The sequence below is a fragment of the Euphorbia lathyris genome, chromosome 5 (assembly GCF_963576675.1).
Source record: "Euphorbia lathyris chromosome 5, ddEupLath1.1, whole genome shotgun sequence".
Lineage (NCBI taxonomy): Eukaryota > Viridiplantae > Streptophyta > Magnoliopsida > Malpighiales > Euphorbiaceae > Euphorbia > Euphorbia lathyris.
The window spans coordinates 64,237,822-64,309,910 of record NC_088914.1 but is presented as its reverse complement, the minus strand read 5'-3'; the positions used below and the strand labels follow the sequence as shown (position 1 = coordinate 64,309,910).

The following is a 72,089-nucleotide window of genomic DNA, read 5'->3' as shown; positions in this document are numbered from 1 at the left end:
TTTAATTATTCAATATAAAATCAACCAATAAAGTTCAATTATTTATTCAATGATGATAAGCTTTATTGAAGGAGGGGGTAGTGTATCCCAAACAACACAACCAAACTCGGAATCAAAGGCCTTAACAAGCAAGTGAGCTACATGATTCACTTACCATTTTACATAGCAAAGAAAACTGCTAAAAAAGGATTTAGCATCATTTAGAATAAGACCAAAAGGAGAGTCAAAAGAATCTAGATTATTAAAAGCATGAACTAGACTTAATCTGAATATTTTTTGACAGCATCGTCTTTTAACCAACTGAGTGCTTTCCGACAATTTAGGACTTCCGCTATTAAGGAGTCTTAAAGGTCATTAATAGGGATGGCAACGGGTACTATATTCGCGGGTATCCGACACTACCCGATCCTAATGAGACTACTCATACCCTGTATAAAAGGGTATGAGATAGATACAAGATCAAAACATTTATCCGTTAGGGTAATTGGACGGATATGGAGTACCCCTAGGACCCATTACCCGTTATAACTCTTTTATATATTAAAAAATATTATTGTTTTTCAGATTTAACTTTTTTTTTTATGATAGATTCTTTAACTTGTTTTTTTATTAGGTTCTTTAAGATGAAACCATTTTGGAACATTAATTTCCAAAATTCGTGATTTTGAATACTAAATTTACCACGTATCAATAGCTTAACGCGTTGTAAATAATTTTTAGATGAAATTGTATCAAATGTTGGGTCAAATTTTAGCCATTTAGCTATTAAATATGTTATAAATAATTTTTAGATGAAATTACAAAAAACAAATGTGTTTGTTTACTATTTGCTTTTCTGCTACAGACTTGCTGCTCTTTCCACTCTGATACGAACTGCAGTGCTGCAACAGTAGATGTTGGCGCCGGTCTGCTTGCTCCGTTCTAAAGCTTGTCATTTCTACCATATTGCACATAAGAATGTCATGCTTGACATGCAATAATTATATTTGCGGATAAAAACTAGTCTTCAATACCCTCACATTCCTCAGCAGAAGCTTCAAGATTTGTTGCTGACCAACATTGGCGTGCATAGGTGCAACATGAGAAGAGGTGCTAGTTGTGTTCAATATCATTAGGGCATATGAGATAATTAATTGGAATTGTTGCATGCTTCGAGGAAAGGCGAGAAACCGAAGAAAGAGTTTTAGATGAAAGTTTCCATCAGAAAAACTTAATTCGAAGGGAGGGCTAGCTTTCATATGTTAGTCCCAACCCACACTATTATTTTATCCTCCCATAGAATTTAATATCACCTTAGAATTTAACATCACCTTATACCCTGACTTGGAGTAGTACATGACATCCTTAGCGTAATGCCAAATTACACAATCATCCGGACTCGTCATCGACACAACCAAACAACAGATCTCATCCACCTCATTTGTATCAAACTGGAGGTTAATTTACCATGATCCCACACTATAGTCCCCGGGATGAACAAGTCTGAAACACAAGCATCATGCTTAGCTGTAACCCCCTCATTTGGATCACATGATATCTCACACAATATCAGTCATAGACATGTTTTCAATTCTCAATCATATAAACTTCAATCTCATATAAACTTTACATATTATACATAAGAGAAAGCATTTATAATTTACAATACACGTTTAAGTCATTATCCTACACAGAGGATTTACAAAACAAAAGTACATTCACAAGACTCCAAAATGCCTAGATGAGAATGGACTGACACTGCTGGTGCGACCTTAAGCAAGAAGAACTCCACCTAACCTGTAAAATCTGTTGGCAAGGGGTGAGCTGCCTACTCAATAAACATATTACACATATATGTATATACAAGTAATGTAAAGAGCACAAACCAAAATATGTCATCAGTACCAAGTTAGAATTTATTCATTTAGAATAGTAATACTGATTTTAGAAAGGCCTTGCTATACTTAGACAATATATATAAAATGGTCATTGGGCCCAATCTGTATTCCGGCTCACTAAATTAGGAATACAATCATCTGTGCTACGGAGGAGTTACACTCAACTCACGTACTCATATATCTCAACACATGTGCTTCCGGCTCACAATATTCGGATAGCACTCTCAACTTAGACCATTTCACATATCCATCTAAGCAAGCTCATATTCATTTATAATCCAACCATTATTCAGTTCCAGTATGTGCACAAGGCTCAACATGCCGTATTTACTCATACCACTGCAACATACTCAATCATATCACTTTCTTATCAATCATGACGTATCACAAACACTCAAACATGATTCACATCATTCACATCAGATTCAACAACATCTCACACTCAACAAGTTACAAGGCACAATACATCCATACACATATATAAGCAATATGCTTACCGTCGCACTTGGTTCGATCTATTCAACACGATCGGGTGTGCGTTCAATTGCACCTTGCCCTCCTAATGTCACATAACATTGATACAATTAGACTTAACATAAACTTAATGAAAGGGAACTCACTTCCCCTCACTTTTATAGGACAATCTCTCAGAACCTGATTTACAATCACATTATTCCCAACTGGCAGGATAACTCCCACATCATATCCTAATGGTTCTACCTTCCCATTTATTTTCAATATAAACTCAGGTGTTATGTATGAATGAGTGGATCCAGGGTCAATCAAAACAAAAGCTAAGGTATCAAGGATAGAAATTGTACCGGATATAACCTCTGGTGCTGTTTGAGCTTCACCTCTCGTCATATTGAAGGCTCTATTTCGTGGTAAAGTTTGTGTCTGTCCGCCCATAGGAGCATCATGTCTACCCCATCTACCTCCTCCTCGACCTCTGCCTCTGCCTCTATCCACTCCAGCTGTACCACCTCCTATATTAGACTGAGGTTGAACTCTCTCTCCTCTATCAACTAACAAGGGACAATTATTACGATAATGGCATGTTTCTCCACACTCAAAACATGTACCCTTCTTAAATGAACCATAACACTCTCCTGTGTGAGATCGGCCACATCTGCCACAAACCAGGGAAGGTCCCCAACACTCACCTCTGTGTACCCGTCCACATGTCTGACAAGCTGGAAAAGATGTTGTTCTCGCTCCTCCTCTATACCCACTATTAAACCGACCACCTGAAAATCTGTTACTACCCACAGATGGAGCACTACTCAAAACATCTCCAAATCCGCCCAGTGATCTAGTCCCACTACGATGGATACTACTACTACCTCTAAATTGTTGAGAATAGCCTCTAGAAGAAACTGAGAATCCACCTCTCTTTGATGGCCTGCTAGACTGGCCTTCTGTATCAAATCTAGCCCTTTTAGTTACAAAAAGTTGTTCTTTATCTTTCACAATTTCCTCCGCTCTGAGTGCAGATTCTACTAACAATCTAAAGCTCGTTTCATGTGCATGAATCCCCATTCTAACATCTGGGTGTAGACCATGTTCAAACCTGCGACATTTTGCTTCTTCTGTAGCCACATTTGCAGGTGCATATTTGGCTAAAGTGTTACACTTAAGCTCGTATTCAGCCACAGACATATCCTCCTACATAAGGGTCAAAAACTCTGTTTGTTTCCTATCTTTGTATATCTTTGACATGTACTTATTAGTGAACAACTTCTTGAAAATATCCCATGTTATTTCAGTTCTAATTCTTGTCCTTTTTATAGATCTCCACCATTCTAAAGCTATATCAGGATCTGTGCTACCCTCAAACTCTGTTGCACCCATCTTTTTAAGCCTTTCAAAAATTTTATCAAAGATTGGCGCATCTCGACGAGCTTGAACACGTGGCTGAGGCTGACCTTGAGCCAAATAGATTCCCATCATCTGTTCAAACTGGTTGTAACCCTGAGGATACCCTGCATGTTCTGAAGCTCCTATATGTTCTGAGCCCCCAGACTCATGAACACGACCAACTGAACCATGACTAGACATATGACCGGATTGTCCATTCTCACCATCAGACTCCATAACCCTACATGAAACATGACCATGTCAACATGCTTTAGCATAAGAAAATATGATTATGTGGTCTTACCCTAGGAATCCAAAACAAGTCATACACAACCAAATCCCTAGGAAAGTAGACCCGCTCTGATACCACTAAATGTAACCCCCTCATTTGGATCACATGATATCTCACACAATATCAGTCATAGACATGTTTTCAATTCTCAATCATATAAACTTCAATCTCATATAAACTTTACATATTATACATAAGAGAAAGCATTTATAATTTACAATACACGTTTAAGTCATTATCCTACACAGAGGATTTACAAAACAAAAGTACATTCACAAGACTCCAAAATGCCTAGATGAGAATGGACTGACACTGCTGGTGCGACCTTAAGCAAGAAGAACTCCACCTAACCTGTAAAATCTGTTGGCAAGGGGTGAGCTGCCTACTCAATAAACATATTACACATATATGTATATACAAGTAATGTAAAGAGCACAAACCAAAATAGGTCATCAGTACCAAGTTAGAATTTATTCATTTAGAATAGTAATACTGATTTTAGAAAGGCCTTGCTATACTTAGACAATATATATAAAATGGTCATTGGGCCCAATCTGTATTCCGGCTCACTAAATTAGGAATACAATCATCTGTGCTACGGAGGAGTTACACTCAACGCACGTACTCATATATCTCAACACATGTGCTTCCGGCTCACAATATTCGGATAGCACTCTCAACTTAGACCATTTCACATATCCATCTAAGCAAGCTCATATTCATTTATAATCCAACCATTATTCAGTTCCAGTATGTGCACAAGGCTCAACATGCCGTATTTACTCATACCACTGCAACATACTCAATCATATCACTTTCTTATCAATCATGACGTATCACAAACACTCAAACATGATTCACATCATTCACATCAGATTCAACAACATCTCACACTCAACAAGTTACAAGGCACAATACATCCATACACATATATAAGCAATATGCTTACCGTCGCACTTGGTTCGATCTATTCAACACGATCGGGTGTGCGTTCAATTGCACCTTGCCCTCCTAATGTCACATAACATTGATACAATTAGACTTAACATAAACTTAATGAAAATAGAAACTAAGGAATGCTATATGATTTACAAGACACTAATGCCACAAAGTTCATGCAATCGAATCCTTTTGTCTTAGATCATCACATGACCTACTTGCACACATTCTGCCATAACTTTCTGTATATGAATCCAAATTCCCTGATTCTTAAACCTACCGAAACTAGACATATATGGGTAGAACATATCCAAAATTCACTTTAATATCACTTCTACACAATATATGGCATGCAAAATGATTCGGTCCTGTTTCCAGCCAAGAAACAGACTATTCAGATTTGCATCTACCATAATTCACTCAACCTAGCTCACAAGAAACACAATGGATTGCCAAATCCTTTTACAGACATATACTTCAAGTATTTAGGAACACTTTTGTATAAAGAAACTTTCTCCAATTCGGACTGTAAGATCCTCAAAATGCTACATCAACATGGCTGCCTCACATGACATTCAATTTCGAGGCAGTCATGATCCATCTAGGTTTTCTTCCTCTATATATGGAATTAAAGTCCCATATTTTACAGAGGGTTTCATAACACATATAGGAACATATGTTATTCTTTATGTATATTCAAATTCGAACAATATCAATATGAAAAATAGGCTCCAAAATGACTGAAAGCAGTACCCTAGATTTCTGTTTAGGGCACTTGATACATATCTTTCATTTGGACAGCCTAAAACCAATGAAAACAACACCAAAACTCAACAAGCTCAATCACAACTCATCCACAACAAATCCTATGATCATACCTAGGTTTTTTCAGAATCTCCAACTCATAGAAAACAAGCTAAAACAGCATACTAACATTCAACTTGTGTCTATCACCTAGTATGCTTCCTAACTTGACTTGTTTGGCTTGAAAATGGAAGAAATTGGAAGAGTTTTGTTTGGAGGATGTTAGGGTATATCAAAGGAAGGTTTGCTGAAGTTTTGGTCGAAATTGTGGCTGGAAATGAGGAGAAATGAGTTGTATCAATCATTGTTAAAACAAAGAGGCATACTTTGTCTTACTTGAGTGACACCTCGTGCTTGCTCACAAACCTCCAATCCAGCCCTCCACAAATGTAAGTTAATCAATTTAGGACATATGAATTCATTAATTCATTCATTTAAGTCCTAACTCAATTAACCAATCGTTACATCTTAACGACACACTAATCGCCTACTAATCGCACTATGCATACAAAACTTCTACTGACAATGAGATGAATCTAAAATGTATGTATTCAATCATGAAAATATATATGAATGTGGGAAGACTCATATGTTAGGGTTTTGGGGATGTTACATTAGCACTTGTATAATGGGAGCCAACATGGAATACAGTAAAACCTTCATAAATTAATACTCGATAAATTAATAACCTCTTTAAAGTAATAATTTCTTCCTGGTCCTAACTTGGGCCAGTTCACTAAATTAATACTCGATAAATTAATATCTCTATAAATTAATAATGTTGGGACCATGAAATTTTATTAATCTATAGAGATATTAATTTATCGAGTATTAATTTAGTGAACTGGCCCAAGTCGGGACCAGAAGAAATTATTATTTTAAAGAGGTCATTAATTTATCGAGTGTTAATTTATGAAGGTTTTACTGTAATAAAATTTCATGGTCCCAGCATTATTAATTTAAAGAGGTTTTACTGTAGATTACCACTTGAAAACCACGGATCTCTCTCTAGACTGAAATCTGTTCACCCCTACCAATTTGCCACCTAAGCCCCCTCTATAATACATCAATGCACCTTCGCACACTCCTCCAAACAAAACTGTGATTGGTGCCCAATTTGAGGAAATGAAAGACCCTTTAAGATAGTATTTAGCTTTGAAAATATGGCTAACCAGACTATGAGGACTATCAATAAGCTTCCATCCCTGCTTACCCAGAAGAGAGAAGTTAAAGTCATGAAGATTAGGAAATCTAATCCATCTGTTTCTTTTCTGGCACACATTCTCGCCCAGTCGAACTAATGGATATTCCTTTTACCATTGTCCTTCGTACCCCACCAAAACGAGTTCATCATCTTTTGCGTCTCATCACAAGTAGACCGAGGCAAGAGAAATGTACTCATCCAAAAAGTAGGTAGAGCCTGTGCAACAGACTTAAGCAGTACAGTTGTACCTACTATCTATAAGAACTTAAAGATCCAACTACTGAACTATTTCGATAAACGTTTTTTTAGAAACCCGGAGGTGGATCACTAAGACCGACCAATAAGGGGACGCAAGCCTAAGTAACGACCAATGTCGAAAGGATAATAAATATCTAAGATAGAATTGATAGAAGCTCTAGAATCTTCCTTCATATTATAACTGAAGAAAACACTAGATTTTGAGAAATTAACCGTTTGGCCCGTGATTGATTCATAGACAGCCAGAATGTTTGAGATTTTCCTACATTCCATCTTTGTTGCGTTGAAAAACAAGAAATTGTCATCTGAAAAAAAAATAGGTGAGAAACACTAGGGGCACCAGTACATATTCTAGAACCTGTAATAAGACCTTCCCTTTCGACTTTTGTAATTAGATGAGAAAGAACCTCTACGCATAGAATAAAAAGATAAGAAGAAACGCGATCTCCTTGCCGGAGCCCCCTGTTGAAACACCTTTCCACATGATTTTGATTTGACAAAATTATTTAAGTTATGATAAAAATATTCTAACACATTAAATTTATAATGCTTTGATTTATTTACACTAATGTGTTTGTTCAATGTTGAGTTTAATTGTGTATAAGACATTGAGATTAAAAAGCCCAAAGGCCCATAAAGTGGAAGTCAAGCCCAAGTCAACACATCAACACCATTCGGCTTAGTAGTTCAAAACGAAGCCGTTTCAACCAAAACGACGACTTAGCATGAGAAGGATCTGGAAGCCTTCGTGGCAAAAGCTTCAAGGAGAAGCTGCTGAGTTGGACGACAAAGCAGTCTGGACAGCGGCAGGCAATGTTCAACTTCTAGACAAAGTATTTCTACTTTGGGAAAGGTTCAGAAGGCGCAGAAAGCTGTCTCGTGGACTTTTCCATAAATGGCGAAACATTCTGCCGAAGACTGACAAAGACAGAAGATGCAAGAATTCTATTAGCCAACGACGCTGAGCACGCCCAGAGTGATAACGACAGGAAGCCGTTTCCCTCCAACGGTTATTTCGAAATTCGAAATGACCAGGTGCCTCAAGTGTCACTATATAAAGGCCATCCATATGCTTCAATCAATACAGAACTTCAAGTTGTCAAAACGCTGACCAATTTCATACTCGAAGATTCTGTGAGAAAAAGCAAAGCAAATACCTTACACCAATTTCCATATTTTGTGTAAAAGTCTAGAGTGATTTTCAATCATCTAAAGTGTCTTAGCAATTGTTGTTTAGGACAATCTCATTATCATTTCTAGAAGAATAGAAAGGAGAGGTTGAGTACTCGGTTATAGTACTCAGTGGTAGAATAGGAGTGAGTAGAGGTATAGAGGAAGGTACTCTTGTTATACTCAGCTTCTAGTTGTAAAAGGTTTGATGCTCTACCTTTAAAGAGCTCAGTAGAGAATTCGAAAGCTCGGAACGTGTTCCGGGGACAGGACGTAGGCATAGAGGCCAAACCTGGATAAATCTGCTGAGTAGTATCTTTCTAACCTTTAAACTCCTTTGATATATTTTGCTTGCTCGAAAACTGACTAAGTAAAGAGGTCACGCTGAGTTGTGTGCATTGAGTATCTGAGTTCAGGAATAGACTCAAGTGCTATCTCCTGACTCAAGGAAAGAAGCTAACTTAGTCACAAGTTGACTAAGCTGGTGTCTTAAATTCACTCAGCGCGCTGTGTAATCCTTTTCATTGTAAAAGAAGTCAGCTTTAACGTACCAAAATTTTAAATAGTTCCTATCCCCCCCCCTTGGAACTAACTTGGTACGTTATAAGGGACCAACAAGTGGTATCAGAGCCTAATAGCTCACTGTGCAAGGTTTAACTACCTTAAGCTGATCCCCACTATGGCTGAAAACAGCACTCGGTTTCTCCCAGGAAATCTGACAACTCAGATTTTACCTGAGGTTCTGTCCATAACTCGGCCTCCTCTATTCTTCGGGTCTAACTATACCTTTTGGAAGAATAGAATGAAGAACTTCATTCAGGAAACAAACATGAGCACATGGCTATCTATAGTCCAAGGTCCATTTGTTCCTGTTGAAACTATTGATGGCCAAACGGTTGTCAAAACTGAGACTAGATGGATAGAGGATGATCTCAAGAAGCTACAAAACCATGCTTCGGCTATAAACATGCTTCACTGTGCGCTAGATGCTGCAGAATACAACAAGATTTCAGGTTGTGAGTCAGCGCAGGAGATCTGAAAGAAGCTGGAGGTCACCTACGAAGGAACCAACAAGGTGAAAGAATCCAAGGTGAACCAGCATATGAGATTGTACGAGCTGTTCGAGATGAATGATGATGAAGGAATCTCAAACATGAATGCAAGATTCACAAACATCATCAACAAGCGCAAAAGACTTGGAAAGATCTTCACTGAGGAAGAACAAGTCAAGAAGATTCTTAGGAGTCTTCCTAAAAGCTGGCAAGCAAAGAAGACTGTTGTTGAGGAAGCTCAAGACTTAACCACCTATAAGTACGATGAACTCATTGGCTCACTGCTGACCCATGAGATCTTAATGAAGAATTTCGAGGTGAAGGAAAAGTTTGAAGACAAGAAGCAAAAGTCTCTTGTCATGAAAGCTGACTCCACTGATGGGAGCTCAACAGACGGTGAAGAGATGGCTATGTTTACCAGAAAGATGAAGAGGCTGTTCAAAAAGAATGACAAATATTCTAAGAAGCCTTACAAGAAGTTTGATAAGTACAAGGCTGACTCAAGCGACAGCAAGTACAAGAAGGACAGCTCAAAGCCCATTACATGCTTTGAATGTCATCAAACTGGCCATATCAAGTCAAGCTGTCCCTCGCTAAGGAAAGAAAGGAAGAACGGCAAGAAGGCAATGGTGGCAACCTGGAGTGATAGTGATGATTCATCATCATCTGAAGCTGATGCCACTGAGTCAGCAAAGATTTGTTTCATGGCTGACGAACTTGCTGAGCCATGTGTTTTTGAGCATGCTGACCCCTCCATTGCATCTGACGATGAGGAACTTTCAACTGAGGTAATATCACTACCCTTGCTCAGAAATGAAATGGTTAATTCTCTGAGTGACCTCTACACACTTGTCAAAAAGTGTAATAAAAAGGTTAGAGCACTCAGCAGGCGATGTGACGAGGTTGAGGAGGTCAAACTGAGTGACCTTCGATATCTTCTTCAAGACAACTCAGATTTTCATAGTAACATAGGAATTATGCAAAAGTTTGTCTCTAAGGTCCAATCAGATTCTAAGAAACTGAGGAAGGACGTCACATCAATTCAGAACCAACTTAAGGTTCTGAATAAAAGAAATAATCCTCTGAACACTGAGTACCGAAGAACTAGTCAGCAGAGATGGAATCCTCAGCGGAATGTCCAGTGTGACTTCTGTGGGAAGAAAGGACACACCACAAAGGTGTGCTGGCACGCTCAGCACTGGGGTGCTGACCAGTCAGTGAGACATCCTAAACGGAAGGTCAGCTGTGACTTCTGTGGAAAGAATGGACATACTGTCCAAGTATGTCGTCATAAAATAAAATATGATGCTTTACCTGTTGAACCTAACAAGAAAGGACCCAAAAAGAATTGGGTACCTAAAAGCAACTAGCTATATTGCAGGTAAGCCTGAGGTGTGCTGAGAAGTCAAAGATGTGGTACATTGACAGAGCATGCTCGAGGCATATGACTGGTGATGAAACTCAGTTCATCACATTTGAGCGTAAACGAGGAGGAAGCGTAAGTTTTGGAGACAACAAAAAGGGTAAGATAGTAGGGTCAGGAACCGTTGGTGGTAATCCTACTATTGAGTCTGTCTCCCTAGTCAGCGGACTCAAATATAACTTACTTAGCGTAGCTCAGCTATGTGACAATGGGAGAAAAGTTATATTTGATGATACTGGATGTAAAATATTCGAGGGTAAAACAAATGAGTTAATTTTAACTGCCCCTCGTATTGATAATGTCTTCATGCTGAACTTAGAAAAGAAGTTTTCAAAAACTGTATGCTTAGTGTCAAAGGAAGAAAATTCCTGACTATGGCACATGAGACTTGGTCATGTAAGCATGGACCTCCTGGCCAAATTAGCAAGAAATCAATTGGTTGAGGGTCTGCCAGAACTTAAATTTGAAAAAGATCAACTATGCCACACTTGCCAAGCTGGAAAACAAACCAAACAATCTTTTCATAGTAAAAACATTGTCTCAACTAAGCGTCCATTAGAGTTACTACACTTGGATCTCTTCGGTCCAGTCCATCCGATGAGCTTGGGTGGAAGAAGATTTTCCTTGGTCATTGTAGATGACTTTTCTCAGTACACTTGGATCATCTTACTGAGTAGCAAGGATGAAACCTTTGAGACATTTTCAAATTTGGTAAGAAAACTTGAAAATGATAAAGACCTTAAGTTAGCTCACATCCGAAGTGATAATGGTGGAGAATTTAAGAACCAACAGTTTGTTGAATTCTGTGAAACCAACGGCATTGACCATAATTTCTCTGCTCCTAGAACGCCTCAACAAAATGGGGTTGTTGAAAGGAAAAACAGAACCTTGGTTGAAATAGCCAGGACAATGTTGAGTGAGCATAGGCTTCCAAAGTACTTTTGGGGAGAAGCTGTCAACACAGCGTGCTATATTCTTAATAGGGCTCTTGTTAGACCTATATTAAAGAAAACCCCCTACGAACTTTGGAAAGGACGAAAGCCCAACATTGGATACTTTCGTGCCTTTGGCTGTAAATGTTTTATATTGAATACCAAAGATAGCCTAGCTAAGTTTGACTCAAAAGCTGATGAAGCTATCTTTTTAGGCTACTCAACAAACAGCAAAGCATACAGAGTTTTCAATAAACGAACTCAAGTTTTAGAAGAGTCAGTACATGTAGAGTTCGACGAAACTAATCCTGCAGGTAGATACCAGCCGCTGACCGAAGATGATCCACACTCAGCACCCGCTGACCAAGAAACAACTACTGAGCTATTTCCTCAAGGGCTGACCAAAGGTAAAAGTGAAACTCAAATTACTTTCACTGACCAATCTACTCCTGCAGAGATTGTTGAAACACAGCCAGCGCAAGACATCAATCTACCAAAGGAAATTAGGATACCAAGAGGCCACTCAAAAAGTGCCATTCTTGATGCCGCTGAGAATACCCCGGTGACGAGAAATCAACTTAGGAGATACCTCAGCAACGTAGCATTCGTCTCAATCCAGGAACCAAAGAATTTCGTTGAAGCTGAGTATGACGAATTCTGGATGAATGGAATGCAAGAAGAACTTGATCAGTTTAGACGAAATGAAGTATGGGATCTAGTGCCAAAACCAAGAAGCCAGAAGACCATAGGAACAAGATGGGTCTTCCGCAACAAGCTGGATGAACAAGGGAACGTGGTCAGAAACAAAGCAAGACTTGTAGCTCAGGGCTACAGTCAGCAAGAAGGTATTGACTACGGTGAGACCTTTGTCCCAGTGGCAAGGCTAGAGGCTATTAGAATTTTATGTGCGTATGCATCTTATATGAACTTTAAATTATTTCAAATGGATGTTAAGAGTGAATTTCTTAATGGAGTTATAAACGAGGAAGTCTATGTTAATCAGCCTCCAGGGTTTGAGGATCCTAAATTCCCAAACCATGTTTATAAACTCAAAAAGGCTCTGTACGGCCTCAAGCAAGCGCCACGTGCTTGGTATGAGAGGCTGACCAGTTTCCTGCTGACTAGAAATTACGTCAGAGGCAAAGCTGATACAACCTTATTCATTAAAAGGAAGGGTAAAGATACCCTGCTGGCTCAGATTTATGTGGATAACATTATTTTTGGTGCCACTAACGAGTCAATGTGCAAGGAATTTAGCAAGCAAATGCAAACTGAGTTTGAAATGTCAATGATGGGAGAACTCAACTTCTTCCTTGGACTTCAAATCAAACAAGGGAAAAATGGCATCTTCATAAGTCAGACTAAGTACGCTAAGGAGATATTGAAGAAATATGAACTTGAAAATTGTAAGCCAATATCTACTCCAATGGGCACTGACACTGTCCTCTGCGCTGATGAGAATGGTAAGTCGGTAGACAGCAGATTGTATCGAGGTATGATAGGCTCTCTACTTTACTTAACAGCAAGTAGACCGGACATTCAGTTCTCAGTATGTTATTGTGCTAGATATCAATCTAACCCTAAGGAATCTCATTACATAGCTGTAAAAAGAATCCTTAGATATTTGCAAGGCTCAGTGAATGCCGGTTTATGGTATCCCAACACTTCAGATTTCACACTTCTTGGATACACTGACGCTGACTACGGACGAGACAAGCTTGAACGAAAAAGCACCTCAAGAGGATGCCACTTCCTTGGGAGCTGTCTTGTGTCCTGGTTCAGCAAGAAGCAGGCGTCAGTAGCCCTGTCAACCACTGAAGCTGAGTATATTGCTGCTGGAAGCTGTGTTGCTCAAGTCCTATGGATTAAGCAACAGCTTGAAGATTATGGTGTTCAGACTAAAAAAATTGAAGTCAAATGTGACAACAAAAGTGCAATTGATCTATCAAAGAACCCAATCCAGCACAGCAGGATGAAGCATGTCAGCATCAGACATCACTTCATTAGAGACCATGTACTCAAAGGTGAGATCAAGCTGACCTATGTCCCAATGGATGAGCAGCTTTCTGATATCTTCACAAAGCCACTGGCTCGTGAGCAATTCAACATACTTAGAGAAGCCATTGGTATGTTTAATCCTCTTCAATAAATTCCAAGTATGGTATGCATGCTGAGTGAGTTTCCATGATGAATGATTTGTGATATTGCATGCTGAGTAGATAAATATATATATATGCTGAGTATTTACCTCAAGCTGAGCTTCTACGCATTATATCTATTCCTTTGCATAACACTGACTACTCAGAATTTTAAACGCTTGGAATTCCTAACACTGAGTAAAGAGCCGTTGCAAACTTTAATGCAAAGCACGCGAATTGAATAGCCACTTAGGATGACATATAGGCTATAATTAGAAAACACACGCGTCGTATATGTCATAAATGCCAGAATCTTTGTCATTTGAGAATCTCGAGGTAAAACAAACAACCCAACGCCTTGGATTAACTCAACATCTCTATAAATAGTGGATGAATTCCCACTCTTAATTCTTTATGCTTAGAAATATTTGGCATTTATACTCTCTCTCTCAAAAATTCCCAAAATTCCTAAAACTTCTCTAAGAATATGACAAGAGTTTCTCTAAACATCTCCGGTGCCGGTGTTTCCCAAAACCGCTTCGATGACAATCCCACGTCTCCTACCCAGCGCAATCCCGCTGGAGCTACTACGCTGAGCAAGAAAGCTCAAGTTGTCCCAACTACTTCTTCTAAAGGGAAACAACAGCAAAAGGATAAGGGTAAGCAAGTAGTACAGCGCAACTACACTCAGGTCTTCGCGAATGTGAGGGAGTGGAAGATTGACCACTAGAGGTGGTTCTCACAAGGATTTGTGGATGCCGAGCAGCCTTTCTGTGAGTGGATCAAGAACAATGGCTGGACCGAGCTGTTCTCTGTTCGGGATCCAACTTACCATGAGTTGGTATGTGAATTTTACGCCAATCTGAAAGTCGCCACTGACAACAGGAACTACCTAGCAACTAATGTTCGAGGAAAGAACATCTCCATCACCCCAGCGTACCTAGCCTCACTGTTCAAGCTGAAAAACGAAGGGGCTATACTTCGTAAGTCAGGTGATCATGACAAAGTCACCTACGTTAAGACCTTCTGTAAACCTAAGGATCATGTAAGTGAAATTTCTAGCACTTCCATGGGTCAGCATCAAAAGATGGCCCATTACATTCTGACAAATTTCCTCTACCCCAAAATAAACTGCACCAACTCAGCAACCAACTTTGAGCAGTGCTTCATATGGCACATGCTGACCTACACGCCGATTAATATGCCTGTTTTCATCATCGGTGGGTTTCTACGAAGTACAGGAACTCTTAGGCTAGGCTCCTTCATCACGCGAATCCTTCTGGATCACAAAGTGGACACAATTTTTGAAATTCGAGTTCAAGGAACCGAAATTACTGCTGCTGCCCTATTTGGATTGGCATACGACCTACCGATTGTGTCGAATGAAGGAAAAGGGGAAGCTGTCCAAAACGCTGAGGGGACAGTGCCTAAGAAGGGCAGAACACAACGAAAGAGGAAAGCTGTGCAAAGCACCTCCAAAGGAGCTACCTCTACCCCGAAAAGGATCAAGGTTGTGTGTAAAGGAACAAACCCGCTAACTCAGCAAAGTCCGAGTGGATCTAAGTCAGCTTTGAAATGATCTAGGCAAACTGTGCCTGAGACAGAGGAAAGAGAGGACATTGAAGAGCAACCATTGAAGAAGAAGAATAAGAAGCTCAATTTTGAGTTAAGACCTATTGAGGCCATGCCGACAGATATCGTTGTTCCTCCTAACTCACACTATGCACAGAGTCAAGGAATTGACGCTGAGCAACAGGCTGAGGAAGAACAAGATCAAGACCAAGTAGGTGGTCAGCTTGATGAGGAAGAGTTGGATGACCAGTTTGAAGAAGAAGAACTGGATGATGAGTTTGACGAAGAAGAAAGTGGTCAGGATGACACTGAGGACCCAGCAGATGATGAGCATCTTGAACCAATCAACACTGAGTTGGTTGATGATGAAGAAGAACCTGAGCACCAAGAAAATGCTCCTTCTGTTCAAAGGGATGCCTCACCCACTGACTCCATTGAGTCCATTCCATGTGACCCTACTCCTCCGAAGCTTAGGAGATTGAGAAAGAAGAAAGCTTTCAAACCACCGGTCATTGACCTAATGGGAGACTCCCCGCTGCGAGATGAAATCACTGTCCAAACTGAGGTACATCTCAAATACTTCTCCAACCCTCCTGAGTCTGACCAAGGGCACTTAGAAAATCAAGCTTCTGTTTCTCCAAAGGAACATGCCGACTTAAATGCCTCCGCAAATCCAAGCAATACCGAGCAATTGCTCGAAGATTCCGCTCCTCAAATTGTTGAGCAAGATAAGGACTTTCCTGCCCAGGTGGATGCTGAACTTCCTCAAATTCCATCACCAAGTCAGCTTCAGCCTGACATCGTGCAAGGAACTCTTTCTGCCGATCCTCCACTTCCCCAAGTAAATGAGCAGAATCAGAATCAATCATCCTCAACTAACAATGTTGGGCCAACCAATGCCGAGTAGAACCAAACATTGCCCCTATTCGGTTCTACTCCACTTCCGGCATCTAGGCCAACACTGGACGGATCCTTTAATTATAACATTGCCTCTGAGTCTGGTAGACGAATTGTTGACTCAGCTCAAGCTCTCATCCAGGACCTCTAAAACTCAAGTACCAATTCCGCTGACTCCAGTTCTGTTGAGACAACTTCATTCTCATCTATCACTCAGCTTCTCACCGAGATTAAAGGTATGAAGGACCTTCTGAGTGTTATCACTACACTGCAATCTCAACAGCCCCGGCAGGACTCTATACTGAAACTGGCCGAACTCCAACTGACCATTGTAAACCATATGAATTCTCTACAACAGGAGTTTCATCAACTGTCAGCTGCGAACTCAGTATATGCCACTTCTGCCGAAGTCCAACATCTCTTTCGCCAACTTCACACTGAGCAAGAGAGAACAAATCACCAGCTTTCCACTTCCTCCCAATGCTCCATTGAGCAAATTTCTGAGGCTGTGCGTCTGCTGAACTTAAATAGGCAAGAGATGGCCACTGACGAGCTTAAAACGAACGAGATTCTGAAGTATTCTCGAGCAATCTACAGCGATGTGCGCAAAATCCAGGGTCAACGTGAGTATTATGATTCATCTCTGCTAAAAATGTTTCATCAAGCTTTTGCAATACTCACTGACAACATGCACTGGATCGGCAAGTCTCAAGCCGCTGTTTTAAGCATGCTGAGTGCTGCATCTATCGGTATTCCTCGAACCATTATCGATGATGGCGTTCCAATCTTCGACGAAATAAATGAAAGCATGAAAAAGCTAAAGGCATTTTCTCAGCGTCTTACTCAAGCTGCCAATGACTCAATCTTCATTCCCAAACCTGATGATGGCAAAACGGGGGAGAAAGAACAAGCCCCAAGAACTCAGCAAGCTTCAGTTAGTCAGCAACACAAGGGCAAGGGCAAACAAAAATAGCTTAACTTGTATTGTCTAGAATAGCTTTTGTTTTTGAACCCTTTTATCTGTGTTCTTTTTGTATTGTGTTGACTTTAAACTTGAAACAAATTATATGCATCTTTATCATTTCACACTGACTACTCTTATGTGATGCCTACTTAAGTGTTTGATATAATTTGTTAAAACACATCTTCATTAAATCAACTATACTTTACTGTCTATATCAATTGATGATATGTTTGCTGTGTTGATCATGCATGTTGACCACTTCTTATATGTCCACTTAACTAAAACTCATTGAATAAATTATACTCAGCGCTCTCTGATATTTAAACCTTCCACGTAAAACTGAGTTAAATAGAATATGTTCCATGAGCTGACCTATCTCTGAAAACTGACCTTAGACTTACTCAATTAAACCTTGAAATGTTTAGAGTAAAACTAAGTCGGTAGTTCAACCCTTACGAGGGAGTTATTTGATAAAATAGGTCAACTATCATGGGGGAGCTCAACACTGAGTTCTTCGACTGAATATTTTTTCCAACATCAAAATGGGGGAGTTTGTTGAAACATCTTTCCACATGATTTTGATTTGACAAAATTATTTAAGTTATGATAAAAATATTCTAACACATTAAATTTATAATGCTTTGATTTATTTACACTAATGTGTTTGTTCAATGTTGAGTTTAATTGTGTATAAGACATTGAGATTAAAAAGCCCAAAGGCCCATAAAGTGGAAGTCAAGCCCAAGTCAACACATCAACACCATTCGGCTTAGTAGTTCAAAACGAAGCCGTTTCAACCAAAACGACGACTCAGCATGAGAAGGATCTGGAAGCCTTCATGGCAAAAGCTTCAAGGAGAAGCTGCTGAGTTGGACGACAAAGCAGTCTGGACAGCGGCAGGCAATGTTCAACTTCTAGACAAAGTATTTCTACTTTGGGAAAGGTTCAGAAGGCGCAGAAAGCTGTCTCATGGACTTTTCCATAAATGGCGAAACATTCTACTGAAGACTGACAAAGACAGAAGATGCAAGAATTCTATTGGCCAACGACGCTGAGCACGCCCAGAGTGATAACGACAGGAAGCCGTTTCCCTCCAACGGTTATTTCGGAATTCGAAATGACCAGGTGCCTCAAGTGTCACTATATAAAGGCCATCCATATGCTTCAATCAATACAGAACTTCAAGTTGTCAAAACGCTGACCAATTTCATACTCGAAGATTCTGTGAGAAAAAGCAAAGCAAATACCTTACACCAATTTCCATATTTTGTGTAAAAGTCTAGAGTGATTTTCAATCATCTAAAGTGTCTTAGCAATTGTTGTTTAGGACAATCTCATTATCATTTCTAGAAGAATAGAAAGGAGAGGTTGAGTACTCGGTTATAGTACTCAGCGGTAGAATAGGAGTGAGTAGAGGTATAGAGGAAGGTACTCTTGTTATACTCAGCTTCTAGTTGTAAAAGGTTTGATGCTCTACCTTTAAATAGCTCAGTAGAGAATTCGAAAGCTCGGAACGTGTTCCGGGGACAGGACGTAGGCATAGAGGCCGAACCTGGATAAATCTGCTGAGTAATATCTTTCTAACCTTTAAACTCCTTTGATATATTTTGCTTGCTCGAAAACTGACTAAGTAAAGAGGTCACGCTGAGTTGTGTGCATTGAGTATCTGAGTTCAGGAATAGACTCAAGTGCTATCTCCTGACTCAAGGAAAGAAGCTAACTTAGTCACAAGTTGACTAAGCTGGTGTCTTAAATTCACTCAGCGCGCTGTGTAATCATTTTCATTATAAAAGAAGTTAGCCTTAACGTACCAAAATTTTAAATAGTTCCTATCCCCCCCCCCCCCCCCCTTGGAACTAACTTGTTACGTTATAAGGGACCAACACCCCCGACCAGGAAAAATAGGTCCAACAATATCAGAGTTAACAGATATAGAATAAAAAACAGTCGATACACATAGCATAATCCAAGAAACCCATTTGAAACAGAACCTCATATGCAACAATATTGCTTTTATAAAACCCCAGTCCATCATGTCGTAAGTCTTACTCATGTCAATTTTCAAGGCCACCTCACCCTTACTACCCATTTGCTTCCATTTCATATAATGGAGCGATTCAAAACTAATTTGCACACTATCAATCAAGGATCGTCCCAGAACAAAAGCAGACTCATTATCAGACACAACTATAAGGAGTAAAACTTTGATTCTATTCGTAAGAACTTTAGCAATCTTACACAGGGAGATAGGATGCATATCAGTCATTCATGTCGGAGTCTTACACTTAGGAATAAGAGTCACTATAATGTCATTCAAATTTACAGGAAACTCATTCTGAGCCAGCCGACTAGAAAGGCATTAAACATGTCCACACCAATAAGGTGCCAAAAATGTTGGGAAAACCCCGGACTTAACCCACAAGCCCTTGGGATTTATCCGGGTGCATTTGAAACACCCAATTTTAAACTCATTAAACGTAAAAGGGCCAATCGATAGAAACGACACAAGGTAACACATCCATAGTACTATATTCAATAACTTGCGATTGAAGAAATAGAGTATTAAAATAAGTTTTTGCAACTGCATTCATACCCGGGCCATCATAATGGTCAACTCCATCTTCATCGGTAAGACATGGAATAAAATTGTTGGGCTTCCTCGCATTTAAACAGGTGAAAAAAGTTTAGAATTCATATCCCCCAGACAAAATGTCTTTACTCTTTGCTTCTAGTAAGCATCCTTTGGTTCAAGAAGTACGTTAAGACGTCTCTTTGATTGAAAGAACCTTTCAACCTATGCCAAGTTAACCTTATTCCGCAATTTGTATAGGGTCAGTTTGCACCTCACATTTTGACGTGAAAAAAGAGATTTGGAATTTGAACTCCACTGTTCCGTCGTTGAACTGTAGGTTGCAGGTTTCCAGCTTAATGGGAACTACGAAATTGCGACAATTAGCCCAGCATATACTAATCAGGGCCTCGAAACCTTCCTCGCGGATCACTGTAGTCTCAAATTTGAATCGTCTTCTCAGTTTAATCGATGGCCTAAGGCAAAATTCCAGTAAAAGTGGGGCATTGTCCGAATAATGAGTAATAAAATTCATCAACCTGTAATCAATAAATTGAAGGCACCAATTCGTAGATCTAAACGCTCGGTCTAGTTTTTCCTCGAACTTAATGAAGTGAACCTTTTCCCCGATCCGAAGTGAAAGGACTTCCCCTTATGCACAGCTCATGGAGTAAATTCGAAGAAACTGCTTCTCCAAACTGAGAAATAAGATTGGGTGGATTAAAGGGCCACCCAACTTCTCATCTTGAGACAAAATACAATTGAAATTGCCCATAATTATCCAAAGGAGAGAGGATGCAGCATCAATGTTTCTCAATAATTGCTAAGACTCTTAATGACGACATCATCTGCATAACCATAGAAGCCAACAAGTTCCAAATCAGAGATGACTACTTCAAAGTGATGATCAGAGAATGATTTGATATAAATATCCTATGTGTCCTTCCAAAGAAATGATAACCCCCTGCTATGCCCTCGAGCATCCACAGAAAAACACCCTTGAAATGAAACTTCCTATAGAGACCCTCAATATGCGCTTTATCCACCAATATCTCAATCAGAAACACCATAGACAACTTGTGCGTTTTCAACAACTCACCCAGTGAATGAACAGTCTGAGGGTTGTCTATACCCCCAATAGTTCCAGCTTACTCGACTCATAATTCTCGATGGACCTGAAACTCAGGCCTCACCGCTTCATTGTCAAGAGAAATTTTTGATCCTTGGCATGTGAGCAAGAAAACTTAACTCTCAACCATGAGAGAAAAAAAAACTCTCAACAATGAGAGAAGAAAACTCAACTCTCAACCAGGAGAGAGAGAGAAAAAAACTTTTAAAAACTTACTTTTTCGTTTTTTATTAAAAACTTAATTAATTACCATCGGTTTTCTTCAATTTTTGCATTTGTTTTGGGAACACATTTGCGACGAGGTTGTTTCTGCCGGATAGGTTGTTCATCATCATCAGAGTTATAAGGACCCCAAATATCTTCTTCATAAGATGTTTCTTCGGGATCAAAAAATGGATTCAAGCTTATATCATCTAAATCGGGATTGGATGTGAGGTTGGAATTCATGACCTTTTCTTTGCTTGGTCGATGAGTGTCAACTTCAATGGTGGGATCGCATCTTGTTTGAACAACATTCTCCTTCGTAACTCATGGTAGTTGTGCATCTATTGTTCACGGTTCAAAAGTAACATATAGTGGGATCACATCGCTTAGATTCATTCGACAATACTCTCAACATCACTGGAATCAACAATAGGAACTACTATTCCAAGAACTTTATTTGGACCATACGTTGTTTACATGGCCACGTAGGTAAAATGATGTTGAATCAACACGTGCAAAAATTTAGACTCTCTCTTACAAAATCTCAAAGTTGATTTTTGTTGAAAGACAAAGCAACTTTGATTCACCATCCAAGTATGTCATGCCTTTTCCCTCTGTTATCCATTGGTCGTTCCACGTGATCACACACAAAACATGATCGATTGACATACTGCTAGCGTTGAGAAACAAACACATTGTCAAAACAATATTAAAGAAAACAGTGAATAGTGATTCATAGTTCAAACAACTCTGGAATAGGGCAGAAAACTACAAGGTATATGTGCTTCGCAGTCCTTCGCGGTTAATGTAACTGCGAAGTCAATTCTCATAACCTTTATATCTAACTATGGATCGCAATTTACGATTCTCTGAAGCCAATTGCTTCACAATTTATGATTCTGTGGAGCAAAATCATAAACTGCGAACACATCGGATTTGATAAAAACTCCAAATTTCAATCTCTAAGGTGGAAACTAACTTAAAATATACAGAAGTGGTCTATATAAAGAAATTTATGTATGTAAAGTCAACAAAATACTTACAAAAAAAGAGTTTGGATCTTAGAATGATGTATAAAATTGAAGTTGGATTGCTTGAGATGAGAGTAGTTGCTTTCCGAATTGGTTAAGTGATAATATATACACTAAGGGCATTTTGGAAAAAAAAAATCACTTTGAAAATATCTAGTTTGGTAAGAAATAGGTCTAAATATGTAAATGGACCAATTGGACCAATTTTATGATTTACCCTTTAAAAAATAAGAGACCTAATATGTTAAAAAATAATTGATAAAAAAAAAAAAAAAGTTAATGATCCATTTGAAAAGTTAAATACTCAAACAATGAAAAAAATGAATGGTTCAATGGCTCAAACATGCATTTTACCCAAAAAAATAATTTGGTGCATAGCATTCGGCCATCCAATAATCTTTCCTAATTGGTGAGGATCTATGTTTCATTATTCATAAATGCGTAAAGGAGAAATTGGAAGTAAATCTCGTGAAAAAAGTAGCCCATTAATTAATATATTTTTTTTATTTTTAAAAAATGTCACTGAAAACGAGAAAATATAAAATAGTGCAAATAACCATAAAACAATTTCCATTTTAATGACACGGAAGAAGCAGCTTTCCTTCTGTGCCTGCTATATATACTTGCTTATTATTCCTTCTTCTTCAATATCTTATTCCTCTCTCTCTCTCTCTCTGCAAACTCTTCAGTTTAGCTATGGCGGTCTGTAATCCTTCTTCCTTTTTAGCAAACCAATCTCTCTCTCCACTCTTCAAAGCTTCAAAACCAATACCCAATTGCAGAAAACAGGTATACTAATATATATTTGTATTGATATAATATAATATAATGTTCATCTTATAACCATCATCTAGTGGAGAATTCAATTTTACTTTCATTTCAAAAGTATTGGTTTTGGTGTTTTTTTCTTTTCTTCATATTCATGATCCTTTTTGTGTCTCAGTTGTGTTTAAGAGCATCTTCCGGCCAGTCAGATGGTGAGGAAAGGAAAAGTAGGATAAACAAAGAAAAAGATGGCTGGAAAATTGATTTCTCAGGTGAAAAACCAGCTACTCCATTACTGGACACAATCAATTACCCAGCTCACATGAAGAACCTATCAACACAGGTAAACTCAAAACACATTGACAGAGATGATGGTTATTTCTTGTATTGTGTTGTATGCAACTTGGTTAAAATGAAGGCTAACTGAACCGCTTTTGTCTTGTCCTATAAAAAAATATATATTTTGTCTGTTTCCTGAGCGATATATTTTAAAATTTCTTATTTCAAGAAAAAAGAAAAATTGAAACTTTTTTTTTTTTTTTTTTTTTGCAATGTCCAGGATCTTGAGCAACTAGCAGCAGAGCTTAGAGCTGATATTGTGTATGGAGTATCAAAAACAGGAGGGCATTTGAGTGCAAGCTTAGGAGTTGTTGAGCTATCAGTGGCTATGCATCACGTTTTCAACAGTCCAGATGATAAAATCATATGGGATGTTGGTCATCAGGTAGAAGAAAAAACACAGATCATATCAGCTCAGAATGACTTGTTTAGTTTGGTTTGGTATATGTTTAGGACTCAAGTTCAATTTTGCATCGCAGGCATATGCACATAAAATTCTAACAGGAAGACGGTCTAGAATGCATACCATAAGAAAAACTTCAGGCCTTGCAGGATTTCCTAAAAGAGATGAGAGTGCTTATGATGCTTTTGGTGCTGGACATAGTTCTACAAGCATCTCAGCCGGTCTCGGTATGTCCACCTCTTACTCCATAAACATATATCTCTGCATACAAATCAGAGTAAACAAGAGATTATTGATAATTGAGTTCATCTTAGTAAAAGTGAAATCAACAACTAAATGTGCTAATAAAAGTTCTGCAAATAAATATATGCAGGGATGGCAGTTGCAAGGGACTTATTAAAGAAGGACAACAGCGTCATTTCTGTAATTGGAGATGGAGCCATGACAGCAGGACAAGCATATGAGGCGATGAACAATGCAGGCTTCCTTGATTCCAATCTAATTGTTGTACTGAACGACAATAAGCAAGTATCTTTACCAACTGCAACACTTGATGGACCTGCAACTCCGGTTGGAGCCCTTAGTAATGCTTTGACCAAGATCCAAGCAAGCACCAAATTCAGAAAACTTCGAGAAGCTGCAAAAGTAATTTATCATCTGCTTTTTGTCTTCCTGTTATATGATTGCAAAATCGACTAATCCTTTTGGTGTATTTTAGAGCATCACAAAACAAATTGGTGGGCAAACACATGAAGTTGCAGCAAAGGTGGATGAGTACGCGAGGGGAATGATTAGTGCCTCTGGCTCTACTCTCTTTGAGGAGTTAGGCTTGTATTATATAGGCCCAGTGGATGGGCACAATATCGAATCTTTAGTGAGCATATTTCAGAAGGTAAAAGCAGCGCCTGCTCCAGGACCAGTACTGATTCACATTGTGACAGAAAAAGGGAAGGGCTATCCGCCAGCTGAGGCAGCAGCTGATAAAATGCATGGTGATACTTTTAACTTTATATTCGATCATTCATTCTGGAACAAATACTTATTACTTTTTCATCCTTTAAGGTGTCGTCAAGTTTGATGTTGAAACTGGGAAGCAGTTCAAACCAAAACCCTCTACACTTTCCTATACACAGTACTTTGCAGAATCTCTGATCAAAGAAGCTGAGGTAGATAACAAGATTATAGCCATTCATGCTGCAATGGGTGGTGGCACAGGTCTCAATTATTTCCAAAAGAGGTTTCCAGAGCGCTGCTTCGACGTTGGCATAGCTGAGCAGCATGCTGTTACATTTGCAGCTGGCTTGGCCACAGAAGGGCTCAAGCCATTCTGTGCTATCTACTCCTCGTTCCTGCAACGAGGATATGATCAGGTGAGTCCATGAAAATTGGCACATAAAACGGATAAATTTTCTGTAACGGTTCTTTCTAACTTTAATTTGTGAACAACAGGTGGTACATGATGTGGACCTTCAAAAGCTACCAGTCCGCTTTGCCATGGATCGAGCTGGTTTGGTTGGTGCGGATGGACCCACCCATTGTGGAGCATTTGATATCACATACATGGCTTGCTTACCTAACATGGTAGTCATGGCTCCATCTGATGAAGCTGAGTTAATGCACATGGTTGCCACTGCAGCAGCCATAGATGACAGACCAAGCTGTTTCAGGTTCCCAAGGGGCAACGGAATCGGAGTCCCTCTTCCTCCTAATTATAAAGGAACAGCACTTGAGGTTAGCATAAACAACCAACTTATGCAATTGCATACAGAAGACAAAAGAACGAACTAATTATTGTTTTTTTCAATTGTTCATTAGATTGGAAAAGGGAGAATACTTATGGAAGGAAACAGAGTTGCAATCTTGGGATATGGCTCAATAGTTCAACAATGTCTAGAAGCTGCAAAGATGCTCAAAATCCGAGACATTTCCATAACAGTAGCTGATGCAAGATTTTGCAAACCTCTAGATACAGAACTTATAAGGAAATTGGCTAAGGAGCATGAAATCCTGATTACAGTAGAAGAGGGTTCTGTTGGAGGCTTTTGTTCCCATGTCTCCCACTTCCTGAGTTTAAGTGGTATTCTGGATGGACCCCTTAAGGTGATTTTCTTTCAAAAATGGAAATTTCAAGCTTCTTTTACAAGATTGTCACATCCTTTTCACTTTTCTTTACTCTTATTCTAACATTCGTTGAGCTTATTGCAGTTGAGATCAATGGTTCTTCCGGACAGATACATTGACCATGGAGCACCTCAAGACCAGATTGAAGAAGCAGGTCTCTCATCAAACCATATTGCTGCTACTGTGTTATCTCTTATGGGGAGGCCAAAAGAAGCTTTTCAATTCAAGTAAATTGAGTGAAAAAAAAAACGTATATTCACAGTATCACCTCAGGAATAGCACAAAATATCAGAAGTGAAAGTTGTTGAATGTGACAACCAAGTTGATCTGTAAAATGCCAATTGGATCATGTATGTACAAAAGTTGAAGACTTGATCGATTACATGATTAAGAAAGCATCCCCTTTTGAGGGTTAAAAAAGTTAATAAATGAGTTTTGAGTTTCCTTGTAATAAAATTATCTTATGGGGACTTGAAATTTCAAACAAAGAAAAATGCTGTGCGCATATATGGATATAAAATATATCAAGTGCTGCATATAGTCCAAAAAACGAATCAATGATGTTCTAAGTGTACCAACTCAACAGATACTCTTGTGTCCTCAAATCTCACAAATGCATCTACATTTGTTGACATCTTTTCCCAAGCTTGTGAGACATCTGTCAATCAAATGATAAATTATGAGGAACAAGTGAAAAGTGGAGATTACTACATCTAGATCCACATATTACTCCACAAGTGAATCCATTCAAGTTCCTATTCCCAAAAAAAAGAAAAAAACTTTCTTTTTATGTCAAGTTGGGTTTATTCTTTTTGGAAGTCATTGAGTATCGAATTCATGAATCCAGCACAGTGACCTTCCAATAAACTCATTGGTTTTTGGCAAGTAATGCTATACAATACAACTGAGGCTAGGATCTTATTTGATATGAAAGATCAACTTCTTCATTATGGTAGAGAACTATCCAATGTTTGCCCCTATGGTAGAATTAATTCTAGCTCAATGATACTACATTATACTACTTTTCATGATATTCAGAAAAGATTGTTGTAGTTACTAAAATATGTTTATTTGCAGTGTTTTTCGCGACATTTACTTAGAAAATGACAAAATTGAACCATGATACAACTAACATTAGACTGCTTGTAAGATAAGAGTAATATTGATCTCACCAATAACCTTATGGGCACCTTCTTATCCCATTTAAATTGTGAATTCACATTCATGTCACCAATTACCTAAAAAATGCCCTTTTAGAGTGAGAACATCATAGAACAGGGTTAAATGCACCCACAGTCATTAAAGTTTAAGGTTTGTATGCCAACAGTCACTAAAGTTTGTTTTGTGTCAATAAGGTCACGAAAGTTTAAGTTTTGTGTCAATAAAGTTACTGCTGCCACCGAATCTGGTGTTAAAGACCACTGAAAAAATGATGTGACAAGTTAAATAAAAATCTGAATCGCCACGTTAGACCTTAATCTTAAATCAGAGACTAACTTGTCTGTAAAATATGTAAATTCGTAGCAACCGAAGAATTAGGGCTGCTAATTGTGTTGGATATGGTGGTGGCGGTGCCTGTGCTACCGCCACTATCGGTGTCCATACCTGAAATTGGAATCCTTAAGATCTGATGTGGCAAGTCAGATTTTTATTTGACTTGTCACATCATTTTTCCGGTGGACTTTAACATCGGATCCGGTGGCAGTGACTTTCTTCACACAAAACTTACACTTTGATGACTTTATTGAGACAAACAAACTTTATTTGACTACCCGCGCATAAACTTTAAACTTTAGTGACCGTGAGTACATTTGACCCTCATAAAACATGAAAGGATTCATTCACCTTAAATGGAAATTAAAGAGGCCGCTTTTGTAGTGATATCCCCATTCCTAATTGAGTGTAAGCTACACTAAATTGGTACAAACATGTTTCTATTTAATTCAAGCTTTCAAGGAGGGATTGCTTAATCATGTTCACCTCTATCCCATATGACGTTTTGTTTCAGTTTTTGTTCATGCAAATATGGTTGCAAGAAGCAATATAACTTTTGAAAAATTCATCCCTAGTAAATCCTAATCTTCTAGCCTCTTGTTTCGATAGAATCTACTAAAAAAAGGAAAGAAAAACATTTATTTTTGTTACTACAATTCATTTCATTTACCAAGTCATGTTAATATAGAAGAATTCAATTACTAATTACTAATGGAGCAAATATGTATTCAGCAACTTAAAATTGAATTGCACGGAAATTTTTTATTCTTACACAACTCAATAATTTAATCTAAAATATGAACTATTCAATTCTTTTTGTTTCTAAACATAAAAATTAGGGGATGAGCTACAAATTAGCACTATATTTATTGGGAGAGAATTGGACTTAACCTCCACTTATAAAATAATGCAATCTTTAAGCCTAGCACAATTTCAAGCCTTTTTTCATGTGCAATTTCATATTTTGGCTACCCTCCAATCTCCAGCATTTTGGAGACTGAATAAGGCTTGAAATTGCACATCCATTAATGAAAAAAACTCATCTTCAAAAAGCTTATCTTTGGCTAAAAAAGTAAAATGAAATACATGCAAATGAGGCTTTCAAACACACTCAACTTCAATGAAATATAAGTTAACAATATTTCTCACAATCTTGAGTGATACCTGTGTGCAGCCATGAGAGCATGTTTACAATCGCCCAAAAATGACAAGATTGCAGAAATCCTCTTGAGCATCATCTCTGATCTGAGGCATGCAAATTCGAGAGGACTCAAAGCATTCTTCCATAATTTTCTCTCTATATGACCTCTCCTCAAATTCAATTTATACTTTGCAGCATCTTTCCCTAGACAATCCTTGAAAAAACTAAATAGCATTCTTCAACAAAACCGGGTGTTTTAGTTTTAAGAGACAAAACATCAAACAGCTTAAAAGCATCTAAAACGCAACCTGCTTTTCAACAAGTAAGGACTTTTCGTGCAAACCGAAATGTGATGATTTGAGTAGTAAGCGATCTGCACATTGGAATGGTGGAGTATGAACGCAGATAGAAATGGGATAAGCCGAGTCAGTGGTTGTAACTGAATGAAACCACTCCACAGGAAGGATGTCATACCATACCCCTCTTGTTTTCTGAAAATTTATGACAGTTAAAACCAACCCTTCTAGGCTCTGATCTTAGGCCTACTTGAACCGGATACAGCCGATTCGGCCCATTTGCGAATAGGGTTAGTTACATAGATTAGATTAAATGAAAGAAAAATTACATAGAAATTCATTTTTTAAAAATTATTTACAACTATGTCATATCATAATTTTGAATTATGTTAAACTAATAAAATCATTATTTTTAATCTATTTCAAGAACTAGACTTTATAGATGAGGGGTCTAGAATATATTATCTAGTATTTAGGATTTATGAATTGGAATTTAGAATTTTTAAACTGTGATGTAAAATCATAATATATAGAAAATAACTACATATTAAGAATTAAGTTTAGTGATATGACTTAGTTGTAATTTTGTACTTAATTATGATATTCATCTATTTGACCCTTAAATAAACAGAGGAAATTATACATAAAAACATATATAGTAAATAATTTACAGTTAGTGCAAATTTTATTTTGAATTTTGTCAATTAGGAAGTTATTGAAAACGGATTGATTTGGAGAATGTTGGAAAGGAGTGGAAATTCGTAAAAGCCCTTTTGATGACTTTATTCACACAACTTAAATTTTGATAATATTTTTAGAATAAAAATGATGAATATGATAGATAGAGTACAAATAAAAGTTATCAATTTGATTAAATTATAAATATTATTAGTATTATGATTTTTATGTAAAAATCCCAAATAAACATTGGCTAAGTTACACAACACTAAATTATTTACAAAGTGACAAAAAGTATAAAATAAAATTATGTAAATATCGAAAACTTGAAAAATATAATTGAAAATATCATATAAACCCTCATATATGTTGGGTTTTGTTTATGCGTAATAACGACACACTCTGTAAACTATTCGTTACTTGGCATAAATTTAATGTCCATAATCTGGAAAACTATATTTTTCCATTAAAATTTGAACCAAAAACTCTTTATTTTTTTTATGTAATTTCCTCTTAAATAATTATAAGTATCTGATTCTAAAAAAAAATATATTCAAACTTTGTCACAAACAATCAGAATTTACCATTTTTTTAAAATAACTGAATTTGATAAAATTAGAAATAAAAGTACGAAATTCTAATATATTTTAAGAAAAACATATAATAATAAAATATATATATGAAATTAGTTAAATATGAATAAAATTCAACTTGATGTTTTTTATGTAATTTCCACGATTAAGAAAGGGGAAATTACTATATATCTTCTTTTCAAATTTCTTTCTATACAATATCAAGGCTTAGTTATACCTAAAGTCTAACTATTAAGAATGAAACACTAATGTCATAAAACTTAATTTCTTTATATTAGAATAACCAAACTTTGGTTTTGATTTCGTCTGTAGTTTTTTTATCCAGATTCTAGCAATAAAACTCACTGAAAATTACATGTAGAGGAATGTAAGCTAGATTTTTGCACATGAATTAAAAAATAATAAAAAGATACATAATTTAGACTTGCTTAGTTATGTTGATATGAGAAATTAAAGACATAGGATGAATGAAATTGACTATGTAGGATTTCGTGAATTGTATATTTTTATTTTTCTATTATCCATGTATAAAAATTTGACTTATGTATCATCTATATGTCTTTCTAGTGATTGCTATTAACAGAATCTGGATAAAATGACTACAATAGAAAATTTTGATGCTAAAAATTTAAGTTTTGTGACATTAATGTTTCATCCCTGATACTTGGTGGAACTTGAGTGAATTAACTCACAATGTCAATATGTTTTCTTAGGATAAGGTCGAAATTTGTACCTATTAATTTTTAGGAAGTATGGATTTATCCTTTAATGTATTAACGGTAAAAATTTATCTTTAATGTTTCCATAAAATTCAATTATATCGCTACTTGACAAAAAAAATGAACGGGTTTATTTGAATTATTTAATTGTCACATCAGATCATTCAAACAAGTTTATTGATAAACTGATTCAGTTTAGTACATTTTATAAAATCATTTGTGTCTATGTCAATAATGTAATAAACTAATTTATACATTCCATATTTAATTTTTTATATTTTGACATGGTTTTTTTGTAATCGTATTTATAACACAGTAAATATTTTAAATATAATTAATGTTTATAAGGTAGCATGTGATAGTTAAATAGCAAGTCAAATAAATAGAAGTAAAATTAATCATACTTGAAAACATTAAAGAATGACAAGTGCAAATTTAGGAGAACTTATTTTTTTCTAATACTATATCCTTTTTTTTGGTTGAGAGTTTACCTATGCTTTGGGAGGTCATGAGTTCGAATCACATCCGGGTCTGGTGAAGATTTTTCTTTCTTCTTTAATGTAAGCGCATTGTGAGCAAATTTTTTTTTAAAAAAAAATAATACTATATCCTTTTTTAAATACCAATTTTTTATCTTTCATATCCAAAATAATTTTTTTATTTTTCTTATATTTTTTCCTTTTTCTTTATTTAATTATAAATGGCTCCAATATTGCTTGTTTTATTTAATTTTTTCTATTAAATTAATAGCTCTTATATTTAATATTTATTCAATTGTACTATTTCAATTGAAATAAAAATATATAAACAATATAATTAATACATGCCGCTTTTAACATATTAAATGTGATATTTATATGTCTGTTATTTTGTTTTCTTTTTTAATAGCAACATCATCTTGTATGAATTAAAAACAACAAAGTCAATACATGATGAAAGAAAAGAAGAAAAATCATTAATTAAGATTTGGGGGAAGGGTAGACTTATACCCTCATGTAGCAAGTTCGTAAGCAGCCCAATTATGAGAACGCCCTTCGAAAATGAAGCTCGAGAAAAGAAAAGAATTGGATACCCACGGATAGAAGAAGCCACAATATCTGTATAACTCACATCCTTGGCATCCATAATAGCGTCAACAGTATCTTTGCAATCTGAATAAATCAGGAGCCGCACAAAACCACAATTCTTTACAAAAATCATGCCATTTAGAATTGCAAGTAGTTCGGCATGAAAGATTGACCAACACCACCCTATTGGATATGCACCGCTTATAAGCACCTCTTTTTTAAAATTTCGAACAATGAACCCTGCTATACCCATATTACTCCTATTAGAGAAAGCTGCATCACAATTTAGTTTAACAACATCAACAATAGGTGAAATAACAAACTTTTTTCTATTATTATTGTTTTACGAAGAAAACTTTTTTTCTATTATTTTTCTATCAAAATATAGCAAATAACTCTTGTATTTAACATTTCAAAAAACACTCTTATATTTAATACTTTTTCAGTTCTACTATTCCAATTGGAATAAAAAATATAAAAGCAATATAATTAATATATACAACTTTTAGCATGTTAAATGTGATATTTATAAGGAAGAGGGGAAAAAAAAGTTCATCTGGTTCCGTGGAAGGGAGTTTGCCAACCTAAAAATATGGGAGGTTTAGGGATTAGACAAGTCAGGGACAATAATAAAGTACTATTAATGAAGCTTCTTTGGAGAATGTGGCAATCCCCGTCGGCTCTTTGGGTTCGGTTATTGTGTGGGAAATACAGAAAGGATAGGATTTTTGGGGGCCCAAAAGAGAGAGTTCTTAATTGTTCCTTCTTATGGAAAGGGGTTAATGCAGTGTTCTCTGAGTTTTGCTCTGAGATTGGTTGGTCGGTGGGCAATGGTAGATCAATTAGTTTTTGGAATGACACCTGGCTTGGGAAGAAGCCTTTATTAGAGGTGTGTACTTCTCCGCCGCCTCTGGAGATTCGTAATTGGAGTATTGCTGATGTGGTGGACTCGGAAGGAGATTGGATTTGGTCGAGATTTGAGGCTTACCTTAATCTGGAAATACTCCTGAAGATTCGGGGAGTTAAAGTTAGTAGTAAGGATGAAGATGGGGATAACCATTGTTGGTCCCTTACGAACAACGAGGCTTATTCTTGCAAATCTGCGTTCGAGCCGTTCTATCTCAATTTGGATTCTCCTCCTTCAGTCGCTTGGAAGAACATTTGGGCCTTGAAAGTTCCCTATCGCATTAGGAGTTTCATGTGACTTGGTGCAAAAGATAGATTGGTTACGAATGTGGAAAGGAAAATACGTCATTTAGTGGAGGCTGATACTTGTAGCAGATGCAGAGCTCAGGCAGAAACTATCTACCATGTTCTTAGAGATTGTGAGAAGAGTAAAAATGTGTGGAGGGAAATTCTTTCGGTCCATTTGCTACCTAATTTCTTGGTCTATTCTGATCGAGATTGGTTTATAGTTGGAGTTAGGGGTTTGTTATTGCCTGAGCTGGAGCATGGTGCTATCCTCTTTGCCGTTGTCTGTCACCAGCTTTGGCAGTGGAGGAATGTTGATATTTTTGAAGAAGGGGCAATTGTCATTCCTAATTTACTTGCTTTTTTCTCTAAAAAAATTAATACTATTATTATGAGCTTCAAGGATGATAGTTTATCTAGTACTATCCAGAGGAATGTGGTTCATCTATTGGGTTGGAGTAGACCTGGTGAAGGGATAGTAAAGTTAAATACTGATGGCTCGTGTCTTGTGGACGGCAGAATTGCGGCTGGTGGTGTTTTGAGAGACGCTGGTGGTGCTTGGGTGTCTGGCTTTGCTCAGAATCTAGGAGTGAGCTCTTCCTTCACTGCTGAGCTCTGGGGGATCTTCTCTGGGCTTAGGCTCGCCAAAGATCTAGGTTTGAAAAGACTACTTGTGGAATCTGACAACCTGGAAGCGGTTAAAATTATCTCTGATAATAAGTCTTTGTGTTTAGGTAGCCAAATTTTTTTGAAAGGGATCAAAAGATTATGTTCTTCCTTCGATACCATCAACTTTGGACATGTCTTCAGGGAGCAGAACAGGGTTGTAGACCGCCTTGCTGCTGAGGGCCATGTGAGGATGTTGGGAGTCTCAAGTTTCTCGTCTCCTCCGAACTTCCTTTTTTCATTGCTTTCAGATGATCTAGTGGGGGTTAGCTTTCCTAGGCTAATCCCGGGTTAGTTTGTGGCGTTATTTTATTTGTTTTTCTTTCCTTTTCCTACAAAAAAAAATGTGATATTTATACGTACTCTTTTTACTTAATTTATTTATTTATTATTTGTTTTGCATACGCGTGAAAAGAGAGAGTTCTTAATTGTTCCTTCTTATGGAAAGGGGTTAAAAGATGTATGTATTAATTATATTGCTTTGTCTTCTTCTTCAATTGCTAATAAGCAACTGGTCAGAGCTGTTGGTCCCTTGTGATATGAGAATAAGTTCCTAGGGGGGTTAAATGAACTATTTAAAATTGTAAGTATTTATGCTGACTTGTTACCGTTGTGATTTGTAGTTTTTCACTTTTGACTCTTAGCACAATGATGTTGGATATGATCAGAGGCAGCTTTAGTTGATTAACAACTAAAGTTGTTTCCAACGTTGAGTCAGGAAATAGCACTTCGAAGTCTATTCCTGAGCTCAACACCAGATCACACAACTCAGTATACATAAGTTAGGCGTTTTCTATGCAGAAATAAAAGCAAGCAGATAAAGGAGTTAAGAGATAAAAAAAATGTTACTCAACAGCTTCATCCTAGTTCGGCCTCCTGTCTACATCCAGTCCCCGAATTATTCCGAGCTTTAATCCACTATTGAGCTCTTTTGGATAGAGCACAAACCCCTTACAATAGTCAGCGAGTATTACAGAGTACCGTCCTCTATAAGCCTATACTCAACATTATCTATCTCTGAGTGCTAAATATCGAGCAACTCAGAGTCTCCTAACAATTTGATAATTGATAAAGTTGTTTGTTCTATAACAAAGAACACTTTGAAAGATCTAAACTAATCGTTTACACACAGAAATGAGAGTTGGTGTAAGATGTCTTTGCTTTGCTTTTGCAGAGAACTTCAAGAGAGAATTTGTTCAGCGTTTCGACTTGTTGAAGAACCTTGTTGGTTGAAGCAAATGACATGCATTTTATAGTGACGCTTGAAGCCATCGGTCATTTCAAATTTCGAAATAACCGCTGGAGGGAAACGGCTATGTTGTCCCTTTCAACCTCAGTGCTCAGTCTCGCGGCCAATGGAAACGTAGTCTTCTTTGTCATTTGATCAGTGCCTTGGTTGCTTTAGTTAGTAAGAGTCGGATTGTCTCTCCATTTTTGGCAAAGATTCCTAGACAGATTCTCTGTTGCGTCTGAACCTTTCCTCATTTGGATAGCCTTTGTCCCCAAGTTTATCAAGTCAACTTCTGCTTTGTTTGCGTGTCCGTTGAACTCATCAGCTTCATTATGAAGGAGTTAGTCATCCTTCTGGATCCTTCTTGATGCTGGGCTAAGTGGATCAAAAGCCTTTTGATCCAATTGACTTTCTTCTAAGCTTTGTGTGGGCCTTTGACTAGGCTTATCGGACTTGGGCTTTATCTTTAATATCTTTTGCAATTGTATTTTTAATTACTCAAAAATACTCAACAAACACATTAGTGATAATAAATCAAAACATTTAAATTTAATGTGTTGGAAATTTATCTTAGGGATTTAATTCTAATTTAAATAGATTTACCAAATCAAAATTAGTGTAGAAATGTGTTTCAACAGGAGCTTCTGGGTTAGTGGCTTTTGGTTCTGGTCGAAGCTTCTGGGTGAGTGGCCTCTAGGTTAGTGGCTTCTGTTTCTGGTCAAAGCTTCTAGGTTACTGGCTTCTTAGTCGCTGGCTTCGAGTTCTAGTCGAAGCTTCTAGGTGAGTGGCTTTTGGGTCTTTTGGCTTATGCTTCTGGTTGGAGCTTCTAATTGATAAGAGCCTTTTTTTCCTGATTTTTGCTTTGATGATTAGAATCAACCTATTGCTTTAATTTAAGTTATACACTTAACAAACTTGTTAGCACATAAAGCAATGTAAATAATTTTGAATTTAAATCCTATTAGAGGGTTCTAATTCCTTAATTTAGATTTTTGTCATAATCAAAACTTAATCAAAACTGTATTCCAATAAGTACCATGTGCTAGATGAGTATGTCATGAAGGGGAATCATTTGTGCCTACCATGTACCTCCATCAGGGAGAAGGCTATTCGGGATTTACACAGGAGAAGTCTTAGAGGACATTTTGGGAGAGAGAAGACATATGAAGCGACGAGTTCCTGATATTTTTGGCCAAAGATGAAGAGAGATATAGAATACCTAATGGAGAGGTGCTACGTATGTCAAACCACTAACGGACAACGCCACCAACTCGGGGCTTCATATGTCATTGCCCGTGCAGCAGATCGTTTGGGAGGATCTATCCATGGATTTCGTTTTGGGCTTACCAAGAATGCAAAGCGGGATGGACTCCATATTTGTGGTGGTTGACCTTTTTCATCCATGCCAGAAAAACAACGATGCTTCGGCCATAGCTAAGCTTTTCTTTCAGGAAGTGGCGAGGCTACACAGGGTACCTAAGAGTATCGTGTTCGATTGGGACACTAAATTTCTGAGTCAATTTTGGAGGACATTATGGGCCTTATTTGACACGACTTTGAAGTTTAGAACCACCGCTCACCCTCAAACCGATAGGCAAACGGAAGTGGTTAACCGAACTTTGGTAAATCTAAGTAAATGCAATGATAAGCCGAGAATGTGGGATTTAGTATTGGCTCAAGCCGAATTTGCATACAACACGGCAATCCACTCGGGTACGAGAAAGTCACCATTTGAAATGGTCTACACGAAGATTCTCAATCATACCTTTGACATCGTGAGCATTCCAAATGGATAGAAGGTTAGCATCCTGGCTCAAAGGCTCACCCTTAATTACCAATAAATGCATGATGAGGTAAAGCAGGCGCTTGGAGAGCGAAATAAAAAGCTGAAAGCCAAGATTGACTTCCATCGAAGAGACATTCAGTTTGAGATTAGGGACCGAGTGATGGTATACTTGAGTAAAGAGCCCTTAGCAAGTGCGTCGAGTAGCAAGATCCAACCGAGGAAATATGGTCCATACAAAGTCACTACGAGAGTCAATGCAAATGCCTACCACATCCTCTCCCAAATTGGTTAGGTAACATGTAACCTCCTTCAATGTGCGTGACTTAAGCCCTTACAAACCGAATGCACCTCTTGAGGATAATATAGGGGACTTTAGGTCCAACTCCTCTCAAGAAGGAGAGAATAATGAGGGCATCAACATGAAAGAACCGGGAAAAGCTTGAAGCATGGCTCACACAACGTGTGGGATAGCAACACGATGTGTGGATAGCAGCACGTCGTGTGAGCAGTCAAACAATCTCGGTAATGAAGGCCACACGGTGTGTGACCTTACACACACATCGTGTGGAAATGGTGCAAAGTTTCTAATTCTTTTGGGCTAATTCGCACGATGTGTCCCTGCTTTAACATGTCATGTGACATGTGCTTAGCCAACTCCAATTCTGCAATAACTTCAGCCCACACGACGTATCCCTCCAACCACATCTCATGTGAGCTTACTTCGCCAACAAGCTAAGAAATCTACCAGCTCTGTGCATCTATTAGTTATTGTTTTGTCATTTTGTATTTACTGTTTTGCCACTTGTCTTTAATTTCTACCTTGCTATTATATTATTATGAGCCCACTTTGCCCCTATCGTTTAGATAAGGTTATTAGCACAAAAGGGCGAAGTATTGGTCTTTTGTCACCTAAGGTTGGCAAGGTATTTAAACTTAATGTTCTCGTAAGGAAAACATCTTTTATCAATCAAACACATGTTTCTCCATTGGAGCTAAGGCTTACACCTTTGAATGAGATTATTTCATTCTACTTAAACTAGAAAATAGTATTATCTTTATTGGTTTACGATCAAACCCTATCGTCACGATCCATATCAGTGAACCTATATATTGATAATAATATTTATGAATGTATGAAAGGCGGATCTAACATCTAATTTCATGTACATACGCATGATGAATCAAAATCAAAGACTCGCGTTAAACACAAAAGACAAACCTAATTCGCACAACCTTAACATTATTTCAGTTTTCAAAATTCTTTTATTTAATTTAAGTATTTATGCCATAATTAATCCCCATTTATTGTAATGTAACCTTTTTCCAAATTTGTAAATTAGGTAATATTTCATTTTCAAGAATTTATTTATCATTTTATAGATGTATAAACATTTGAATGAGCATATAATAGAAAGATGTGACTCTTAAGTTATAAACTAACCCTAGTAAATATAAAATTATTCAATCATCCATTGAATTAGATAATTTACCCCGGATTCTATATGCGAATAGTGTAGAAAATCTACTGTACCTTTCCCAGTAAGTATTTTGGGTGGTAACTCCATGTCATTTATTAAGATAAAAGCTTCAATATCTCTCACATCCCATTTTCAATGACATGGTAGACCATCTTGGGCGAGGGTTGAAACGTTTACCGCACACACCTGGTCCTTTAGCTCAGAGGAATTTAATAGTTGGGATTTGCCATGTTGAGTTTCTACATTCAAGGCGCCAATTTGATATCATCATATCTATGATATTTTAGGAAACCTGCTTGCCACTTGCAAGAAAGTAACATCAGATAGAGGAACTCTTCTCTACCTATGATTTCTATCTTATGTTAAACAAGGTTAGTATTTACTATAGTGACTATAAGTCTTTGATAACATGAAGAAACCTAAGTTCTCCCTCCTCTATTGATCCAAAGGATGGACGAGCCAAGCTCTTTTTTGTCCCCTCCACTCAAACTCCCTACTCCAACACCTACACCTAAGTGTGTGTCAAATGGTCAAATATACAGTGTGACATCTATGTCTAATGATCAGTTGACTAACTATGACTTACACTGGTGATGGTATCGAAATTACTTTTCAGCTAAAATGAAGGCCTGGAGTAAGCTCTGTGCTGCCCTGGTTTCATCAGGTGTTCCTGATATCATAACAGTCCTCTCACTTTTGCTGGGAGAAGGATCCCGCACTTCGACATTTGCACCTGAAATCTGATAGAAAAAAAAAAGAGCAACTCTTAAATTAATTAAATATACAGTCGAGTAAAAGATCCCGTAAAGTACTGCCTTTCTATCCACACTAATATCCAAAAGTAACAGTTTGCTTGCTCCATATCATAAACTAAAGCTAATCACTTCCTAATTCACGATTAAACTTCAAAAATCTCAACAAGCAGTTGCAGTTATTTGCAAAAGACAGCAATGGATTGTATGATTAAGTTCTCCAATTAGACGGGAATAAGTAGCAATTGGGAGAACACTATACATAAAATTCTGATCACCATATATTTATGTTTCTTCTGCAGTTACACAATTTTAAAGAGCAGCTTAATTAGTAATTTACTTCATTTACTGTCCAAAAGTATTACATCATTCAGTAATACAATATATGGATCGCATCCTTCTGTCCTTTTAACAAGGAAATAATTAATTTTATTAGTATATCTGGATCTCATGTTAGTATATCAGCTAATAATTCTAAGTCCTGCTAATATTATTACATAAGTAAAAATTTTGAACGTTCTAAATTTGTGACAATCTATGGTATGATGATGTCGGTCTACCAAATAAAATAGATAGAGATGACTCTCTAGTTAGCAATTTACAAAACACGGTTATTTTCTATTAACTGACTTCATACAAACACCGCTACAATACACAATAATACTAAAAATGGTTTTTTTTTTTTTATTATTATTATTATTATTCTTTCTTTGGTTGGTAAACCAACATTACCTGTCTTAATCGAGCCAGATTGCTGCCATCTTCACCACACACAGAGCCAAGCATATTTTCAGGAATTATGAACTGCACAGTTGTTTTTGCAATAGGAGGTAATTTCTTTCTGCTCTGCAAACTGTTGAAGAGTGAACCAAGTTTATTGCATTCAGAATCCATTTGTAGGAAATTTTAAATTTCATTTCAATGAAAAGTAACTACAGATATTTGATGATGATGAAAGATTACACATACATTTGGCAAAGTAACCAACATTTTATTTCTCTGGTTTGTGAGCTTTGGAATATTTAACATGTATTAAGAATTATCATCAAAGTGCATTAGTCAAATTACATATAAATTTGGACTGGTATTCCTGCATAATAAATTTCTTCACATCTTAAACTTTTTTCCTGTGTCAATCATCTAATAAGTCATAATCTTCATCTTAATTCACAATTATGGCCTGAACTATAGATATGATCATCACTTTAATTGACATATTTCAGCAAACACGTACACATGTAGTTCAATTTAGGATTTCTATATCAGGTTCCACATGCATGTTCACGTTTAGTTTCTTCACTTAATATCACAACCAATGCGAAAATTTTCAGTACATATCCAAGGCACAAATGAAACATCTCTCATTGCAACTATTTTAAACGGTATCAAATGTGTAAATTGCGAGAAATACTATGTTTAACACTCTAGAAAGAATTAGGGTGGAGAAAGAAGAAAAAAAAACATAAGAAGAACAGAATAAGGGAGCAGTCTAAATGTAGAGAACTGACTGACCTCTCGGGTTCTAAACTCTCATCAAAAGAAATTGACCCTCTTCCTGCAGTCTGCAACAATACCCACTCCTAAGAAATCCAGCCATATCACCAAAGCAATAAAAATAACAGTAAGAAGTCGATCACCTGTTGCATAAGCAATGGAGGTGAAGGATGGCCAATGTTGGAGAATTCTGGTTTATTGTTTCTTCGAGTAAAAGTAGTTTCTTGATTGGGATCAGAAGCTAAGCCCAGTGATGAATACGATCGAGGAAAAGTATACTTGTCTGCTCGCCTAGAACGGCTCCGTGTACCTACCTCACTAAGCACCTCCTTGGGCAAAAGAACTTGCGGTGCCCTTTCAAGTTCTGAACTCTTACTGTATGGTTTAAAGCAATTTTCTCTATTTCTACTGACTGTTATTTTTGCTCTTCCAAACTTCTGCAGTCACATGAAAGGATAAGATTCTCAGACTGGACCACATATTAAACCAGCTAAACAAGAAGGAAGAGAAGCTGCAACCTCCAATGACTTCAGTCCAGGTGCAGAAATATCATCTAAGCTGCTGGAGAGTTGAAGCTGATCCACTCCTCTTGTCAAACTAGTTTCCTGATCCGAATCAAGAGATAGGACTGATTGCATTCTAGTAGAAGCAAACTCCATTACTCCACGGGGATTCCTTGCTCTCACTTCATTGTGTACCTCACTAGGCAAAAGAGTATCCCTCAGTTTCCCAGTAACTAGAAACAGAGCCTTCTGTACATTAATATACTCACCATTTATCTGCAAGAAGAAGTACAAAATAGTTTAGTATAATTTGACAGAGGTAGCAGAAGAACTCTTTTGCCAATAATAATATAAACTAAAGAAATGCAAATATTAGAGGCTGTACCAGTTAACAAGTAATGACTGTTACAGAAAATAACATTCTATATGGTCTATATGACAACAATGATTATGAGAACAGTTCTGGTTAAAACTAAGATATTCTATATATTCAAGCATCGTCTCCAAAATACATCAATTAAACAACACAAGACAGGTTGAAATGTAGTGAAATTCTAATACAACAAGATAATATACTAAGGCCAGTAGAGAACAATTTGGCAACAAGTTACTCTATGATGAAATTTAATACTTGAAATACCTGCTCTGATTCTCTTAGGTTTACAATTTTTCTGTCTATATTTATATTTTATGTCATACATTAAAAGTCTGTTCTGTTGATACAACAATGAAAGAAAACCTCTCTGAAGCTCTCAAAAGGACATCGAGAAATATGAACCACAAAATGCTGTCATATCCTGAATTTTCAAATTGTATATGCTTGCAACACAATAGAAGCTAAGCATAAATATTAGTTGTGTTTTAATGGTTGCTTCGACAGTAGGATGTCATTAAACATGCAATACGATAATCCCAAAGTCATGCGAGTTGCGAAAATAATAGATGTCCGCATAACTAGCAGAGCCTCTAAAATGTCAAAATATTGAGGTAATGTTCAAACTAGATGATAGACAAAGCGATGCCATAGAGGGAAGATAAACAACTAATTCAAGAAATAAAATAAGAGATGTATGTAGACCAGCAGTGCCTCGAAAATATCAAATGCCAAGGTAACATTCAAGAACCACATAATGGACAAAGTGATGTAATGCAAATTGTTTGATTATATTTGTCAACGGAGGAGTTTTATAGCCTCATGATCATGATACTTCCAGCAAGAAAAGATCAATTTAATCATCCACACTCATCCTCTTCTGAACTACAAGGCAAATTATATCGACCCTAACAGCAGAAATGTTTGGATACCAAATTATAACACAGTTAACTTTAAACATAGTAAGATAAAGTAAAGAAGAAAGATTGTAATTTTACCTCTACCACTACATCATTTTCTAAAGAAACATCCAAGATCTGTTCTCCTTCTAATATTTTTATCTTGGCACCACTTGCTTCTGTAATTTCTGAATCTACCCCAACGCTGTTCACATTTAAGCAACAAACAACATCTGATGCCACTAGGAGCCTAGCAGTTACAGTAGTGCCCTTAATCAAACCTGACGAATGCCTCTTTTCAATGTCGTGCTCAATAGATCTAGCAAAGACAAGAACAACAGCATTTTGTGCTGGAGAGTACCATGTTTCAAGGTTCTGCGGAAATTAAAAACAAAAACATATCAATGCTAAAATAACATCCATTTAGAATTAGATGATACCAAAAAAAAAAAAAGATGCAGCAAAGTAATCAACTGTCTCCTCTTGTGACAATGTGTGAGTGTGAGAATAGGTGCTAGGATTTCTCTAACTATCAGCTTCAGCTGAGGAATAAGCAGCTTAAATTGTATGATAGTTGCATGACTAACCTCAAAGGCAGTAATGGTTACTATGCGTTCACCAGAAACAGCTATTGGAGCTGCAAAACTGATAAAAGCACCTGTTTCGTTTTGTAGGGTTCTGACTATGCTCCCTCTCTGACCAATGATACTCCCAGCTGCACCATTGGAACACAACAACCTGAATGAAACTTCTTGTTGCATAGATTTCATGCCCTGGCTGGGGCCTACGTCACCATCTGAGGATAATGTGTTAGAACATGGAGCATTTCGAGTCAAAGGTGGTAATAACGGACTGAGATGTGGGAAGAATTTTGCAAGTGGATCAAAAGAGGGCATGTGGGAAGCTAAAAAAGAAGGAAGGGAAGTGGCAACCTCCAATGACTGCAGTCCGGATGCATAAGTATCATCTAAGTTGCTGGAGAGTTGAAGCTGATCCACTCCTCTTGTCAAACTAGTTTCCCGATCTGACTCAAGATATAGGACTGGTGGTCTTTGCATTCTAGTAGAAGCAATCCCCAATACTCCGCGGGGGTTCCTAGCTCTCACCTCATCGAGTACCTCACTAGGCAACAGACTATTCCTCAGTTTCCCAGTAACTAGAAACAGAGCATTGTGTACATTTATATACTCACCAGTTATCTGCAAAAAGTACAAAACTTTTTAGTATAATTGTACTGAGGTGGCGGCAGAATTCTGTTGAGTATAATAATATAAACAAAAGAAATGCAAATATTAGAGGCTCTACCAGTTTTTTTTTTTTTTTTTATGAAAATGTTTATATCTTAGTTAGATGAAAAAAAAGAAAGTACAATAAGAAAACAGTAAGGAATAAAATCTCATATAAGTACATGCTAAAGCCAATACAAGATCCACGAAGGGACGAATAAGATTACAAAGAGCAAAAAAAAAAAATCATAAAAGGTGTAAAAAAACAAAAAAAATATATACTTCTCGTAAATCTAAATCGTCTACCAGTTAACAAGTAACGACTGTTATACAAAATAACATTATACGGTCTATATGACAACAATGATTATGAGAACAGTTCTGGTTAAAACTAAGCTATCCTATATATACAAGCATCATCACCAAAATATATCAATTAAACAACACAAGACAAGTTGAAATTTGGTGAAATTGTAATACAAAAAGATAATATACTAAGGGCAGTAGAGAACAATTTGGGGACAAGTTACCCTATGACGAAATTCAAAACTTAATATACCTTTTATGTATTGTTTGTTTCTATTCTGATTCTCTTAGGTTTAAAATTTTCCTGTCTATATTTTCTATCATATACATTAAAATTCGTTCTGTTGATACAATAATGGTATACCATGGTGCATGTTGTTTGCAGATGATATTGTGTTGGTGGATGAGACGAAAGAAGGAGTGGAGAGGAAGTTGGAATTATGGAGACAAACTCTAGAATCTAAAGACTTTAAGTTGAGCCGAAGTAAGACAGAATATTGAGAGTGTAAGTTTAGCCGCCATAGGAATAAGGAGGCAGGGACAATCACCCTAGATGGGAGAGTTGTTCAGGCATCGGACTGCTTCCGGTATTTAGGATCTATTATCCAAACGGATGGAGAAGTAGATGGAGATGTTGCTCATAGGATTAAATCTGGTTGGTCGAAGTGGAAGAGTGCTACGGGTTTCCTTTGTGACCCCAGCATGCCTAATAGATTGAAGGGAAAATTCTACCGCACGGCAATCAGACCAGCATTGTTATATGGTACGGAGTGTTGGGCAGTGAAACACTGTCACATCCATAAGATGTCGGTGGCGGAGATGCGTATGTTGAGATGGATGTGTGGTCATACGAGAAAGGATCGGGTGAGTAATGAAATAATTAGGACAAAAGTAGGGGTTACATCTATTGAGAGAAAACCGACTAACGTGGTTTGGCCATGTGAGACGTAGAGCGCTTGATGCGCCGGTTAGGAGGACCGAAGAGTGGCAAAGGGATGTAGTGGTGAGGGGGAGGGGAAGACCTAAGCAAACTTGGAAGACCTAAGCAAACTTGGAGGAGGGTGATCGAGAGTGATATGAGTTTACTTGGAATTGAGGAAAATATGGTAGTGGATAGGACGGAGTGGAGGGAGCGAATTTGTGTCGCTGACGCGACTTGATGTCACGGTTTTATATGATGGTTCAAGTTAGCCGACCCCGAATCATTTCGGGACTAAGGCTTTGTTGTTGTTGATACAATAATGATTTAAAACCTCTCTGAAGCTCTCAAAATGACATCGAGAAATATGAACCATGGAATGCTGTTATATATATATCAAATCCTGAATTTTCATATTGTAAATGCTTGCAACCCAACAGAAGGTAATCATAAATATTTAATGGTGCTTCTGCAGTATGATGTCATTAAACATGCAATAAGATAATCCCAAAGTCATGCGACTTGTAAAAAAGTACATAAAGAAGGGAAAATAAACACCTATTTTCAAAGAAAAACAATAACCGCATAACCAGCAGAACCTCTAAAATATCAAATATTGTGGTAATGTTCAAAATAGATGATAGACAAAGCGATGTCAGAGGGAAAATAAACAACTAATTCAAGCAATAAAATAAGAGATGTCTGTAGGACCAACAGCACCTCGAAAATGTCAAATGCCTAGGTAACATTCAAGAACCACATGATGGACAAAGTAATGTAAGGCAAATTATTGGTTATATTTGTCAACAGAGGAGTTTTATAAGTCTCATGATCATGATACTTCCAGCAAGAAAAGATCAAATTTAATCATCCATGCTATCCTCTTATGACAAATTATATGAAGGGTAACAGCAGAAATGTTTGGAATCCTATAACACAGTTAGCTTGAAATATCGTAAGATAAAGTAAAGAAGAAAGATTGTAAATGTACCTCTACTACTACATCGTTTTCTAAAGAAAAATCCAAGATCTGTTCTCCTTCTAATATTTGTATCTTGGCACCACTTGCTTCTGTAAGTTCAGAATCTACCTCAACGTTGTTCCCATTTAAGCAACAAACAACATCTGATGCCACTAGGAGCCTAGCAGTTACAGTAGTGCCCTTAATCAAACCTAATGAATGCCTCTTTTCAATGTCGTTCTCAATAGATTTAGCAAAGACAAGAACTATAGCATTTTGTGCGGGAGAGTGCCATGTTTCAAGGTTCTACAGGAAAAAAAAGAAGACCATATCAATGCCTAAAATAATATCCATTTAGAATTAGAGGATACCAAACAAAGAAGATGGAGCAAAGTAATCAACTGACTCCTCTTGTGACAATGTGTGAAATAAGTGCTAGGATTTCTATAACTATCAGCTTCAGCTGGGGAATAAGCAGTTGAAAATTGATGATAGTTGCATGACTAACCTCAAGTGCAGTAATGGTGACTATACGTTCACCAGAAACAGTTATTGGATCTGCAAACATGATAGAAGCACCTGTTTCGTTTTGTAGGGTTCTGACTATGCTCCCTCTCTGGCCAATGATGCTCCCAGCTGCACCATTGGAACACAGCAACCTGAATGAAACTTCTTGTTGCATAGATTTCATGCCCTGGTCGGGGCCTATATCACCATCCGAGGATAATGCATTAGAACATGGAGTATTTCCAGTCAAAGGTGGTAATAACGAACTAAGATGTGGGAAGAATTCTGCATGTGGATCCGAAGTGAGCATATGAGAAGCTGTCTCAACAGGTCTAGCCAAAAGGAATTGATCTTTACTATATGGAGGGCAATCATGTAGACATTCAGTCACAGCAACTAATGCTCTCTTCACAGCTAAAATGTCACCTGTTATCTGCCATCACATAAAAAATTCTTTCACACAGTAATGGGAAAGCATCTTTCAATTAGCCTGACCACATTCATTGAACACTAAGTTGTTGGTCTCCAGTCTGGCTTCCCAACATTACTCACATCCCTAACTTAATTCCCAATCTCCGAACCAGAAACAGAGTGATGACTTCATTCTCATAGATAAAAGTTAGTCTTAACTCAATTTTCACCTAAGAAATGCAACAACAAAATTGAAGACTTCGAGAAGCATCAACCAATCAACCCTCATTGAATTGCAAATGCTAAATGAAGTGGGAACTCAAGTCAAGTGTGACACATTATCTAAACAGAAAATACAAAACAAAAGGCACTTCCCAAATTCAACTTGCCACCTAAGACCAGAAGCTTTGACTCCTAACTATCTAGAGTCAATCATAAAGAGAATACATTTACGGAAGATAATTGAATTAAATTACGTGGTGAAATCCTCGACAGCTCCATTAATCTGTTTCTATAAACGCCAAAATTTCTTTCAAGTGAAAAATCCTAGTGATAAACATGTCTATCCTGTTGGGAATTTTTCTCGATTGCGACAATTTAGCGGAAGCGATAAAACAATTTTATTGAATTTATGAGGTTACAAGAGGGTACTCTCTAGAAACTTTCTAGAGTTACAATGAGATAAAACCAAAATAGTACACTCAGGTGTTTCCCGAAAAGACTCGAAATAATTATTTTTACTATTTTGTCTCTCTCCAAAATAATTAAACTACCCTCTAATAAACACCTCTAATAAACACTCAAAATTCACAAGGTACCATTGTACCTCCTCACAACTACATCTTTCTCCCACTCTCTTTTTTCTTATTCTTACTTAATTTTTTTTTCACAATCCAAATATGAAACTCTCAATATATATAGTGTATCTCCTTGGCCAAAGCCAACGAGGAAGGATGGCCAGCAATTATTGCTGGCCTAGCCCAACTAATTAGGCGGCAGCAAATTGCTGCTGCCCATTATGTTGACCACCGATTTCGGTGGTCAACTTCATTTACTTGGACCACCAATTTCGGTGGTCCAACTTTCATTATTTTTTTTTTTTTAATTTACAAATTACATGAAATCACTCCCTAATTCATACAAATTACAAAAATATTTCTTCATAATTAGAACTTCACAACAATTCCTTAATTGTTTTAAATTAATAGTTAATTTTCTCAACAATCTTCCCCTTAACTATTAATTTAAAACTTTCATTTTTTTTATTTTTTTTATATATATGATGTACTTTCCCATCATCACCTTATAAACGGAGCACTTCTCTCCGCAAACAACTTCTCGGTGCACTTCTCACCGAATCAATGATGTACTTTCCCATCATCACCGGAGCACTTCTCTCCGAAACAACTTCTCGGTGAATTTCTCACCGAATCAATTTGTTGATGCACTTCTCATCAACCTTCAATTATTGGAGCACTTGTCTCCAAATTAAGCAAATTCTTCTTCGCCAACATGGTCTGTCACATTGACACTTTCTTTTCTCTTGTTTCTGCAATTCTATTGCACGCGCCCAAACTTCTTACACGAAACATTTGGACTTCCCCATGTCAGCAATCCTTCCCTCAACTGCTTGCTCATTTTCTCCATTTTCTCACGCCCAATTGATTTGGTGGGTGACGCTACATTGAACCATAGCTCTGATACCACTGTTGGGAATTTTTCTCGATTGCGACAATTTAGCGGAAGCGATAAAACAATTTTATTGAATTTATGAGGTTACAAGAGGGTACTCTCTAGAAACTTTCTAGAGTTACAATGAGGTAAAACCAAAATAGTACACTCAGGTGTTTCCCGAAAAGACCCGAAATAATTATCTTTACTATTTTGTCTCTCTCCAAAATAATTAAACTACCCTCTAATACAACAACAACAACAACAACAACAAAGTCTTAGTCCCGAAATGATTCGGGGTCGGCTAACATGAACCATCATATAAAACCGTGAAAATCAAGTCGTGTCAGCGACACAGATTCGCTCCCTCCACTCCGTCCTATCCACTACCATATTTTCCTCAATTCCCAATAAACTCATATCACTCTCGATCACCCTCCTCCAAGTTTGCTTAGGTCTTCCCCTACCCCTCACCACTACATCCCTTTGCCACTCTTCGGTTCTCCTAACCGGCGCATCAAGCGCTCTACGTCTCACATGGCCAAACCACCTTAGTCGGTTTTCTCTCATTTTATTCTCAATAGATGTGACCCCTACTTTTGTCCTAATTATTTCATTACGCACCCGGTCCTTTCTCGTGTGACCACACATCCATCTCAACATACGCATCTCCGCCACCGACATCTTATGGATGTGGCAGTGTTTCACTGCCCAACACTCCGTACCATATAACAATGCTGGTCTAATTGCCGTCCGGTAGAATTTTCCCTTCAATCTATTAGGCATGCCGGGATCACAAAGGAAACCCGTAGCACTCTTCCACTTCGACCAACCAGCTTTAATCCTATGAGCAACATCTCCATCTACTTCTCCATCCGTTTGGATAATAGATCCTAAATACCGGAAGCAATCCGAGGCCTGAACAACTCTCCCATCTAGGGTGATTGTCCCTGCCTCCCTACTCCTACGGCCGCTAAACTTACACTCCAAATATTCTGTCTTACTTCGACTCAACTTAAAGCCTCTAGATTCTAGAGTTTGCCTCCATAGTTCCAACTTCATCTCCACTCCTTCTTTCGTCTCATCAACCAACACAATATCATCTGCAAACAGCATGCACCATGGTATACCATCTTGAAGTGAACTTGTTAGTTCATCCATAACGATGGCAAAAAGAAATGGGCTTAGTGCGGAACCTTGATGCACTCCAATCGTAATAGGAAACTCTTCAGTCTTCCCAACACTAGTACGTACACTCGTGCATACTCCCTCATACATGTCCTTTATGATGTCAATATATTTCCGCGAAATGCCTTTCCTTGTCAAGGCCCACCAAAGTACTTCCCTTGGTACCTTATCATATGCTTTCTCCAAGTCAATGAAAACCATATGCAAGTCTTTCTTCTTATTTCGATAGTGCTCCGTTAATTGTCTCATTAGATGGATGGCTTCCATAGTTGATCTTCCCGGCATAAAGCCAAACAGGTTTTCCGAGATCTTCACCGTCCTCCTTAGCCTTTGTTCAATCACTCGCTCCCAAAGTTTCATAGTGTGACTCATTAATTTGATTCCCCGATAGTTGGCACAATCTTGGACATCGCCTTTGTTCTTATACAAAGGGATTAAGGTACTTTTCCTCCATTCTGATGGCATCTTATTGTTTCTCCAAATTTTGTTGAAGAACGTCGTCAACCATTCGATTCCTCTTTCTCCCAAACATCTTCAAATCTCAATAGGGATGCCATCAGGTCCTACTGCTTTCTTCAACTTCATCTTACTTAATGTCATTTTGACTTCACCCTTTTGAATTCTCCGCAGGCATTCATGATTTATCATATCGTGATGGATACTTATATCTCCAACATCTTGTTGGCGATCTCCATTAAATAAGTCATCAAAATAGGACCTCCATCGTTCCTTGATATCCTTATCTCCAACTAGGACTTTCTGGTCCACATCCTTCACACATTTAACTTTTCCGAGATCTCGCGTCTTCCTATCTCTCATCCGAGCAATTCTATATATGTCTCTTTCCCCTTCTTTCGTATCCAATCTTGTATACAGATCCCGATTCACCTTTGCTCTACCCTCTAATAAACACTCAAAATTCACAAGGCATCATTGTACCTCCTCACAACTACATCTTTCTCCCACTCTCTTTTTTCTTATTCTTACTTAATTTTTTTTTCACAATCCAAATATGAAACTCTCAATATATATAGTGCATCTCCTTGGCCAAAGCCAACGAGGAAGGATGGCCAGCAATTATTGCTGGCCTAGCCCAACTAATTAGGCAGCAGCAAATTGCTGCTGCCCATTATGTTGACCACCCATTTCGGTGGTCAACTTCATTTACTTGGACCACCAATTTCGGTGGTCCAACTTTCATTATTTTTTTTTTTTAATTTACAAATTACATGAAATCACTCCCTAATTCATACAAATTACAAAAATATTTCTTCATAATTAGAACTTCACAACAATTCCTTAATTGTTTTAAATTAATAGTTAATTTTCTCAACATATCCTTACCCATATTCACACTTTATGTGAAATCCTTTTATTTGGAGTAATAAGATCTTCAAAATCTCTGAATTTAAAACAGCTAAGCAGCATACACCAAAATAGGAGGCCAAAAGAAAAGAAAAATATAAAGAGAGTAGACTACAAAAAAAAAAAAAAAAAAAAAAAATAGAAAGATTTAAAAGAAAAAGATAGAAAAAAACTCACGTTATTACCATCCAACAAAATAAATAAAATAAAAGAAAGAAAAATGGAAAATGGTGAAGGAGAGCGACCTGAATTAATATATCATCCTTGGCGGCGCAGAATGGGGCCGGCAGTATCCTGATCTGGGCCCCGCTCTCTCTCCTCATTCTCAAAACATTCTTCCGTCCTGTTCCCACTACGGGACCAATCTGAGTCGTATCAGCCAACAGTCCACAATAACCCTCACTGAAGCCACTCTCACTCTTTTTCGCTCTTCGGTTCTGAGCATCCACTTCCCACATCCTCTCACAAACCCTAATCACCGCCTCCTGTGCCACCGAAACAAGTTCTTTTTCCTCCTTCTCTTCAGCTTCTATCACGATTTTCCTGGCGGAAGATGCCGGCCCAACTATTACTATCACCCAGTGTTCCGAACCTCGCGCAAGCCCTTCACAATGGACAGTGCATCCAGTATTTGCGTCGAATTTGAGAGATGATGGAGCCGGAATGGCCAATTACTCCACCAATGATGGAATCATGGCAGACAACTCGGAATGCAACTTGACCAGGTTGCAGCATGATCGGGTGCGACGATCGATTCCGCCGTCTATGGCGGTTTGGCTGGTGATGGTCCATGGAAGATAACTGATAAGGAAGGAAGAGCCTAGTTTGTGAAGCTTGGTAATTGGTTGTTTTCTTTTCTGCAAGGAATAAGATTCTCCGAGAAAGAAAGCAGCAGTATTGTACAGTCGGTTGAGTGTGCCAGCGAAAGAAGAGACTGACAATGCTTTTAAACAGAAAGAGAGAGAGAGAAAGCGCGCCAGTTGAGATGAATCAAATTAGTAGGCAGTCCATGAAATTAATTCGGTCAACTAATTAAATTTTTTAGAATTTTGAAAAGCTAGTAATCATACTATCAATGAATGTTGGTTAGACATATTATATTGGTTTAATGCATCTTTATATCCTTAAATTTTATATCCTTAAATTTCGCACGTTTTGCCTATTGACATCCTGAATTTTTGAAATAACTTATTATATGTATATAGTTGGTTTTAAAAACTTATCACACACTTATAGTTGGCTTTAAAAATCTATGACACACCTATACTTGGCTCATTCAGACCTCCTGCACACAAAATCGTAGATCTATCATTTTTTACAATTGAGGTGGCATGTGTGCTATATAAAAAAAGAAAAGCGCATAAGTTCGTTCTGTATGCCGCCCCATCTATTAAAGATGACATTCAACGATTTTGTGTGTAGGATGTCAGAATGAACCAACTATAGGTGTGTGATAGATTTTTAAAACCAGCTATAGGTGTGTGATGAGTTTATAAAGCCAACTATAAGTATGTGATAGGTTATTTTAAAAGTTTAGGGTGCCAATAGGTAAAACTTACCAAGTTTAAGGGTGTAAATATGCATTAAACTTATTATATTCATAAGATGACAAAATAGGTAAGTGGTTTTTGTTGGGAGAAGTACGAAGTTAGGCTCCACGTGTAAGAAATTGTAACTTTCTCAGTTTCTTTCTAAACATGTATGCAAAGTTCTTGCAAACATCAGCTAAGTAATACATACCAATGGATAAATCGTTACACAAACAATGCAGTTAAATTATCCTAGGTTGAGTCTATATATACAATCAGACACCAGTTAGAATGGACAAATTGTGATCTTCCTATGAAAGTTCTCCCCTTTATAAAAGGTTTTGTAACAAATACAACTCAGCCTCCTAATATAATAGCAAGTTCTATAAGTTTTAGGACGTGATGTAATTAGGTGAAAGTTTCATTGAATTCATCTATTAATTGCATATTTCATTGTTGAAATTTTCATTTAACACATATATATTTCATTGAACTCATACATGTTTTATTAATCGATCCTTGATCGAGGCTATAAAATAGGTTCATCTCGCATTTGCATCGTTTTGTTTTTTTGTACTTCCTTTCCTTGCTTTTCATTATACTTCTTGTCGAATGTGAAGCGATACTTATTGTTTCTTTAGTCGGAGATGCTCAAACTTTCTTCAGACTTGAATATTTCTTGAACTAGTGATTCTGGTGGGAACAGTGAGGGTCACTCTATCAAAAAGTCAAAGAAGTTTGAGGTCGTAGTTAGTCATAGACAGCGTCGTCTCTAGTATTTTGGAGGCTCTAAGCATTTTTTGCATTTTTTTCACATCTAAATTTAATCTAATAAATACCAAATAGTAAAATCGGTATATTATTAACTACAATTCAAATCATATATTGATCTTAATAATCAAAATCAAATAATAACCCAACGTTAAGAAATTATTCTTCTTTTTGCTTTTATATTTGTAAAATCAAGTTTCTTCTCACCAGTCAGCAGCAAGCAGACAATAAAGTACTAATTTATAGAAATTAATCTTGGACGGTTGAATTCGGACCTAATCACAAGATTATGTGGAAAGAAAGAGAAGAATGTATCTTGGTGATTAGAAATTGGTTGAGTCGTACCTTTAATCATAAACCTCAAACCACTGTTTAACCCTCGATTTATCCAAATTTTTGTCATTTGGCCCTCGATCTATCCAAAATTTTGTCTTTTGGCCTCTGACTTATCCCAATTGGTGAAATTTCATCCAATTTGGATTGAGACTTAAAAGTGTTATTCTATTGGCAGGTAATGATATTTTAATAATTAGACTTGATAAATTTCAGTTTAGAGATTTATTTTTATTTATTTTTCTTGTTTTAATCTAATTAATTATTTTTTCATAAGAAAATCTGTGTCAAATAAACTTTAACACATGTGAAGTTCATATATCAAAATATCACCACATATATATCATAGATAACGACTTTATCAAGTTTCTATCAAAAGTTGGTAAATTTTCACATTATTGAGATAGTTCAGGGTCAAATGCATCGTAATAAATCAATGGTCAAATAACAAAAATTTAAAAAGATCATGGACTAAATAACACTTTAAGTCAAATTACAAAATTTAATTCATAAACTACCAGTTTTATTTTGTAATTTATAAAAAATTTGAGAATTTATTACTATACAATTTGACAACAAAATAATAGAAGGTTATAAGAAAAAAAATGTTAGTTTTTTAGTTTTTATAGGGAAGTGTGTGTTAGTATTGTTTTAGGGTATTACTATTCATCGCACCCAAATTTCGGTCCACCGCCCCCTCTTTTACCATATTGCCTTTCTCATTTTATTTCATCCAAAACCTTAAAAGCTCTCTCTCCCTTTCTCTCCTGAGCAAAAATCCTAGATTTTACAAAAATGGACCCGAGCTTTCTCGAAGATAATGATTTCGAACACGAGGTAATATTACGATCCTTCAATACGTGTCTGATTAATTTTTTAATTTTTTTTTTCGATTTTTGCCTGAACGGGTAGCGCGTACTCCCATTCCGTAGGCCGAACGGATGAACTACCCGTTCGGCCTAGGGAACGGGCAGCATGCGCCACCCATTCCACTTGTTCCACCTACGGAACGGGAGTACGCGCTGCCCGTTCTACCAACGGAACGGGCAGTACGCGCTGCCTGTTCCCACCCATGGTGAAACAGGCAGGCTGCCCGTTCAGGCAGAAATTGCCCCAAACTATTTTTTTTTATTTTTAATATGCATTATGATAACCTATTATGCATTTTTTGTATATTCAGGTACCGTTAGAAGATTGGAATCCCGATGGCATTGATTATAGTTCGCGTTTCATAACGGATACCTTTTTCCCTTCGTGTCAAGATGCTATTGATTTGGCAAAAAAGATGGCTATTCAGAATGGGTTTGAGATTGTAATATCTTCGCACAAACATGGGGGAAAACAGAGGCTGTTGAGATATTCACGGGGTGAAAGCTATAGATCCTGCAATAAGAAAAAGTAAAACTAAAGCGTGCCGCTGTAAATTTCAGATTAAAGCCTATCAACATGCAGACCTTTCTGGATGGGGGATACGGGCTAAGGCTGGGTTAACTGGAATGCATAATCATACAATGCGTGTGTATCCATAGGGAAGTCGGCAGATGAGCGGACTCAGTATCGCATCTAAAATAATTATGCGTGATATGACTTCAGCTCAAGCAAAGCCCTGTGCTATTTTAGCAGCAGTTAAAGAAAAACACCCAGAAGACAACCCAATAATTAAACACATATATAATTACAGGGACAACATGAGGAAGGACGGGTTTGAAGGTAGAGACTTGGCTAGTCAATTCTACCATATTGCTATGGAGAACAAATATGTCAATTACACACAGGCTGATTCTGGTGTGATAATGCATGTGTTTATGGCACATCCAGATTCAGTTGATATGTTCAAGACTTACCACTGGTACATCGGCATTGATTCAACGTACAAAACAAACAAGTACAAAATGTCGTTTGTTGAGATTGTGGGGATGACGCCATGCAATAACAACTTCAAGATAGCGTATGTTATAGTTAAAGACGAGACTGAAAGGAGCTATCGTTGGATTTTGCAAAGGCTGAGGATTTTGATTGGGTTTGATCTTAACCCGACCGTTATTGTTAGTGATAGGGAGCTTGGGTTATTAAAGCCGATCAAAGAAGTTTTTCAACAAGCAGCGCACTTGCTATGCACTTGGCATATAAATAAGGATGTAGAAGATCGGGTGTATAGAATTTTGGGAGATAAAGGACATGCCTCTAAATTCAAGAATGGAAAATGGAAAACAATATTACAATCATTAACCATTGAGGAGTACGAGACCAATCTTAGCATGATGAAGGATGGGATGAGTAGGTACAAAAATCTTATCTCGTATGTTGAGGACACGTGGTTGGTGCATAAGGAGAAGTTTGTTGTTGCTTGGACAAAGGAGTTCCTACATTTTGGCAACACAACTTCTTATCGAGTGGAGAGCGAACATGCTAGTCTAAAGCAATGGCTCAATATCGCAACTGGCTCCCTCGACGCGGTATGGCAGAAGGTTCACAAGCAGATTGAATCACAAGCAACTAATATAAGGTATTTGCAATTTGTTCTACTACAATTTAGGAATTTGCATTTATGAATGTATCATTTCACTAACTAATAGTAATTTTGTATTCATCTTAGGTACATGCTTGAGCAGTCCCGACTTCGTAAAGGAGTCACGTTCGTCGGATTCCTATTAAACCACCTAGTATTTAATATCTCTCACCAATGCATGCAGTTGCTGAATGAAAAGTTAGAGTGCATGAGAGGGTTTAGCCATAAAGTGCACGTGTGTTGCGGTTGTGTATTGAGAACCTCGCATCAGATACCATGTGCATGCGAGCTCAAACGAGCTTGTGATATGAATGAAATGATCAGTATTGAGAGTGTTCATGTGTTCTGGAGAACACTTTTAATCAATTATGGTCACACTAATGAAAATGTAGGGTGTAATAATCAGAACGAGGATCAGTGATATTTTCAGTCCTTAGTGGACCAGGTCTCTAAAGGCGACCCAGCCCTTATGCGTAATATTTCAATGCTTATCCATGATCAACTACACCCTGATCAAGCTCAATACACCAAACCCGATGTGAAAATTCATGTTCGAGGACGACCTAAGGCGAGCAAATCCACAAAACGTATGCCGAGTTCTTGGGAATACAATGAAACTCGTCATGGACATGCTCGTTCTACTATTTCATCTAGGAGTCGTGGTAGAAGTGGCAGTATTAGCTCTTCATCATCGATCCATAATACTGCCTCATCAGGTAATGTTTATTTGATAAACCCAACTTATTTTTGTAAATGTTTGGCAATATATATTTCATTTACACTAAAATACGTGAATGTAGATGGAAATACGTATTATGGTTCTGACTTCGTACATGCCGATAAAATAGTTGGCATAATTAAGCCATATGTCGAATCATATTACGATGTTGTAGGTGATGGAAATTGTGGTTTTCGTGCGGTTTCATCTTACATTTTTGGTAGCGAAGATTCGTGGCAGTCAGTTAGGCATAACATTCGAAATGAAGTAATTGCTAACCGTTGTCTGTATGAAAGAGTGTTTGTTGATAATGTTGATGCATCTATTCATAGGGTAGGTTGGGACGGTGCAGGTTGTACGCCGGAGTATTGGATGCTCGTTTGGGATGACTTATGGCCGGTTGCTACAATATATAATGCTGCTATCATATTTTTCGGCTTCGCGGATGGGCAAACATTGGAGTTGTGTGGTACTATCTTACCCTTATATGCCACATCCACTGCTACAAGACCAGCACATGAGATATGTATAGCTCATTTAGGGAATCACTGCCGTCACTACATACGTTTAATTTTATCGCCTAATTTTTCGGTACCCCCTATAATACGTTGGTGGTTTCGGCACCGTGCTCAAAGCGTTGTAGGATGGGAGCGCTTCTATAAGGATAGGGCGGCACAGTGAACAGATTGGCCAAACTTAGGGGCTATTAGTAGTTATTGGTATTGTGTAATGTTATAGTTTATTTACAGATTAGTTACAGTTTTGTTGTGGATGAATCTTGTAAGGTTCTATAATGTTATGTAATGTTACAGTTTTATTACAGATTAGTTACTGTTTTGTTATATTTTTTGTTACATGTGAATCTTGTAAGGTTTTGTAATGTTACATTTTTGTTACAGATGAATCTTGTAAGGTTCTGTAAGGTTCTGTAATGTTCTGTAATGCTATAGTTTTGTTACAGTTTTGTTACAGGTTTGTTACAGATGAATCTTGTAAGGTTCTGTAAGGTTCTGTAATGTTACAGTTTTGTTATAGATGAATCTTGTAAGGTTCTGTAAGGTTCTGTAATGTTACAGTTTTTTTACAGGTTTGTTACAGATGAATCTTGTAATGTTACAGTTTTGTTACAGTTTGTTACAATTTTGTTACAGTTTTGTTACAGGTTACTTACTATAATGTTACTAAAATAATAAACCGTACAACTAATAATATAAATACCAAAATACCAATTCTGTAATTCGTACAACTAATAATAGTACTAAAATACGTCGAAATATAATTCGTGCAACTAGTATACGGTCATAAATCACTTGGCCAAATGCCAAGCACCCATAATCTGCTCTAATGACTGTCTATACACAGTCGCAGCATCCTCGTCAGGATGACTCATGTGATCCAAAACACCTTCACCCCAGGTAGATAAATGACTAACCCACTGTCAAAAAAACGACAAAAACACAGAGTGAATATCACTTCACACTTCAGTAAATATCATTTCATATTTGTAGATCAGTAGAGTAAAACCAAAAATTACTTACAATCTCACTGTTCAAGCGAGTATAAACAGTCGGTCCGGGTGCAACAATCTCCGAAAGTAGACGAGGGTGTGAATGACGGGTGTACCAATGCATGTACTGATCCTCACAGGCCGATGGAGTACGTGCTGGAGTGGATAGAGATAATCTAAGCACGGCCGACTGGAGAAAAGAGTCCCAATATCGGTCTGGGGATGGTCTGCTCATATCCAAGCTGTCGAAGGCATCTCCCCGGCATGTACGGCTCGATCACATCTCGATATCGTATCCATCCGGTGTATACCGTCCTCGGGGTTCCCATAATGGCATCAGGACCATACAGTATCCACATCACCTACAGATGTATAAAACTACATTAACACATATAAGTAATACAAATTTGTTTTAATTGAACATTATTTATAATTATATAGCAATTGCACCTCATCTGCCGTCAATCTATCAATCCAGGCGTGAAATGCTCTCAACCGCTCATCGCTCTTCTCCAGCGCTATAGATGGCCACATGGAAGCCCTCGGAAGATCTGGGTCAACTGTAACTGCCTCTCAATAAGGCCTAAAGCAAGGAAAGTACTCATAAATCCATGCTTGGAGCAGTGTCAGACAACCTGTGATCTGCCCGACATCTCCTCTAGTAGCAATACCAAGATGACGGTATAGATATGCTAGTGCAGCCAATCCCCAAGAGCGTCCAGCGACTCCAACTGCCGAGTCCTGCACCTCCAGCAGGTAAGAAGGTCGAATGCAGTCACCACTCTTGTCTACGAATAAGGTGGAACCGAGCATCAGCCACGTCCAAGCGATAGCCTGTGTCTCGGGAATCCGATCACCTCTACAATACTCCATATCGGAAGCGGCTCGTATACCGCCAGAGAAGTAGTGATCAGCCAACAACTCAGCCCGAGTCATCCCAAACAAATCCATCACGCAAGACTGAAGCTCGTCAATACTCGCCCCAGCAGTCACCATGGCACCATCTATGGGGATGCGCAATATCTCCCACACATCATGCATCAAAATGCTCATCTCGTCGAACGACATGTGAAATGATGACGTGCCTGGCTGCCACCGCTCTATAAATGCCATGATCACAGTAGCATCTATGTGACTGTACATGATACCAAGTAGATGGAACATGCCAGATGACTCCATACGCGACTGAATCGTCCTGGAAGAACCATTGTACCATAATCTCAGCTTCGAGCAATACCCTGATCTGGTATGACACCTAAGGACGCCCCTATCCTGACCGCCCCAGATAGCACATGCAACATGTCCCAGAAAGCTTGGGATCACAGCACCATTAAATGGACCCCCGGGGATGGGGGACTTCACAACTTAGTCATCATATGTAGCACTCCTCGAGCGATTGCTGCTACCTGAAATTACAGTAAACGATTTACATAAAAATTTTGGTATATTTCCTAATAATCACGAATAAAACAAATAAAAATAAGCACATTTAAATTTCTCTTACCAGAAGATGATCCTACGGTAGAAGAAAATCTTCCGTCTCGACCCTTCGTCACGATGCCAGGAGGTGCGGGGATAGTATCAGAACTAGGACGAGGCATAGAGTCATCTCCGTCCATCTCTACATCAGCCACCACATCCTGACCTCTGACACGCTTCTCCTCTGCGACATATGCACTCTGGGCGTCCGCCATAAACCGCTGCTACTACGTCCGCTGCCGCCGAGCAGAGGCAGTAACAACATGTGAAGATGTATGCATGTGGCCAGAATCCGCCTCAACAACATCATCCTGTAAATTATCAAAAAATTCAATTATTTATTTATTATATTCAATTTACTATTTTTCTTATTTTTTATGCGTTTAGGTGTGCCAACGAGCGACCCGAATTAAAATTTTTTTTTAAAAAAAATCACAAATCGGCCCGTTTTTCTCTTGGGCGGGTGGTTCACACCACCTGGCCGCAGGCCTGAACGGGTGCGCTGCAAACATTTGGCACTGCAATCAAACGGATGGCGCATCCGTTTGACCGCAGGGTCAAACGTTTGCGCCGCGCGTTCCCCCAGAAGGCGGAACGCGCGGCGCACCAGTTCCACCATATGGTGGAACGAGATCGCTACCTGTTCCACCATATGGTGGAACTGGTGCGCCGCGCGTTCCACCTTCTGGTGGAACGCGCGGCGATTCCTATCTCCACCATAGGTGGAAGGGACAGTTCGTCCGTTCCACCTATGGCGAAAACGGAAATCGCACCCGTTTAGTGCGATTTTTGCCTCCGATTTCGGAGGCAAAAATCATGATTTCGTTAATTTTTTTAAAAAAAACACTTACCGAGACAGTCATGAAGCCTTTTTCCTTGCCGTACTTTGGTGCCATGTCGTTTTAGCTCGGTTTTTTGAAAATCCTAAGAAGGTATAGAGGATTTGAGAGAATTTGAACTTTTTGTTAGAAAAAGTGAGGAGGGCAAAAATGTCAAAAATAGGCGGTGTAAAGTATAATAGGTGCGGTATATAGCAGCCCACTTGTTTTATTAGTATTTTTTATTGTTGTTTTTAATTAGTACAGGTGTCTTGTAAAAAGAAAAAAAAAGAAAAATTGACAGCAAGCGAAATAATTGATAGAAATAATTTATTTATAAAAAAAACTAATATACAAAAAAATGTTATGATTTAAAAAGAAAAAAAGCATGTTCCTCTAATTAGAAATAGAAAGCATCATTGCTTGATGTTGAGGGAGCTTATGAATTGGAAGCCCGATGTAGTTGCTTGTTTTGCTTTGCTTTGCTTTCCTTAAATAAGCTCCCTAATCCTGGTGTTGTTGCTTGTTTTGCTTTGCTTTGCTTTCCTTTTCTACCAAAAAAAAAATAGAAAGCATCATTAAAAAAAAACCAAGCCCGGTGTAGAGCTTATTTAAAAAGAAAAAAAGCATGTTCCTCTAATTAGAAATAGAAAGCATCATTGCTTGATGTTGAGGGAGCTTATGATTGTCATTGTATATAAGGTTGAGGGAGCTTATGAATTGGAAGCCACTAGTCTAGACGTGCAAACTAATGGCCCAATGCCCATTAGACCTCGGCATGGGCCGGGCTCGGGCTGGGCCTGTCGGGCTTGTGATCAAATATGATAAGCCCAAGCCCACACTAATATAGTCGGGCTCGGGCCTAAAAAAGGAATCCCAAGCCCGCCCGTCCAAGCCCAAATCTAAATTAAAAAAAATCAATTAAAATAAAATACTAACTTTTTTTAATAAAAAATAATAAACATAATAGTTAACAAGTCTTAGAAAACTAATTGTAAATTGTAAATACTGATTACTTATTTAATTATCTATAAATTTATATATGTAGGGTTTTTATGGACTCATTTAATTTATTTAATTAAATTTATAAATACATATATATATAACGGGCTGGGTATTTACATAGTCCAGGCCCGTCCATTTACTAGGCGGGCTTAATCGGGCTTAGGTCGGGCCGGGCCTGACACTAATTTTATGTGTCCAGGCCCGGCTAAATGGGACTGGGCTCGAACCGGGCGGGCGGGCTCATCAGCCCATGGCAAGGTCTAATGCCCATTAATGATTTTTTTTTTTTTTTTACAACGGAAACCTTATTCAAGGTTTCCAAGTTTCATATCTCCCTCTTTTCTAAGAAGTTTAACGGGACTTAAAGCTTCTTCCTAGCCAGAATATACTAATGGCCATGGTGCAAATGGTGGCTTCTTACTAGTATTTTCGCAAGATGTGCTATAGAATTACTGTCCCCATCTTTAAATAGTTTTTCGAGCCTAGTCAAGACACGAGATCTAGCCATGCAAGCTAGAAAACCCATAAGTTGAAGTTCCTAGAGAATGATATCAACAAGGTCTAAAAGTGGAAGGACAAGTTCTTTATAGTTCGGAAGAAGAAGACGTTCCCATTTTTACCAATTGGAAGCCCTTTCCTATTAGTCTAACGAGTCGCATGTGAGGGCGAGATTTCATGGATATTGAGCATGATTTAGGCGACTTCTTGTGGTGCTCTAAAAGGGTGCCCCATCCTCTAGCTCATCTAGTGTCTAAGTTAGTTGCACAGTTTATGGATGAGTGAAACTGGATTGCGAAGGGATGGAAGTTCCTCCATATTAAATACTTAAGAAGGACTTATCGAAGGAATTACTCGAGGAATGGAGTTTTCCTTTTGCTTTTGTGCAAACATCAACATTTCAACAACAATATCATTGAAACAACTTAAAAGTGAATTATAATAAAGCAACAAATAAATTCACAATAAAAAAATGCTTTTGTTCATTATTGCTTAGACGGTCTAAGTGGGGTCGAGGCAGTCTAGGTAGAGCTCAGGTGGCTAAAAACGCATAGGAGCCAAAAAATGCATAAAGGGACTAATCAAAGAAAATTGGGACAGATTCTCGATTTCGAGCGCCCAGGCGGTCTTGGTTTTGAACAATGCTTTAATAGGGAAACATAAGTTTGACCCTCGAGATATTCCATATATCTCCGTTGGATTCAAACCATAAGTTAAAGTTTAAAATTTCTTAACACATACATGTTGAAACACCTTTCCACAAGATTTTGATTTGACAAAATCATCCATGATTAAGAGACAATTAAATTTAAGTGCTTTATTTTAATTGTACTAATCCGTTTGTTCAATGTTGAGTATAAATATAAATATAAATAGATATAAAAGTAAAACAGGACAAAGTCAGCATGAGACGACAGAACAAGCTAAGTGGAATAAAACTCAGTATAGAAGTCTCATGATCAAGCTGAGTGGAATTGAACCCAGCATCAAAAGATTGAGGCTTAAAATCCAACAGAGCTAAGTGAGATAGAACTCAGCATGAGAAGTCGTCTTAACAACTGTCTTACGAAGATGAGCTAACTAAAACATAACTCAACATAGAAGTTGCCAAAGACAATGAACAAAGCTGAGTGAATCCTCAGGACAGCATGAAAGAGTTGCTTGCAAGACGACAAAGATTGCCGACCCTCTACGCCAATAATTGAAACCTTTGAATTACGTAAAAGACACATTCCGAGATGTATGGGTCAATGGATTATTGGTAAAGGACAACTGGCACAAAAAGACAAGTCTGCAAGATAATGACAAACCTGGCATCTGAAGAAATCAGAGGAAAAGGATTGGTCTGAGAATTCTGAAGCTGACCAGAGGTTGTCTCCTAAAAAGCCGTTTTAACATTAACGGCTACATCATTTCAAAACGATCCAGTTCCAGATTTTCTCCTATATAAGGACAATTAAAATCCCTGGATCATTGCCGATTGACAAAAACAAAAAGTACAAGAGAGAAAAGATACAAAAACACTTAGATACAAAAAGAGATCTTACACCCATCTTCCATTCTTTGTGTAAATGCTAGAGTGATTACTTGTAATCTTCTAAAGTGTTCTTTATTTGAAAAGGAACAAGTGTTTATCAATTGTAACATTGAGAGCGTTGTGCTGAGTGTTGGGTTGTAAACATTCAGTGGTAGAGAAATCTAGGTGCTGGGTTGTAGCACTTAGTAGGAGTTGAGTAGACGGATAGAGGAAGGTACTCTTGCATATTCAACTGCCTTGTAATCGGTTTGTGCTTTACCTTTAAAGAGCTCAGTATTGAATTCTAAAAGCCCGGAGGACTCTGGGGACTGGACGTAGGCGGAGAGGCCGAACCAGGATAAGTGATACTGAGTAATCTCTAACCCTCTCTCAATATATATATTTGCATGTGTTGTGTGAGAAGTTTACTCAGTATATAAAATTGTTTAAAGTTGACTCTGAGTAATTTCAAGTGCTGAGTTAGAAGCTGACCTCCAAGAGTGTCAATATCTAACTTACAAGTAAAACAACATTAGTAACATATCTGGCCAAGCTGACCAAAAGCTGAGCTGACAAACTCACCAAATAACTAAGTCAGCACATTAAATAAAACAAAAAAGTTATATTAGTTCCTAACCCCCCCTTGGAACTAATCACACGGGACCAACAAGTGGTATCAGAGCCTAAGCTCACTACTCAAAGATATAACTATCTTGAGCGGATCCCCATAAATGGCTGAGAACAGCACTCGTTTCCTTCTAGGGAACCAAACAACACAGATACTCCCTGAGGGATTATCAATCACTAGACCTCCCCTATTCTTTGGATCTAATTATACATTATGGAAGAATAGGATGAAAAACTTTATTCAAGCCACAAACATGAGTGCATGGCTTGCAATTGTTCAAGGTCCACACGTGCCATATAAAACTGTTAACAATGAGAAAATTGTTAAAAGCGAAGCTGAGTGGTCAGAGGATGACCTCAGAAAATTACAAAATAATGCTTCAGCTATAAATATGCTTCACTGTGCTTTAGATGCTGCAGAATACAATAAGATTTCAGGATGTGAGTCAGCACAGGAGATTTGGAAGAAGTTGGAAGTGACTTATGAAGGCACAAGTAAGGTTAAGGAGTCCAAAGTCAATCAGCATATGAGACTCTACGAGCTGTTCGAGATGAATGAGAACGAAGACATCTCAGAAATGAACTCAAGATTCACCAACATCATAAATGAGCTCAAAAGACTTGGAAAGAACTTCACTGAAGAGGAACAGGTGAAGAAAATCCTGAGAAGTCTACCTAAGAGCTGGCAAGCAAAGAAAACAGCTGTAGAAGAAGCTCAGGACTTGACTACCTACAAATATGATGAGCTGATCGGATCCTTGCTGACCCATGAAATCTCTATGAAAAACTTTGAAGCTAAAGAAAAATCTGAAGATAAGAAACAGAAATCACTAGTGATGAAAGCTGACTCCACAGAAGCTGAGTCAACTGATGATGAGGAAATGGCTATGTTTACTAGAAAGATGAAGAAGCTGTTCAGAAGAAATGACAGAAATAGCAAACGGCCATACAAAAGAGGTGATAGGTACAAAGCTGAGTCGAGTGACAAATATAAGAAGGACAGCTCAAAGCCTGTCACATGTTTTGAGTGCCACCAAACTAGGCACATCAAGTCAAGCTGCCCAAACCTAAAAAGGGATAAGAAGGGAAACAAGAAGGCAATGGTAGCAACATGGAGTGACAGTGATGAGTCAACATCATCCGAAGCTGATGCAAATGAAACGGCAAACATATGCTTCATGGCCGATGATGCTGATCACTCTCAATCTGAGCAAGCTGACCTCTCTTATGAAACTGACCAGGAGGAACACAACAATGAGGTAACATCCCTACTTTTGCTTAGAAACGAAATTGTAAATGCCTTGAGTGATTTATATACACTAACTAAAAAGTGTAACAAGAAAATCAAATCACTCAGCAGGCGGTGTGACGAGATTGAAGAGGTAAAGTTGAGTGTGTTGAAACACCTTTCCACAAGATTTTGATTTGACAAAATCATCCATGATTAAGAGGCAATTAAATTTAAAATGCTTTGATTTAATTGAACTAATGTGTTTGTTCAATATTAAGTGCAAAAATATATATATAAAGTTAGACATGTTAAAAGTCAGCATAAGCCAAAGTTGAGTGGAACGAAACTCAGCATGAAAGAATAAAGGCTGAGTGGAGTAGAACTCAGTGTCAGAAGTCTTCTTCAAAGTTGCCAGAACGAAGCTGACTAAATTAGAAGACTCTTTCAGAATTATACAAACAGAGCGGAGCTGACTAAAAAGGAACTCAGCATGGAAGTTGAACATTCGAAGATAACGAATGAAGCTGAGTAATAGTCAGGACAGCATGAAAGATTCGTTCACTAAAGGACAAAGTCTGCCAATCTTCTGCACCAATAATTGAAGCCTCGAAAATACACAGAAGACTAATTCCAAGAATCATAGGTCAATGGATTATTGGTAAAAGACAACTGGCACAAAAAGACAAGTCTGATGCAAGAAGACAAAACCTGACGCCTGAAGAAAACAGAGGAAGGGAATGGCGGAACAGACTGAAGCTGACCAGAAGATGTTCCCTAAAAGAGCCGTTTTGGACACAACGGCTAAACCAATTCAAAATGATCCAGGATGATATTTCCATCTATAAAAGGACAATCAAGAACCTTGGATCATTTGCCGAAGTATCAAAAGAAAGATACAAGAGAGAAAATCTTCAAAGCACTCAAATACAAAAAATCTTACACCAACGTTTCTATTCTCTGTGTAAATGCTAGATTGATTGTCTTGTAATCATCTAAGGTGTTCTTTACTTGAAAAAGAACAAGTGTGTAATCAATCGGAATATTGAGAGTGTTGAGCTGAGTACTTGGTTGTAAGTATTCAGTGGTAGAAAAATCTAAGTGATGGGTTGTAGTACTTAGTAGGAGCTGAGTAGACGAATAGAGGGCGTACTCTTGCATACTCACTGCCTTGTAAAGGGTTTATGCTCTACCTTGAAAGAGCTCAGTATTGGATTGAAAATCCCAGGAGGAACTGGGGACTGGACGTAGGCAGAGAGGCCGAACCAGGATAAGTCGTGCTGAGTAACTTCTAAACTCTTTCTCTCAATATATATATATATGTGCATGTGTTGCTTGTTATATTTACTCAGCTCATAAATTGTTAAAACTGAAACTGAGTAAATCTGAGTGCTGAGTTGGAAGCTGACCTTTCAAGTGTCAATTCCCAACTCTCAAGTCAAGCAGTCTTAGTCAGCATAGAACTAAAACTGTCTGAATAATCAATCGGCCATGCTGACCAACACGCTGAGTTATCAAACTCTTAAAATAACATTAAGTCAGCATAATTAAAAGCGAAAAAGTTACATTAGTTCCTAACCCCCCCCCCCCCTTGGAACTAATCACCAGGGACCAACAAGTGGTATCAGAGCCTAAGCTCACTACTCAAAGATCTAACAATCTTGAGCTGATCCCGAAAAATGGGTGAGAATAGCACTCGTTTCCTCCCAAGAAACCAAACAACACAGATACTCCCTGAGGGATTATCAATCACTAGACCTCCCCTATTCTTTGGGTCAAATTATACATTCTGGAAGAATAGGATGAAGAACTTTATTCAAGCCACAAACATGAGTGCATGGCTTGCAATTGTTCAAGGTCCACATGTGCCATTCAAAACTGTTAACAATGAGAAAATTGTTAAAAGTGAAGCTGAGTGGACAGAGGATGACCTCAGAAAATTACAAAATAATGCTTCGGCTATCAATATGCTTCACTGTGCTCTAGATGCTGCAGAATACAATAAGATTTCAGGTTGTGAGTCAGCACAGGAAATCTGGAAGAAGCTGGAAGTAACTTATGAAGGCACCAGCAAGGTCAAGGAATCCAAGGTGAACCAACACATGCGATTGTATGAGCTGTTCGAGATGACTGACAATGAGGACATCTCAGCAATGAATGCCAGGTTCACCAATATAATAAATGAGCTTAAAAGACTCGGTAAGAATTTCACTGAAGAAGAACAAGTGAAGAAGATCTTACCAAGTCTTCCCAAAAGCTGGCAAGCCAAGAAGACAGCTGTAGAAGAAGCTTAGGACCTGACCACATACAAATATGATGAGCTGATCAGTTCCTTGCTGACCCATGAAATTTCCATGAAAAACTTTAAAGCTAAAGAAAAATCTGAGGACAAGAAACAGAAATCACTAGTGATGAAAGCTGACTCCACAGAAGCTGAGTCAACTGATGATGAGGAAATGGCCATGTTTACTAGAAAAATGAAAAAGCTGTTCAGAAGAAATGAAAGAAATAGTAAGCGGCCATACAAGAGAGGAGACAGATATAAAGCTGAGTCCAGTGACACCAGATACAAAAAGGACAGCTCCAAGCCTGTCACATGTTATGAGTGCCATCAAACTGGGCATATTAAGTCAAGCTGTCCTAATTTGAAGAAAGATAAGAATGGAAGCAAAAAGGCAATGGTGGCCACGTGGAGTGACAGTGATGAGTCGACATCATCTGAAGCTGAGCAAAATGAAACAGCCAACATATGTTTCATGGCAGATGATGAAACTGACCAATCTCAATCTGAGCAAGCTGACCTCTCTGGAGATTCTGAGCAGGAGGAAAACAACAATGAGGTAACATCCTTACTTTTGCTTAGAAACGAAATGGTAAATGCCCTGAGTGACTTATATACACTAACTAAGAAGTGTAACAAAAAGATTAAGGCACTCAGCAGACACTGCGACGAGATTGAGGAAGTCAAGCTGAGTGACATCCGATATCTCCTCCAGGACAACTCAGATTTACATACCAACATGCAAATCTTACATAAGTTTGTCACGGAGGTTCAAACTGAGTCAAAGACTCTTATAAAGGATGTCACATCCTTACAGAACCAAATAAAAGGTTCAACTAAGAATAAACCACATGCTGAGTACTCAGGTACTGGTCAGCATAAACAGTTTACTCAATGTAGCTGTTGTGGGAAGAAAGGACACACAAAAGCTGTGTGCTGGCATAACAAACAGACTGTCCAATGTTACTTTTGTGGTAAGAAAGGTCATACTACCAAGGTATGCTGGCATGCTCAGCACAATAATGCTGACCACACTCAACATCACCCTCAAAGGGTAACTCAGTGTGGCTTTTGTGGTAAAAGTGGCCATACTACAAAAGTATGTCGACACAAGTTAAAATATGACTTTGCACCTGTTTACACTAACAAGAAAGGACCCAAAAAGAATTGGGTACCTAAAAACGAATAGTTTAAAATGCAGGTCAGCTTGACATGCGTGGAGAAATCAAAACTTTGGTATATAGACAGCGCATGCTCAAGACACATGACAGGTGATGAAACTCAGTTCATCACACTAGAGCTTAAACGAGGAGGTAGTGTAAGCTTTGGAGACAGCCAGAAGGGCAAGATAGTTGGCTCAGGAACTATCGGAGGTAACCCTAAAATTGAGTTAGTCTCCTTAGTTAAAGGTCTCAAATATAATCTTCTAAGTGTAGCTCAGCTTTGCAAGAGTGGAAGAAAGGTTATATTTGATGATACTAAGTGTCAAATACTCGAGGGAAAAACAAATGATTTGATTTTAACAGCCCCTCGTGTAGAAAATGTTTACATGTTGAGTCTGGAAAAACAATTTTCAAAATGTATATGCTTAGTGTCTAAAGAGGACAACTCCTGGCTATGGCATAGGAGACTTGGGCATGTCAGCATGGACCTCCTTGCCAAATTAGCTAGAAAGCAATTAGTTGAGGGACTACCCAAATTAAAATATGAAAAAGATCAACTTTGTAATGCTTGTCAGCAAGGTAAACAAACCAAAAAATCTTTTCATAGCAAAAAGGTTGTCTCAACCAAAAGACCATTGGAATTACTACATTTGGATCTTTTCGGACCTATCCAACCACTCAGCATGGGAGGTAAGAAATTTTCCTTAGTCATTGTAGATGATTTCTCTAGGTATACTTGGGTCATCTTGCTGAGTAGCAAAGATGAAACATCTGAGATGTTTACTTCATTAGTCAAAAAGCTTGAAAATGACAAAGACCTGAGAGTAGCTCACATTAGAAGTGATAATGGTGGAGAATTCAAAAACCAAATGTTTGATGAATTCTGTGAAACTAATGGTATTGACCACAATTTCTCTGCCCCTAGAACTCCTCAACAGAATGGAGTTGTTGAAAGGAAGAATAGGACAATAGTAGAAATTGTTAGGACAATGCTGGGTGAAAATAGGTTTCCAAAGTATTTTTGGGGAGAAGCTGTCAATACAGCATGTTATATATTGAATATGGCCTTGGTAAGACCTATATTAAAGAAAACCCCCTATGAACTTTGGAAAGGACGAAAGCCCAATATTGGATACTTTCGTGCCTTTGGGTGTAAATGTTTTATACTCAACACTAAGGATAATCTGGCAAAGTTTGATGCCAAAGCTGACGAAGCGATCTTTTTGGGATACTCAACAAACAGTAAAGCATATAGAATTTATAATAAAAGGACTCAGGTAGTAGAAGAGTCAGTCCATGTAGATTTCGATGAAACTGACCCTGCAGGAAAAACAACTCAACACACAGAGGACGAACCCAACTCAGCTTTTGCTGACCAGAATGGACATGCTGAGTCATCAGCACAAGAACTGACCAAAGGTAAAATCGAAACTGAAATTACCTTTGCTGACCAATCTGTCCCTACAGAGATTGTAGAAACACTTGTTCCAATCAACTCAACATTACCCAAGGAGATAAAAATTCCAAGAGGACATTCAGAAAAGTCCATCCTTGATGATGCAAACCACAAAGTAATGACTAGAGATCAGCTTAGGAAGTTCCTTAGCAACGTTGCTTTCGTATCAGTTCATGAACCAAAGAACTTTGCTGATGCTGAGCATGATGAGTATTGGATCAATGCTATGCAAGAAGAGCTTGACCAATTCACGAGAAATGAGGTATGGGATTTAGTACCTAAACCTAGGAATCAAAAATCCATAGGAACTAAGTGGGTTTTTAGAAACAAACTAGATGAGCATGGAAATGTAATCAGGAACAAAGCTCGACTTGTAGCCCAAGGCTATAGTCAGCAAGAGGGCATTGATTATGGTGAAACCTTTGCACCAGTTGCTAGGTTTAGAAGCTATACGTATATTGTGTGCATATGCTAGTTTCATGAATTTTAAATTGTATCAAATGGATGTTAAAAGTGCATTTCTTAATGGCTTTATAAACGAAGAGGTATATGTTAATCAACCTCCCGGTTTTGAAGATCCAAAATTTCCAAACCACGTTTATAAACTCAAGAAAGCCTTATATGGCCTGAAGCAAGCTCCAAGAGCTTGGTATGAAAGGTTGACCAACTTTCTGCTGACCAGGAATTATGTCAGAGGAAAAGCTGACACAACCTTGTTCATTAAGAAAAAGGGTAAACATATCCTACTTGCACAAATCTATGTAGATGACATAATATTTAGTGCTACTGACGAATCCTTGTGTCAAGAGTTTAGCAAACAGATGCAGACTGAGTTCTAAATGTCTATGATGGGAGAACTCAGCTTCTTCCTTGGACTTCAGATCAAGCAAGGTAAGAACGGCATCTTCATTAGTCAATCCAAGTACACCAAGGAGATGTTAAAGAAATTTGATATGGAAGACTGTAAGCCCATATCAAACCCTATGGGTACTGATACTGTCCTATGCAAAGATGAGAAAAGTAAGTCAATAGATAGTAAACTTTATCGAGGTATGATAGGTTCCTTACTTTATCTCAGTGCTAGTAGACCTGATATACAGTACTCAGTGTGTTATTGTGCAAGATATCAAGCTGACCCAAGGGAATCTCACTTAATTGCTGTAAAAAGAATTTTTAGATATTTGCAGAGCTCAGTTGATGCAGGTTTGTGGTATCCAGCCTCAAATGACTTCACACTCATAGGATACACTGATGCTGACTATGGACGGGATAAGCTAGAACGTAAGAGTACTTCAGGAGGATGCCATTTCCTTGGAAGCTGTCTAGTATCTTGGTTCAGTAAGAAGCAGTCATCAGTTGCTCTGTCTACAACTGGAGCTGAGTACGTTGCTGCTGGAAGCTGTGTAGCTCAAGTCCTATGGATAAAGCAAAAGCTTGAGGATTGTGGAGTAAGAACTGAAACAATAGAGATCAAATATGACAACAAAAGTGCCATTGATCTATCCAAGAATCCTATTCAACACAGCAGGATGAAACATGTCAGCATAAGGCATCACTTCATCAGAGATCATGTACTAAAGGGTGAGATCAAGCTGACCTATGTGCCAACAAATGAACAGCTTACAGATATCTTCACCAAGCCTTTGGCTCGTGAGCAATTTAATATACTAAGGGAAGCTATCGGTATGTCTAATCCTCTTCAATAATTCTAAGTATTTGAATAAATGTTGAGTGATTGTCATGCTGGCTGATATCAATCTAGTAACTACTGCACATTGAGCTTAATAGTCCATGCT

The 72,089-nt window shown here is 37.8% G+C and overlaps 1 protein-coding gene, 1 long non-coding RNA gene and 1 pseudogene across 5 annotated transcripts; 1 reads left to right on the top strand and 2 right to left on the bottom strand.

The window, feature by feature from the left end:
- Positions 1 to 22,778: 22,778 nt before the first annotated feature.
- On the bottom strand, positions 22,779 to 29,062 carry LOC136229623 (uncharacterized). 4 transcript variants are annotated; one of them, XR_010689181.1, is made up of 4 exons: positions 28,599 to 29,062; positions 26,516 to 26,598; positions 25,287 to 25,524; positions 22,779 to 25,168 (listed from the first exon to the last, which is right to left on the bottom strand). It is a non-coding gene; the product is annotated as an uncharacterized lncRNA (long non-coding RNA). The 4 variants fall into 4 exon arrangements; XR_010689182.1 differs by having other exon boundaries at positions 26,525 to 26,598; XR_010689183.1 differs by lacking the exon at positions 26,516 to 26,598 and having other exon boundaries at positions 28,599 to 29,061.
- LOC136229622 (probable 1-deoxy-D-xylulose-5-phosphate synthase 2, chloroplastic) lies at positions 22,975 to 26,396 on the top strand. The gene is made up of 10 exons (XM_066018529.1): positions 22,975 to 23,101; positions 23,256 to 23,420; positions 23,637 to 23,801; positions 23,896 to 24,046; positions 24,193 to 24,464; positions 24,538 to 24,811; positions 24,882 to 25,189; positions 25,269 to 25,550; positions 25,635 to 25,919; positions 26,025 to 26,396. Exons 1-10 carry the CDS (start codon positions 23,009 to 23,011, stop codon positions 26,169 to 26,171), a joined length of 2,142 nt encoding a protein of 713 aa, XP_065874601.1. The 5' UTR covers positions 22,975 to 23,008; the 3' UTR covers positions 26,172 to 26,396.
- A 5,208-nt stretch (positions 29,063 to 34,270) lies between the features above and the next one.
- On the bottom strand, positions 34,271 to 51,664 carry LOC136230926 (KH domain-containing protein HEN4-like; annotated as a pseudogene).
- Between the last annotated feature and the right edge of the window lie 20,425 nt (positions 51,665 to 72,089).

Coding starts and splice junctions, on each gene's coding strand:
- LOC136229622 (XM_066018529.1), top strand. CDS start 23,009: ATGGCGGTCTGTAATCCTTCTTCCTTTTTAGCAAACCAATCTCTCTCT. Junction 24,047..24,192: donor AAGCATCTCAGCCGGTCTCG/GTATGTCCACCT, acceptor AAATATATGCAG/GGATGGCAGTTGCAAGGGAC. Junction 25,190..25,268: donor TGCAACGAGGATATGATCAG/GTGAGTCCATGA, acceptor TGTGAACAACAG/GTGGTACATGATGTGGACCT.